Consider the following 72,089-nt stretch of genomic DNA (forward strand, 5'->3'; position numbering starts at 1 on the left):
CATAATGTTCACTCCATTGGCAGCCATAGAATCTTGAGACAAAACAGGAGAACCAGATGGAGAACTAGCATGAGAGCATGCAGCAATGGGGTCTAAAGATGGACCTTTCACGCTGTGACGCCTCAAAAAACTGTCAGTTTCCTTTGTACCCCAGTAGATGTAGATTTCCTTTTGGTTATGATGTAGTAGGACAGTGACAGGGTAACAGGCTCACAGTGAAGCAATGAATGGCAGGAATCTACAAGGTGGCAAGAGGTCAGGTATAGCTGTAGATTTTCTATAGATGAGCAGATCACCAGGGTTTATTCCAGAAGGACAATGGAACACTAAAGGGCCACACTGGATACCATTGTGACAGTGTCATGTCACCTCTAGAGATGAGCGAACAGTAAAATGTTTGAGGTTCGATATTCGTTTCGACTAGCCCCTCAATATTCGACTACTCGAATCAAATATCGAACCCTATTATAGTCTATGGGGGGAAAATTCTCATTTCAGGGGTAGGCAATGTTCGATCAAATTATACTTATCAAGTCCACGAGTGAGGGTCGGGCTGGATCCTCCGAGCAGTCTTCTCCTTGCAGCTTCCCCGCGGCGTCTTCCAGCTCTGAATTCACTCTGCCAGGCATCGGGCCTGGGCAGAGCCGACTGCGCAATGCCTGCACTACAAGTGGACATGCGCAGTCGGCTCTGCCCAGGTCTGATGCCTGGCAGAGTGAATTCAGAACCGGAAGACGCCGCGGGGAAGCTGCACGGAGAAGACTTCTAAAGGTAGGAGAAGAACCAGCGTTGATTGGCCGACTGTATAGCATTCGGTCAATCAATGCTGGTTCTGCATCAAACTTTTACATTCGAACAGCGAGTGGTACTCGATCATCTCTAGTCACCTCGATACATCTCAGGACTAGTGAACTAACGTAACAGATGGCAATGGCAAAGTCAGCAAGCAGGGATTTGGCAGGTATATGACACTCTGGTAGCATATACTGGGAAGGAGTGATGCAGGGAAGATATAGTCAACAATTCAGTGTTTCTGGGTAGAAGCAAGATGGCCGATTCCTCGTGTCGGGTTAGCCACTGGAAAGGGAAAAGTTAATGCGGCCAACACTGTGTTCAATCACCAGACCCCTAAAAACGAGGACTGGAGCTTGAGGAAGGGTCCTAGGGTGTTATGAGCCAGAATGTGGCTGGTAACCAGGTGAAATAGCCGTAGAAAGGAGTGAAGAATAGGAGCTCACATTAGAAATGTCCGTCTCTGATGCTGAAAGGCAATGCCCTGCCCCGTCATTAAAATTGTAAATAAATCTTACGTCGATATAAGTCATACAATGAAGATTTTTATACTTACTTACTACAATGTGTTAATTCCTCATTTTCGTTAAATGTGAAATCAAACCCCGTATCATAATTTATCGAAACTTGTAAGATTCCTCCAAGGATCAGGTCGGCAGGCTCTGCGACATTCTCTACTCTTCCAGGCAAATCTATGTTGCACCCGGTGTCCATAAGTACTTGTCTAGCAATGAAAGTGGGGATTATATATCTTATATATACACAGGTAACATGAAATATTGTAACCCTAAGAAAAAATTACTAAAGTCTTTTTGATGGTTCATTTTTTTTTTTTCGAACCTGTCCACCGCCATAACAGCAGAAAACAGCAGCGGAGATGGTTAGAACCGACAGGGATAGATCCTGGGACCCTCCGAGCACACCTAAGATGTCAAAGCTTCATAGTGATCTGCAGCGTTTCGTCAGGAAGAAGGGCTCGCTTTCTCGCCGCGCTTCACCTAAGATGGCGCTGATGAAAGTTGTGGCCGACTACGCAGAGGAATCTGATGCGGAGAGTGGAGCAGGAGGAGAACAATTAAATACTTAGGAATAGGCTTACCCAGGTCCCTCGACCTGATATATGAGAAAAATTACTTCCCTTTACTGAAAGAAGCTAAAAACTTACTTAAGATGTATAATTTTCCATACTTGTCCTGGCTAGGAAGGAGAAATCTTCTACAAATGTATATCGTTCTGAAGATCCTCTATACCATGCAGATGTTGCCCATTTCGCTACCCAAACCTTTCTTTCTCACTGTAAAGAATTTGGTCAACCATGCCCACTCTAAATCTATGGTCCAGAAAATTATTGCAAACACCCAGTGGAAAAGAGCGCTGTCTCTGTTTGAAATCATTTTAAGGTCAAATGACCCCACTTGGAGATCTATCTCAGCTTGTAAGTCTATTCTGAATAAATCAGTCCCCACTCCATAACCTTTATTTATCTCCTCATGGGAGAGAGAACTCAATACCACTTGGACTGACGAGGAATCTGCCTTTATTCTAAAATGCTCACACGGTTTCTCCACATGTGTGCGACAGCAGGAACTCCACTGTAAGGTGTTGTCTCGATGGTATAAAACTCCAGATTGGCTATATCACAGGAACATGTTGGACACTAACCTTTGCTGGAGGTGTAAAAAGCAGCCTGGTTCAATGTTACATGAGAAGAAGAGGCCACTGTGGAGATCGCTGCCCAATACGTGTCCAGCTGTCACCAAATAAGAGGAAGATGAGACTCCACGGACTGTTATATCCCAAACCACCCCCCCCCCCCCCATATAGCGGTCACCAACTAAGAGGAAGATGAGACTCCACGGACTGTTATATCCCAAACCACCCAACCCCCCCCCCCCATATAGCGGTCACCAACTAAGAGGAAGATGAGACTCCACAGACTGTTATACCCCAAACCACCCGATACCACCCACCCCACCCCACCACCCCATATAGCAGTCACCAACTAAGAGGAAGATGAGACTCCACGGACTGTTATACCCCAAACCACCCACCCAACCCCACCTCCCCATATAGCAGTCACCAACTAAGAGGAAGATGAGACTCCACAGACTGTTATACCCCAAACCACCGACCACGATTTGATTTGATATGTATGGTGGGACTGTGACTGGCTAGCAATTCAGGAACAAATTGCACGTATTATGAAGTCAGATGTAGTATTGACCCCTGAGTTTGTGTTACTCTTGAAACTGAGCAACCAGGCTATCCACCCAAAAAGCAGCCTCACTGTCCACTTAGCAATGCTAAAGCATTGATTCCATTGTAGTGTCTGAAATCCGAAACACCGCCTGTACGTCTTTGGCTCGAAAAAGTGCATTTGATTGCTAGATATGAAGAATTAATAAGCTGGAAGGAAAGGAGGCAAGATGCCTACTCCAAATTATGGTCTCCCTGGTGGAAATCCCTTTGATTTCTCTCAAAGTATATACATTTATTACTCAGTACTTTGTCTCAAATCTGCTGGGGGTGGCCGCTTCCCAAAGTCTTGGGGGATCCAAAGTTCAATGTGTGGACGTAATCGTCTGAGTGAACCGACTGGTAAACAAGAGCGTATGGTGTCAGGATAAGAGGACTGGTGCAGACACTGATACACTCAGTGATACAGAAACAGGGTGTCACACTCCTCAGATGCAAGAACACAGATGAACAATGGAAAAGTCTTTTATTGGCCAGATAACGCGTTTCGGGGTGTTGCGAACATGCACCCCATCACCAGATCTATGTCTTCTAGATAACTGTCTAGCAAAAAATTGATTGCTAGAATAAATGAAGAAATCAAATTGATTTATTCAATACTAGGGTTGAGCGATCGGGATCGGAAAAGATTGGATTCCGATCGGCGATCAAGTACATTTCACCATCGCAATCAGAATTCCGACCCGATCTTTTCCAGCGGCATTGTGTACATACACAGCTCAGTGAATTGTATGGAGATGTCACAGGGCTGAGGACACATCACATCATTCCTTCCCTCCCTGCTTGTTAGTACATGAAGCTTGTGTCTGGCTCTTGTCACTTACTTGTTACGATGAAGACGCAGCCGGTCTGGAATCCTCTGGAGGTCGAGCTCTGATTTTTGAGTTCCCTTCTTTTTATCCACTCGTCACCCATACAGGGAAGATCTGGAGCTATTTGGGCAACTCCCCTGATAATAAAATCTGCAAGTGATAGTTATGAAGTTCAGGAGAAGAAAAGAATATAAAAACATATAATTGTTCAGTCTATCTGAAGTCTAAGATTTAACCCTTCTACTCCATAACAGAAAAAGTTTGTTAAAGAAATATATAAATTTGTTTCTCAGACGAGATATTTTTGCCCGGGCCACACGGTGGCTCAGTGGTTAGCACTGCAACCTTGTAGCGCTGGAGTCCTGGGTTTCAATCCTGCCAGGAACAATATCTGCAAGGAGTTTGTATTTTCTCAACGTGTTTGTGTGGATTTTTCATCCCATACCCCAAAGACATACTGATAGAGAAAAATTCACATTGTGGAGCTTACAATCTACATGAAAAAAAATATTTTACCCCAACTTTCCCCTGCACATGTAAAGTTATTGAATAGACCTATAACAATTGGGGACTTTTCTGAGATCATCAAGCAAGACACCGGGGTCTGACAACTTCACAATGCAGAGCTCATCCACCTCCTTGGTGGCTCCTCACCAACCCCAACTGGGTAGCATTGCCCGCAACAATGACAGCAATATTGTTACTGGGCTGGCTCCACTTAGCACAAGTAACACATTGTTCCTGTATGATGCATATCCTTAATCTTAATGGTTGATTACTTTATTATCCTATATAGTAGCTTAAAAGAGGTGCCCTGCACGGCCAGAAAAACTCTTCACATTTCATTCTTTCTTTTGATGCAAAAACACCCTACTCGATTTGCAGCAACAAAACCCTTTGCCTTTGCAAGCTCTTATCTGCGATGCTCCAGGGTAGTGAACAATTACTGATTACATTAGACCACAGGGACAATATATTACTTCAAGTTTGGAGGCTCATGAGCTAAATATCTTGGTTTCTCAAGCCTTTTAATGAGGCCACCAAATTTGTCAGCAGGAACAACAGAAGCATCAGGGATGTGATCCATCTATTGAATATCTTACAGGAAAAACTTACACTCACACGAGGAGAAGTAGATGGTAGAGAATGAGGACCTGGATCAGGGTCATTATAAGAGATGGATGGAACTCTGAAGATTCATTGTGTCCTTGGTCCACTGCTCCTTGCCTATTTTGCAATCTAGAATAGCCAATTTCAGGGTGTTGAGTACTTCACCCATAAGAAATTCACATGTGTAGAATCTTATGTTAAGTTTGTTGAACAGTATCTCCAGTTTTTCAAAAAACTTTTTAAAAAATGCCCTATTTGCCTTAGACACAAAAAAACATTATTGAACTAAAGATGACCTTTCATGGGTTTGGGGCACAGGCAGTTCTATATACTGCTGGAAAGCCAACAGGTCACTGAATTCAGCGCACTGTCGGCTTTCCCGATCTGTGCCCCGGGTAAAGAGCTATCGGTCCCGGTACTGTAGCTCTTCACAGTCAGAAGGGCGTTCCTGACAGTCTGTTAGGAACGTCCTTCTTCCCAGCAGTGCCTATAGCGCTGTACAGTGTGAGCGGGGAGGAACGCTCCCTCCCTCTGCTCACAGTGCTCATGAAAGGTCCTCTTTAAAAGACAGTTTGCAATAATTATAAATCTTGCTGAAAAAGGAGCTGGCATACTAATACAAAATGTAATGGATTGTAAAACTGAAACCTTGGGTCAATTAAGTGAATTGATGGTGTATAATCCCATTCCTTATCATTCCACTCCAAAACTATGTGTCAAACTTCACAACATTCATAACATAGAGCCCTAACACTAGGACTAATTTCCTACAGACTGATCGAATATAGAATATAGAACTTTTTTTAACATACAACATGAAGTCAGCCATGTGTGCCAGTGTGTTACTGTTACGGTTCTGTGTATGTATACACACACACATATATATATATATATATATATATATATATATATATTTTTTTTTTTTTGAACAACAGAACCTCTTAGCTGCAAGACACTGCAGCGAGGTCCACAGGCCCAATGGTGGGCGGCTGTATGTCTGAAATCAATGTGAACAGCTGCAAAGACACTGCAGCGTGGTTCTTAATGTGAACAGTGTGTACTGTGCGACACTCCATGTGAACAAGGTGCAACTAAAATCCTGCCAGTTTAGCTCACTGGCCAGGTGCACCAGTACAAGTGAAACACACACAGCTGCCAAGGGTTAACACTCACCCCAGGCCAGCAAACACATACACTTACCCCTGCGACAGCTATGGGCCACCACAGAAGTTTAGAACATTCTCCTGCACACAGCTTGGAGTTACCAGAGGAGTGTGCATGCTCCCGCACACAGCTAGGAGCCATCAAACACCCATGCTCCCGCACACAGCTAGGAGCCATACATGAAGTCAGACAGTACACATAGGCTATCTCAGAGACCATACCTGCTGCAGATCTACAAGCTGGAACGGCATCTACCGCTCCTAGCCCTGGAGTAGATCTAACAGTTCAGGGTTTACAGGCCTTACCTAACAGCACCCAGGAGAAGCAGAGGAACCCCACACATAGGCCTAGTCTGAAACCTGCCTGAGTAGTGGAGCCTATCCCTGCAAACTACTGTCATTCACTCTGTTTACTTTGAGGAGATTTAGTCAAAGTGTGACCCCCAGCTGGCGTCGGCTCACACTATTTAAAGGGAAGTCACCGCCCAATAGGGGCGGTGGCCATTACCTCACCATTCATGCTCAGTAGGGGGGGAATGGCACTTAGCTTGTGAGTGGCTCCAAAAGTCTGAGCATGCTCAGTAGGGTGAAAGCTGGATGGTTAGACTGACCTGCAGATGGCGCTGTGCACTATGATAGCAACATGCGGGACCCAATCCTAACAGTTACTTGGCATGACTTATAATGAGCTTTTAACCAGCACAGTTGGGGGAATCAGGGTGGATTGAGCCTCTAACCAGAAGAGTTTGTGTGAATTGAACCTAGTAGGAGTAGAATTGTGCAACGCTGATGGTGGAGAAGTATGAGGAGGAGGAAGAATTGTAGAGGGTGAGCACACACATCAAACTTCATGTCAGGGTGCTTGACACTGCTGGAAATGAAAATGATGGGTCTATCCAGTGGCTGTTCATTTTGATCAGCATCAGCCAGTCAGCACTGACAGCTGGCTGTGCTTATCCGTAATGATGCCACCGGCTGCGCTGAAGACATTTTCCGATAGCACGCTGGCGTCAAGGCAGGAAAGGACCTCCAATGCGTAGAGCGCATGTTCCAGCCACAAATCCAACTTGGAGACCCACTAAATGTAGGGCACAGAGGGATCGGAGAGGACAGGGCTGGGGTTGGCCAGGTACTCCCGCAACATGTGCCTATACTTTTCCCTCCTGGTGACACTAGGCCCCTCAGTGGCGGTAGTTTGACCAGGGGGTGCCATTAATGTGTCCCAGTCCTTGGAGAGTGTGCCCCTGGTGGGTGTGGACCAGATGGCAGTTGTTAGCCTGTTGGAGGAATTAATCTGGCAACATGGGCGAGTTTTGCATGAGTGGCTAGTACATGGAAAAACTTTGGCCTTGCTTCCTCTGGACATGCCTCTGCCTCTAGCCACCCTTTTTTGCTGCTGTGCTTGCATTCACATCTACACTGCTTTCACCCCTAGACATCACCCCAGTCCATGCCTCTGCCTCTAGCCACCATTTTTCCTGCTTAGCTTCCCTTCACATCTACACTGCTTTCTCTGCTATACATCACCCCTGTCCATTTAGGGTCGTGGCCTCGTCGTCCACCAACTCCTCTTCCAATTGCTCACTATCCTCTTACTGCAAACTGCACATTACAACAGCATGCCCTGATGGTAACTGTGTCTCATTATCATCACTGAGAATGGAAAATGCTGGTTGCGGGTCCACAACCAAAAAATTGCCAGGTGATGCTCCAGTGTCACCCAGAAGACTGGAAAGAGGCCAAAAGAGGACCCAGAGAGAGAGGGAGATGGATGTCACGAGGAAGACCAGAAGTGTCAAGGAAAGGTGAGTATAATGGTTTGTTATTTTTTTTACCCTTCCCTGGACCTCCAGCTATTAAACTTTGTGATCTGAAGACACCCTAGTGTAAAATAATTTCATTTCCAGTTCATGATGAACTTATTTAGCCTAAAATGAAGCTTTGGCATGAACATCTGAATCTGAAAGAAGACAAATCTTCCTAGGTTTGCCCATTTCTAGCATTAAACAGTGAAAGATCTGCAGTGATTGTTGGACTATATCTGTAACTGTCAGTCTCCAACACATGAAGAATAGAAGTCCTCCGCATGGCGTGAGTTTCCGTTTCCCACTTGTATTACAAAGGTTTGATAAGTCACGTTTTCTTGTTGCACCGCATATTATAAGCAGAGTTGTGGTTCTGGGGTAAAGGTTTCGTTGTCATCAGTTTCAGTCCTAACCAAGAACAGGCTTTTTTTTATAACCATATCATCATAAAATTAATTAAAAAAAAAAAAAAAAACCTCATATATAAAAAGAGAGAAAAACAAAGTTATAAACATATGTGATTGTAACCAAGGACTGAAATACACAGATTGGCAAAACAGTCTTTTTTGCTTTTCTTTTTGTCCTTTATTTTTTTTTCGTATACATAAGAGATCTTCCAAAGAAACGTATTATTATATTAAAACAAAAAAAAAAGTAACATTTCATTTTGCCACAGATACTTCTTGCAAAAGGAAACACAAACAATAAAAAACACATCTAATATTAATCTGACTGAGAATAACATGAATAATTCTGCCCTTTATAACTAAAGTGATTTCTGCAAAGTCTTCACTGATGTCTCTGGAGGTCTGGAGATGTTGTATATGTGGGAGGTGGACACAGGTCTGCACAGTTCTATAGTAGACAGCTTTCATATATCCAGTAACCTGACTGTCCTATGCAAGCAAAGAAACCAAGGATCGCACTGATCACGTGTTGTATGCGTCTTCAATAAAGGATCAAATATGTACCAAGTCGGTTCTAGTGCGCTGTTATTTACCTCTGGCACTTCCATCTCATCTGAGGGTCACCAGGTTGGTCACATGTGGTGCCAATTTTCAAAAATGGGGTGTAAAAGTAAACCTGAAAACTATAGGCCAATAAACTTGACTTCTGTGATGGGAAAGATATTTGAGGGCTTTCTAAGAGACGCTATCCTGGAGTATCTCAATGTAAATAATCTTATATCACCAAATCAGCATGGGTTTATGAGGAATCGGTCCTGTCAGACTAATCTGATCAGCTTCTATGAGGAGGTCAGTTCAAGACTGGACATGGGTAATGCAGTAGACGTGGTGTATCTGGACATGGGTGATGCAGTAGACGTGGTGTATCTGGACATGGGTGATGCACTAGACGTGGTGTATCTGGACATGGGTAATGCAGTGGACGTGGTGTATCTGGACATGGGTGATGCAGTAGACGTGGTGTACCTGGACATGGGTAATGCAGTGGATGTGGTGTATCTGGACATGGGTAATGCAGTAGACGTGGTGTACCTGGACATGGGTAATGCAGTGGATGTGGTGTATCTGGACATGGGTAATGCAGTAGACGTGGTGTATCTGGACATGGGTAATGCAGTAGACGTGGTGTATCTGGACATGGGTAATGCAGTGGACGTGGTGTATCTGGACATGGGTAATGCAGTAGACGTGGTGTACCTGGACATGGGTAATGCAGTGGATGTGGTGTATCTGGACATGGGTAATGCAGTGGACGTGGTGTACCTGGACATGGGTAATGCAGTGGATGTGGTGTATCTGGACATGGGTAATGCAGTAGACGTGGTGTATCTGGACATGGGTAATGCAGTAGACGTGGTGTATCTGGACATGGGTAATGCAGTAGACGTGGTGTACCTGGACATGGGTAATGCAGTGGACGTGGTGTACCTGGACATGGGTAATGCAGTGGATGTGGTGTACCTGGACATGGGTAATGCAGTGGATGTGGTGTATCTGGACATGGGTAATGCAGTGGACGTGGTGTACCTGGACATGGGTAATGCAGTGGATGTGGTGTACCTGGACATGGGTAATGCAGTGGATGTGGTGTATCTGGACATGGGTAATGCAGTGGACGTGGTGTACCTGGACATGGGTAATGCAGTGGATGTGGTGTATCTGGACATGGGTAATGCAGTAGACGTGGTGTACCTGGACATGGGTAATGCAGTGGATGTGGTGTATCTGGACATGGGTAATGCAGTGGACGTGGTGTACCTGGACATGGGTAATGCAGTGGATGTGGTGTATCTGGACTTTTCAAAGGCTTGTGATACTGTTCCATATAAAAGGTTTGTATGCAAAACGAGAATGTTGGGACTGGGGGAAAACATATGCATTTGGGTTAGCAACTGGCTCACTGATAGGAAACAGAGGGTACTTGTTAATGGTAAATATTCAGACTGGGCCACAGTCACCAGTGGGGTGCCACAGGGATCAGTATTAGGTCCTCTCTTGTTTAATATCTTTATTAATGACCTGGTAGAGGGTTTACAAAGCAGGGTGTCCATATTACAGAGCAGGGGGTCCATATTACAGAGCAGGGTGTCTACATTAAAAAGCAGGGTGTCCATATTTGCAGATGATACTAAACTTTGTAGGGTAATTAATAATGAGGAGGATAGTAGAATATTACAAGAGGATCTAAGGAAACTGGAATCATGGGGGGCGGAGACTTGGCAAATGAAGTTTAATGTTGACAAATGTAAGGTAATGCACTTTGGTCGACGTAATAAAATATATGACTATGTACTTAATAGTAAATTACTGGGTAAGACTGCCAATGAGAATGACTTAGGGATTTTGGTGGACAGCAAGCTTACCTTTAATGACCAGTGCCAGGCAGCTGCTGCCAAGGCAAACAAAATTATGGGATGCATCAAAACAGGTCTAGATTCTCATGACAAGGACATAGTTATACCTTTATACAAATCACTGGTACGGCCACACTTAGAATATTGTGCGCAATTTTGGGCCCCGATACATAAGAAAGACATAAGTGAACTTGAAAAAATGCAAAGACGGGCAACCAAAATGATTAGGGGAATGGGTGGACTGGAGGACAATGAGAGATTAACAAACTTGGGGTTATTCAGCTTAGAGAAAAGACGTCTACGGGGAGCTCTAATAACAATGTACAAATACATGAAGGGACAATACAAAGAACTTTCTAAGGATATTTTTACTCCTAGGCCAGTGACAGTGACAAGAGGACATCCTCTACACCAAGACCAGTGACAAGGGGACATCTACTACGTCTGGAGGAGAGAAGGTCTCACCAGAAACATAGAAGGTGATTCTTCACAGTAAGAACAGCGAGGCGATGGGACTCTGCCCCGGGAAGTGGTGATGGTGGATTCATTAAATAAGTTCAAAGAGGGCCTGATGCCTTTCTAGAAGAGAAAATATAACAGGTTATGGACTCTACATTTTAAGGACACGTTGATCCAGGGATTTTATACTGACTGCCAGATTAGAGTCAGGAAGGATTTTTTTTTTTTTTTTTTTACTTGAAATGGGGCACTTGGCATGAGCCTCATGGGGTTTTTTGCCTTCCCCTGGATCAACACTGTAGGGATTGTAGGGTTATAGGTTGGACTTAATGGACTAATGTCTCCATCCAACCTCATCTACTATGTAACTATGTAACATCATTTCAGTTATCAATCCTATGCAAGATTCTATCTTATACATTTAAGGTTAGACATCTCAGGATATATCTAGATACAGGAGCAGCTAAGAGGTGACACATTTGTATGTATTATATGATGTTGCGTTTGATTTGGACTATTAAGTTTCCTTTTACATTCAGTTCTGGTCTCAGTAGGATTATGTAACATTTAGGAAAGAAGATACAGACTAGAAGTCCCGCACTAGAAACCTCAATGGTGAAGACCACCACAGCCACCATATATTTGCCCTTGGTGCTGAGATAGGCCATAATGAAGGCAATCCACACACTGCAGAAGACCAGCATGCTGAAGGTGATGTACTGAGCCTCATTGAAGGTGTCTGGAAGTTTCCTGGCTAAAAATGCTACAACAAAGCTCAAGACAGCCAGAAATCCCATATAACCTAGAGAAATGTAGAAACCAATGATAGACCCCTCATCACATTGTAGGATTATCTTCCCTATTTCTACCTTGGAATTTTGATATGGGAATGGTGGCGATAAAGACAACCAGATGACACAGATGAAAACCTCAGTGGATGAGAAGATGATTAGAAGAGATGTAGAGAAATGTCTCCCGAGCCATCTCTTCATTGATGTGTTGGGTTTGGTGGCTTTGAAGGCCAAGACTACGGTGATTGTTTTCACCAAGATTGAAGACACAGAAATTGTGAAAATGTTCCCAAAAGCCACTTGTCGGAGAAGACAGGACATTCTGGTTGGACGCCCAATAAATAGGAAAGGACAGAGAAAGGATAAAATGAGTGAGAGAAGAAGTATAAAGCTGAGGTTCTGGTTATTGGCCTTCACAATGGCGGTGTCCTTGTATTTGATGAATATCCCCAATATAACAGCAGTCAGAAGACAGAAGACCACGGCAATAACAACTAGAGATAATCCCAGGGAATCCTCATAAGATAGGAACTCGATTGTTCTTGGGATACAGGTGTCTCTTCTCTCATTCGACCATTGATCCTCAGAACACTTCAGACAAGTTTCCATATCTGTGGAGATGGAGATGTATAAAACACATTAGTGATTCCTTATAGAATAATACTCTGTTATATAGGGAACTTTATATCATGTATTTCCTCATTTCTTTTTTTCTAAAATCTTTCAGGTGTCTTCTAACATCCATCTAGATCTGCTAAGATGCTATAAAAATTCTTATTTCTTAAGTTTAAATATTTTTTAACAAATAAGACACCCAGTACAGTACAAGTGTTTGGCTTTCTTGGTCCAGTCCATAGGAGTTTATAATTTATAAGGAATAAAGGGACAAGAAGTGGGAGAGTAAAATATCCCTTTAATAGTTCCACTATCGGGAAATTCAATGTGTTACAGCAGCATAGATAATACAATGATAATACAAAAGCTCCAGGGTAGAGGCAATACAGTGACAGTAGGTACAGATAGAAAAGGTAAAGGTAAGAAAGTAGCAGAAGGGATATCACAACTTACAAATCTTTCAGTTCTCTGTATGGAATGATCTCCGCTTAGCTCAGTGTCATAATTAACATTCTAACCACAGTGGGGAGGAAAGATTTCCAATAGCGCTCCTTCTCACACTTAGGGCACATTCACATGGAGTAACGTGGCGCACAATGCGCCACCTTTACGGGACGTTTGCGCCGCATTTTTTACGGTGTATGTTTGCAGTTGCGTTACCGCAACATGCATTGTAAAAAACGCAGCGCAAACGTCCCGTAAACGCGGCGCATTGCGCACCGCGTTTACTCCGTGTGAATGCACCCTTAGGGTGAAGCAGTCAGTCTCTGACAGTACTGCCCGGTGCTATCACGGTTTCATGCATGGGATGGGACTTATTCTGCAGCATGTAACTCACCACACACAATATCCTTCTGTCACCCACCACCCTTACTGTGTCCAAAGGGCTCCACAAGACAGAGCTGGCCCATTTAATCAGCTTATCAAGCCTATTCCTATCCCTGGTTGATATGCTACTTCACCAGCAGACCACTCCAAAGAAGATAGATGTTGCCACTGCCGAGTTGAAAAGGCCATAAGAAGTGCCTCCTGGATTCCAAAGGCCCTCAGCCTCCTGAGCAGGTAGAGCCTGCTGGGGCCCTTTCCGTGCATCACATCCAGGTGATCTGCCCAGTCCAGCTTATTATTGAGGAGCACAACCAGGTACTTATGGGTGTTGACTATCTCAATGCCTGTTCCCTGGTTGTCAACTGGTTTTGAAGTGTGTCTCTGCTTACTAAAGTCCACCACCATCTTGGGCTTCCCATCATTAATCCTGAGGTGGTTCTGCTGGCACCAATCCACAACATCCAGGTTCAATTCTCTGTACTTCTTGTCATCTGCATCTATGATGTGGCCTACTATTGCAGAATACTTCTGTACAGTCATGGCCAAAAGTTTTGAGAATGACACAAATCTTCTATTTTCACATGATCTGCTGCCCTCTGGTTTTTCTGTGTGTTTGTCAGATGTTTTTATCACATACAGAAATATAATTGCAATCATATTCTGAGTAACAAAAGCTTATAGTGACAGTTAGAATAAGTTAATGCAGCGTTGCAATATTTGTAGTGTTGACCCTTCTTCTTCAGGACCTCTGCAATTCTCCCTGGCATGCTCTCAATCAACTTCTGGACCAAATCCTGACTGATAGCCGTCCATTCTTGCACAATCAATGCTTGCATTTTGTCAGAATTTGTAGGTTTTTGTTTGTCCACCCGTCTCTTGATGATTGACCACAAGTTCTCAATGGGATTAAGATCTGGGGAGTTTCCAGGCCATGGACCCAAAATCTCTATGTTTTGTTCCCTGAGCCATTTAGTTCTCACCTTTGCTTTATGGCAAGGTGCTCCATCAGGCTGGAAAAGGCATTGTTGATCGCCAAACTGCTCTTGGACGTTTGGAAGAAGTTGATCTTGGAGGACATTCTGGTGCCATTCTTTATTCATGGCTGTGTTTTTAGGCAAGACTGTGAGAGAGCCGATTCCCTTGGCTGAGAAGCAACCCCACACATGAATGGTTTCAGGATGCTTTACAGTTGGCATGAGACAAGACTGGTGGTAGCGCTCACCTCGCGCTCACCTCGCTGTTTTCCAGATGTCCCAAACAATCGAAAAGGGGATTCATCAGAGAAAATGACTTTACCCCAGTCCTCAGAAGTCCACTCCCTGTACCTTTTGCAGAATATCAGTCTGTCCCTGATGTTTTTTCTGGAGAGAAGTGGCTTCTTTGCTGCCCTCCTTGAGACCAGAACATACCATAGAAATAGTGGCCAAGAATAAATGCAATACAATATCTATAAAATATATGAATTTTATTAAATAAACATTTAAAAATGCATTTCAGCAGAGCAGATGGAAATAGCTATATGAACAATACAATACAGACAAGGGAGCGAGAACGTAATAATAATAATAATGTGTATGTACTAAATAATGAATCCTTAGAAATTCCTGACATAAATGTACAAACACAGATATGTATGACTACACACCAAATATCATGGCATATGGGTCTATCAGGTGATGGAGAAACTGTAATTTGTCAGGGGGTATGATGACCAATAAAGGTAACCTCTCACGCAGTATATCACAAGTTTATGTGCAAATCTGAGCCAGAAAATAATTGCACAAAGTATGTGCTGGACAGAAGCACTAGATACAATACATAAATAACCCAATAACAGTTATATCACACTAAATATGCACTTGAAGCAAAAGAGCTCAAATATCATATGTATCTCACAACACTGCCTCATGGCTATGAGTAAGGAGCAGGTTTAAGGGCTCCGAAACGCGTCAGCCGGACGCTTTTTGTTTCTCTCCATGCTGGCCATTGTGAGCATATGTTAATCTGAACATGGATGTATTTTTATTCAGGATACATATGAATTAAAGGCTAAGTTTTATACAAAACTGTGGAGATGTGTGCTGGATGTTCGTTTTGAGAAGCTGTTATCTACCTTGGGCTGAAAGGTTTAAACACCCGTGCAAACATCCCACGCCCTTTGAAGCAAATTTTAACTGGAAAGTGGATCCTTTTCACACAGTAAAAACTCAGGACACGTAAGTGAGCTGATGCATAGACTTTTTTGTTATATTTGACCATAGGAATGCATTGGCCAGCTCTGATTGGCCGAATTCTGTAGACTGGCCAACGCATTCCTATGGGTATGCGGTGATGCAGCAGAGCTGAGCTCGGCACACACTCACCTCTGCTGTGCAGAGACTCAGCAGTGTTGAGCCAGTTCTGCTCAACTAAACCATGTGCCGGTCAGCTCTGCTGTGCGAGCCCTGCTGATTCTGTATACTGATTCTGTATACTGGCCAATTAACGCTGGCCAATGCCAGCGGTGATGCAGAGCTGAGTGTATGCCAAGCTCGCACAGCAGAGCTGACCGGTGTAGTTGAGCAGAACTGGCTCAACACTGCGAGTCTCTGCACAGCAGAGGTGAGTGTGTGCCGAGCTCAGCTCTGCTGCATCACCGCATACCCATAGGAATGCATTGGCCAGCGCTGATTGGCCTATGGTTCTGGGGAGCAAGTTAGCGGTGAAGCCACAGGGCATCCCGTGCCTACTCCTGTGGGGAAGCAAGCATTGCGCCGCTCCACAGTGCCAGGGTTGCTTGCCACATTAACTAAGCTGCAGGGTACAAACCTTAGTAGGCCCGAGAACCAGGAACAGGTCTTGCAATGGCTGTTGGATAATGCTTACAGCACATTGTCTACCAGCCAGTCAGCCTCTGCCTCCTCTCCTCCTCCTTCCCAACAGTCTTGTCCTCCTTCCTCCCAAAATTCCCAATCTTCCCAGAACAATAACCCAAACTGTCCCTTCTCCCCAGAGCTGTTCTCCCTTCCTTTGACTGTACCGCACCCTGCTCCTCCATTTCGCGATTCCACGGACCTAACAGACGAGTATCTGTGTCCAGATGCTCAAACACTGGAGTCTCCTCCATCTCCGGTCGATTTGGTGGCGGATGACCAGCAACCCACCCTCATCGATGACGATGAGACGCAGTTGCTGTCAGGGCAGCCAGTTGACACGCCCATTGTGCAGGAGGAGGAGGTGAGACAGGAGTTGGAAGAGGAGGTGGTGGACGACAAGGACACTGACCCCACCTGGACAGGGCGGATGTCAAGCGGGGAAAGTAGTGTGGATGTTTAGGCAGGTGCAGCACCAAAAAGGGTAGCTAGAGGCAGAGGCAGAGGTCAGCAGCTTAGGCGAAGCCAGGCCACACCCGGAATCTCCCAAGATGTTCCAGTTTGTACCCAGCCCCGAAAAACTCCCACCTCGAGGACACGTTTCTCGAAGGTGTGGAGTTTTTTCAAGGAATGCGCCGAGGACAGATATAGTGTTGTCTGCACAATTTGCCTCTCGAAATTGAGTAGGGGCTCTGAGAAGAGCAAACTGTCCACCACTTCAATGCGCTGTCATTTGGAATCCAAGCACTGGAATCAGTGGCAGTCAGCAATGGCAGGACAAACGTCGCCCGCCGTTCACGCCACTGCCTCTGCCACTGCTCACAGTGCTGGCAATGCACTCCAGAGGACGAGCCAGGACACCACTTCATCTGCCTCCGCCACTTTGTTGACTTCTCCCTCATCCTCCCCTGTTCCTGTCGTATCTCCTTCTCCTGCACCATCAAAGGCACCATCAGGCGCTTCTTTACAACAACCCACCATCTTTCAGACATTGGAGTGGCGGCAGAAATACACTGCTAACCACCCACACGCGCAAGCCTTGAAAGCCAACATCGCTAAACTGCTGGCCCAAGAGATGTTGGCGTTCCAGCTTGTTGAAACTCCCGCCTTCCTGGACCTTATGGCAACTGTGGCACCTCGCTATGCCGTCCCTAGCCGTCACTACTTCTCCCGGTGTGCCTTCCCCGCCTTGCACCAGCACGTGTCACTCAACATCAGGCGGGCCCTTAGTTCCGCGCTTTACACAAATGTCCACTTGACCACCGACGCGTGGTCAAGTGCATGCGGACAGGGATGCTACATTTCACTGAATGTAGTTGAGGCTGGGACTGCCAAACTGGCCCGGCTGGGACTGCCAAACTGGCCCGGTGTACCTCGTCTCCCCGCATAACATTCCTGGCAGGGACACGGGAAGAACACCCTCCTCCTCCTCCTCCATCTCCACCGACTCCTCCTCCGCTGTTAGATTGACCCCAGCTACGAGTTGGAAACGTTGCAGCACTGGCATTGGTAGATGTCAGCAGAGACAGCAATATGGTTTGAGCCACTGCACCTGGGCCCAGGCATGGTCGTTTGTGATAACGGCCGGAACCTGGTAGTAGCTCTGGAGCTTGCCGGACTCCAACATGTTCCATGCCTGGCCCACATCTTCAACCTAGTGGTGCAACGTTTCCTAAAGAGCTACCCAAATGTTTCGGAGCTACTGGTGAAAGTGCGGCGCATGTGCGCCCACTTTCGCAAGTCGACAGTAGCCGCTGCTAGCTTAAAATCACTCCAGCAACGCTTGCATGTGCCACAACACCAGCTTTTGTGCGACGTCCCCACACGCTGGAACTCAACGTTTCAGATGTTGAGTAGAGTGGTTGAGCAGCAGAGACCTTTGATGGAATACCAGCTACAAAACCCTAGGGTGCCACAAAGTCAGCTGCCTCAGTTTCTCATCCATGAGTGGCCATGGATGAGAGACCTTTGTGACATAATAAGGGTGTTTGAGGAGTCCACAAGGAGGGTGAGCTCTGAAGATGCGATGGTGAGCCTTACAATCCCGCTCTTGTGTGTGCTGAGAGAATCCCTGATTGACATCAGAGATAACTCAGATCACACAGAGGAGTCAGGGATAGCATCCGATCCGTCACAGCTGGAGAGTAGGTCCACACATCTGTCCGCTTCATCGCGTTTAATGGAGGAAGAGGAGGAGGAAGAGGAGGAGGAGGAAGAGCTGTCCGATGATGTGAGGGTGATACAGGAGGCTTCCGGGCAACTTCGAATCATCCCATTGTTGCAGCGCGGATGGGTAGAAAGGGAGGATTAGGAGGAAATGGAGATTGAACTTTCAGGTGGGGCCAGAGGTGTCATGCCAACTAACACTGTGGCAGACATGGCTGAGTTCATGTTGGGGTGCTTCACAACTGACAAGCGTATAGTCAAAATCTTGGGGGACAACCAGTACTGGATCTTTGCTATCCTTGATCCCCGGTATAAAAACAACATCTCCTCTTTTATTCCGGTAGAGGGGAGGGCCAATCGCATCAATGCTTGCCACAAGCAATTGGTGCAGAATATGATGGAGATGTTTCCAGCATGTGACGGCGGCAGAGAGGGCAGTTCCTCCAGTAGGCGACCAAGTGCTCACCGGTCCACACAAACAAGGGTCACACTGTCTAAGGTCTGGGACACCTTGATGGCACCCCCTCGCCAAAGTACCGCCACTGAGGGTCCTAGTGTCACCAGGCGTGAGAAGTATAGGCGCATGTTGCGGGAATACCTTTCTGACCACAGCCCTGTCCTCTCCGATCCCTCTACGCCCTACACATATTGGGTGTCGAAGTTAGACCTGTGGCTTGAACTTGCCCTATATGCCTTGGAGGTGCTGTCTTGTCCTGCCGCCAGCGTCCTATCTGAGAGGGTGTTCAGTGCAGCCGGTGGCATCATCACTGACAAGCGCACCCGTCTGTCAGCTGAGAGTGCCGACCGGCTCACTTTGATAAAAATGAACCACCACTGGATAGAGCCTTCATTTTTGTGCCCACCTGTGTAAAGCACCCCAACATGAAACTCCGTGTCTGTGCTCAACCTCTCCAATTCCTCAGCATCCTCATACTCATCCACCATAAGCGTTGCACAATTCTGCTCCTACTAGTCTCCCTCCACCCTGATTTCCCTACACTCTGCTGGTTAGAGGCTCCCTCCACCCTGATTTCCCACAACTCTGCTGGTTAGAGGCTCCCTCCACCATGAATTTCCCAAAACTCTGCTGGTTGGAGGCTACCTCTACCATGAATTTCACAATATTCTGCTGGTTAGAGTCTCCCTCCACCCTGATTTCCCACAACTCTGCTGGTTAGAGGCTACCTCCACCCTGATTTCCCACAACTCTGCTGGTTAGAGGCTCCCTCCACCATGAATTTCCCCAAACTTTGCTGTTAGAGGCTCATTCCACCATGAATTTCCCCAAACTGTGCTGGTTGGACGCTCCCTCCACCATGAATTTCCAAAAACTGTGCTGGTTAAAGGCTCCCTCCACCATGAATTTCCCCAAACTGTGCTGTTAGAGGCTCCTTCCACCATGAACTTACCAAAACTTGGCAGGTTAGAGGCTCCCTCCACCATGAATTTCCCCAAACTGTGCTGGTTAGAGGCTCCCTCCACCATGAATTTCCCAAAACTGGGCTGGTTAGAGGCTCCCTCCACCATGAATTTCCCTACACTGGGCTGGTTAGAGGCTCCCTCCACCATGAATTTCCCAAACTGGGCTGGTTAGAGGCTCCTTCCACCATGAATTTCCCCAAACTGGACTGGTTAGAGGCTCCTTCCTCCATGATTTTCTCAAAACTTGGCTGGTTAGAGGCTCCCTCTACCATGAATTTCCCCAAACTTGGCTGGTTACAGTCTCCTTCCACCATGAATTTCCCCAAACTGGGCTGGTTACAGGCTCCTTCCACCATGAATTTCCCCAAACTGGCCTGGTTACAGGCTCCTTCCACCATGAATTTCCCAAAACTGTGCTGGTTAGAGGCTCCCTTTACCATGAATTTCCCAAAACTGTGCTGGTTAGAGGCTCCCTCCACAATGAATTTCCCAAAACTTGGCTGGTTACAGTCTCCTTCCACCATGAATTTCCCCAAAATGTGCTTGTTAGAGGCTCCCTCCACCATGAATTTCCCAAAACTTGGCTGGTTACAGTCTCCTTCCACCATGAATTTCCCAAAACTTGGCAGGTTAGAGGCTCCCTCCACCATGAATTTCCCAAAACTTGGCTGGTTAGAGGCTCCCTCCACCATGAATTTCCCAAAAACTGTGCTGGTTAGAGGCTCAATCCACCCTGATTTTCAAAAACAATGTTGGTGCCAACCTCAACTCACTACAAGGGCCAAATTCACTACTGGTGACAGGCTCTCCTCACTCCAAGGGCCAAATACACATGTTTCAAGGTGTTTTTCCACTGTCTCAGAGGTGGTATTGAGTGTGTATAGTGTGTAGTTGTTAGGCTGTTATGTTGGGGTAATAGAGGGTCTTGGGTGTGTTAGATGCCCCCAGACATGCTTCCCCTGCTGTCCCAGTGTCATTCCAGAGGTGTTGGCATCATTTCCTGTGGTGTCATAGTGGATTTGGTAAACCTCCAGAGGTTTCCCCCTTAGCGAGTATATGTTCCCCATAGACTATAATGGGGTTCGAAACCCATTCGAACACTCGAACAGTGAGCGGCTGTTCGAATCGGATTTCGAACCTCGAACATTTTAGTGTTCGCTCATCTCTAATAAAAAAAATTTGTGTTGTCCACACAAAAATTTATGTAGTCCATTATGTAGTGTGTGAGACTTTCCCTGTCCTATCCATAGAAATCCTGAAGCTCTACCCATGCAGTTGTGTCAAGACAATCCCCCAGACCATCATCACTCTTTTTGGACCATACCCTCACTGTGCGAGTGACAGCTGGCTCTCTATGTACAAGAGGCTTGTATATGGTTCACAGATGAAAAATCTTATCCAATGGAACTTACAATGTTTCCAGAATAATTGAATGGGTACAAGAGGTCAGAGGAATGAGAAAACTATTTCTGACTTTACAAGGTGAGGCAGGTTTGATACAGCAGTGGAGGGAAACTGTGTTTAAAAGGATATTTCTAACATTACAAGTTGTTCCTATGTATTTTTGCTTGACAGTCTGTAGGTAAATATTACCTGTCTCATTGGAGATTTCACCCTCCGGACAGGGCACACAATAGTAGCAGCATCTCTGTTGACCTTCATGGAGAATTTTCCTATATCCATGTAGACAGCTTGGAGTACAGACAGATTGTGGAGTCTTAAGATAGAAGAAGGTTTATAAAAAAAAACAAAAACTTTGACACTTTAGGAAAATGACAATATACAAGATGATTAAGGGAGTCTATCACTTACACCAGCCAAAGTAAACTACTGCTATAGTAATGTACCTGCTACTGGTATGCAAATGAATCTTAGAGAGCACGTGACGTTATCTCTCTTGCTGTGATATATACATCTAGAATTAGTGTAAGATGTTGGTTTACACATAAATATTTTAGATTCTTCTTTATTTCATGAGAAAGGTCATCCCAGTTTGGAAAGTAAAAATGAGATGCAGATTACATTAGGCCGTATCCAATAGTCATGTGCCACACCTTATGTTGTAACTCTATAACCAATCATGTCATTAGAATAGTCCATCCTGCTTTTGTCTGTATTGTATTTAAACTACCTTTTTGCACCATTAAAATCAGAACTCACTTGATACACTATCAGCTGTGTGTGTGTCTTTGTGATTCTGCAGGCTTCAAGGATGGGTGTAGCCTATCCAGGCCTGTTATTTGATTTGGAACTCTGCAACATACTCTATTACAAGGACCCCTTGAGGTCCCTATCAAATTGGCGCTTCCAACGTGCGGCTTGAGAGATAAGGAGATGGTTTGCTGCTCCCCCGGACGACCAGTGATTACAGAAGTTCCTGGAACCACAGATCCAACAAAGTCAGCGCTGCAGGTAAGAACTTTTTTTTCTTACCAATCTGATCTGTGCTTCTAAGTACTTTTGTTTTCCTGTCCGAGTGTGAGGTAAACACATATGTTTCTTATATAGATATCTCAAACTTTTTGCAAAGAACCTAAGAGCAGTATGTTGTATGGGTGTTGCTAGATAGAAACTTGGGCTGGAATTGTTTAGCTGATTTGTTATGGTTATGCATTCATTGTATTTCTCATTTGGGTTCTGTGGAAAGTAAGTAATCATGTGATAAAAGGGATGACAAAAGGGACATAGTGATCCCTGAGATCCTCTATCTGACCTTGAATAGTCACTTTTGAGTTAGATACAGTTGTATCTTGTGAAAAAAGGACAGGAAAAAGGCAGAGGGAAGGAGGATCCCTGAAATCCTCAAACTGACCTTGAAAGTCACTTTTGAGTTAGATACAGTATATATAGTGTGTTGTATCTTGTGAAAAAAAGGACAAGAAAAAGGCAGAAGGGAAGGAGGATGTCCTCTAAACTGATCTTGAAAGTCACTTTTGAGTTAGATACAGCATATATGTGTTGTATCTTGTGAAAAAAAGGACAAGAAAAAGACAGTGGGAAGGAGGAGAGCACGCAGAACAGAATGGGAGGAGTGCAGAGTCAGCCAGTATGGATAACAGCTCAAGAGATAGTAGAAGAGAGAGAAGTAGAGCCGTGGGGAACAGCTGTAGCAAATTGTTGAAGTCAGGATGTTGTTGTGCTGGACTTCTGAATAGTAGTCATTGGCAAGGAACTGATTCCACCCATAGAGGCTGGGTTCAGGATCACAAATTAAGTAAGATGTTGAATAGTTGGATAACATTAAGTAAGAGTATAGGAAAGAATGGTTACAGAAATAAGGTATTAAGTGTTTGTATATTTTCCTTAGTGTAAGGAAATGTATAGTGAGCACCCACTCACAGTCCAGCTAAAGGGTTAATGTGGTCTGCACATATCATTGTGTTGTTAGCGCTATATGTGAGTGGTGACTAGATAAAGATATAGGGAAAAGGACTGGGAGAACTGATTGGATATAAAAAAACAAAAATGTGTAAAAGATTTGCTATAAGTTACAAAGAGTAATATATGTTCTGATTGAAGGTAGTAACAGAGCACAGAAGGGACAGTCTGTTGAAACGTATTATGGCAGACTACTCACCAAGGTAGTAGACTTTGGGTAAAATCAGGTCCATAATGCTTTAAAAAAAAAACACCATGATTGTTGAAGCATTTATGCAAGGAATCAGACCAAAAATGGCCGAAAACATCACAAGCTGCCTGCTTGTCCCTGATTGAAATCAGGATAATTCACAATGAAGGTCAGGCCCCTCCCCCACCTCCCAGTGTCCTTTGTAGCTCAACAGAGGTATACAGTATACAAGGTTTGGTAGAAGTCAGCAAGAAGGGGGAGGAGGAGAGGAGGGGGGGGGGGGACAGGGCAGGTGGCTAAGTTGTCAGCTATAAGTGATAGATTGTAACACCACTGGTATAATGTATGGAGAATTATGAATATATGGCTTAATAATTTGTAACTGTCTAGCGTAAGCTGTTTTTAGCAATGCCAGTATTTGACTTTGTGTAAGATTATTGTGATGTGTTACAGTGGTAAAAACTTTGGAGTCTTGTAAAGAAAAATGTTAAAAGTCTGGCAGTCGGCAAACCTTAAATATAGTGTAAGAGGTTCTGAACATCTGTGGTAATTAGATGAGTGGGGTTTGCCATGGAAATATTCAAATTGCACAGTAATATTAATATGTAATTTTGGTATCAGTATTGGCTGTTTAAATCATATTTAATGTCTTTAGAATTGGATTAATTGCATAAATTTTAGATAATCATTATTATGTTTATTTTACAGTGATATACACATTGATGAGAAGACAAAGGCATCTACTTACATTTTTTGTTTACTTTTCTTCAATATTCAGCTGTGCAGGAATTATAAATAACTCTGTGATTATTTGTAGGAAAAGAAGAATAAGATTTGGCCATCCTGAGACAATAAGTGATATCACTGTACAAAATATATGAAAACTTGACAAGTTCTTTATGATTTAATGGATGTGTGTTGTCTGGAGCTCCAGTGTGAAGTTTGCATGTATGTATGGAAGTGAATGGGCCCATATGTGTTACATGTGTTTGCTATATGTACATGCTCTGTTTGTCCATGTCTGTATTGTTACATTTTTTTCAGACTCCACAGGGAGCAGATGAAGATATTGAATGCTGATTACTCCACAGAGGGTGGTGACAAGTAGATATGAAAGAGAGGCATACAAGTTCTTTCCATTGTTGAATCCATATATATGTGTGTTCTGATGAATATGAGATGTACTTGATATACCATGTACTATGTACTCAGTGTTTATTGGTTATGGGTTTATACTATAAATCCATGAATGTTAACAATTGGGAATTATTTTGTGAAAAAGTTTTATCTAATACTTGTACAATGTTATTGGTCATTTTTATTCAGATGATCCTTCTGATATGGGATTAGGCATATTTTGTTATGGTGATCGGGGGATAGATTTGATCCCTTATTTAAGGCTTCTGCCTTCTCTACTGATATATTTTGAGCATTTACTTACCTCAATGAATCAGTTGTAATTCTGGAGTGTTTAGAAGTTTTAGAGAACTGAATTTACTTGGGATTGTATAAATAAGTCTGCTGGGACATGTAGTACTACAGGTATAACAAGTTTGGGAAAAGCCAGCGCAGCTGCTTACATGATAAGACACTGTTTACAAGGGGTAATAAATCTGCAGTGGAAACAAAGATAACAATGGCTGGACAGCTCAGACTGCAGTGTGTCTTATTTATGTCTTCTAATGTAAGCTTTGCATTCTGGCTACACTACATGTCCCATCTAACCTGTTAACAATAGTTTCAGGGGAGGAGTAAGGAGAGTCAGATAACTTAAAATTTATTTTTAGAGATGAGCGAACAGTGTTCTATCGAACACATGTTCGATCGGATATCAGGGTGTTCGCCATGTTCGAATCGAATCGAACACCACGTGGTAAAGTGCGCCAAAATTCGATTCCCCTCCCACCTTCCCTGGCGCCTTTTTTGCACCAATAACAGCGCAGGGGAGGTGGGACAGGAACTACGACACCGGAGGCATTGAAAAAAATTGGAAAAAGTCATTGGCTGCCGAAATCAGGTGACCTCCATTTTAGACGAATAGTGGATTTCAAATCCGGGTCATATGAGAATGTGAACTTTGTGACTATGAGACAGGGATAGCTGTACAGGCAGGGATAGCTAGGGATAACCTTTATTTAGGGGGGAATGTTATTAAAAATAACTTTTTGGGGCTCTATCGGGTGTGTAATTGTGATTTTTGTGAGATAAACTTTTTCCCATAGGGATGCATTGGCCAGCGCTGATTGGCCGAATTCCGTACTCTGGCCAATCAGTGCTGGCCAATGCATTCTATTAGCTTGATGAAGCAGAGTGTGCACAAGGGTTCAAGCGCACCCTCGGCTCTGATGTAGCAGAGCCGAGGCTGCACAAGGGTTCAAGCGCACCCTCGGCTCTGATGTAGGAGAGCCGAGGGTGCACTTGAACCCTTGTGCACCCTCAGCTCTGCTACATCAGAGCCGAGGGTGCGCTTGAACCCTTGTGCACACTCTGCTTCATCAAGCTAATAGAATGCATTGGCCAGCGCTGATTGGCCAATGTATTCTATTAGCCTGATGAAGTAGAGCTGAATGTGTGTGCTAAGCACACACATTCAGCTCTACTTCATTGGGCTAATAGAATGCATTGGCCAGCGCTGATTGGCCAGAGTACGGAACTCGACCAATCAGCGCTGGCTCTGCTGGAGGAGGCGGAGTCTAAGATCGCTCCACACCAGTCTCCATTCAGGTCCGACCTTAGACTCCGCCTCCTCCGGCAGAGCCAGCGCTGATTGGCCGAAGGCTGGCCAATGCATTCCTATGCGAATGCAGAGACTTAGCAGTGCTGAGTCAGTTTTGCTCAACTACACATCTGATGCACACTCGGCACTGCTACATCAGATGTAGCAATCTGATGTAGCAGAGCCGAGGGTGCACTAGAACCCCTGTGCAAACTCAGTTCACGCTAATAGAATGCATTGGCCAGCGCTGATTGGCCAATGCATTCTATTAGCCCGATGAAGTAGAGCTGAATGTGTGTGCTAAGCACACACATTCAGCACTGCTTCATCACGCCAATACAATGCATTAGCCAGTGCTGATTGGCCAGAGTACGGAATTCGGCCAATCAGCGCTGGCTCTGCTGGAGGAGGCGGAGTCTAAGGTCGGACCTGAATGGAGACTGGTGTGGAGCGATCTTAGACTCCGCCTCCTCCAGCAGAGCCAGCGCTGATTGGTCGAGTTCCGTACTCTGGCCAATCAGCGCTGGCCAATGCATTCTATTAGCCCGATGAAGTAGAGCTGAATGTGTGTGCTTAGCACACACATTCAGCTCTACTTCATCAGGCTAATAGAATACATTGGCCAATCAGCGCTGGCCAATGCATTCTATTAGCTTGATGAAGCAGAGTGTGCACAAGGGTTCAAGCGCACCCTCGGCTCTGATGTAGCAGAGCCGAGGCTGCACAAGGGTTCAAGTGCACCCTCGGCTCTCCTACATCAGAGCCGAGGGTGCGCTTGAACCCTTGTGCAGCCTCGGCTCTGCTACATCAGAGCCGAGGGTGCGCTTGAACCCTTGTGCACACTCTGCTTCATCAAGCTAATAGAATGCATTGGCCAGCACTGATTGGCCAGAGTACGGAATTCGGCCAATCAGCGCTGGCCAATGCATTCTATTAGCCCGATGAAGTAGAGCTGAATGTGTGTGCTAAGCACACACATTCAGCACTGCTTCATCACGCCAATACAATGCATTAGCCAGTGCTGATTGGCCAGAGTACGGAATTCGGCCAATCAGCGCTGGCTCTGCTGGAGGAGGCGGAGTCTAAGATCGCTCCACACCAGTCTCCATTCAGGTCCGACCTTAGACTCCGCCTCCTCCAGCAGAGCCAGCGCTGATTGGCCGAATTCCGTACTCTGGCCAATCAGCACTGGCTAATGCATTGTATTGGCTTGATGAAGCAGTGCTGAATGTGTGTGCTTAGCACACACATTCAGCTCTACTTCATCGGGCTAATAGAATGCATTGGCCAGCGCTGATTGGCCGAATTCCGTACTCTGGCCAATCAGCACTGGCTAATGCATTGTATTGGCTTGATGAAGCAGTGCTGAATGTGTGTGCTTAGCACACACATTCAGCTCTACTTCATCGGGCTAATAGAATGCATTGGCCAATCAGCGCTGGCCAATGCATTCTATTAGCGTGAACTGAGTTTGCACAGGGGTTCTAGTGCACCCTCGGCTCTGCTACATCAGATTGCTACATCTGATGTAGCAGTGCCGAGTGTGCATCAGATGTGTAGTTGAGCAAAACTGACTCAGCACTGCTAAGTCTGCATTCGCATAGGAATGCATTGGCCAGCCTTCGGCCAATCAGCGCTGGCTCTGCCGGAGGAGGCGGAGTCTAAGGTCGGACCTGAATGGAGACTGGTGTGGAGCTATCTTAGACTCCGCCTCCTCCAGCAGAGCCAGCGCTGATTGGTCGAGTTCCGTACTCTGGCCAATCAGCACTGGCCAATGCATTTCTATGGGGAAAAGTTAGCTTGCGAAAATCGCAAACTGACAGGGATTTCCATGAAATAAAGCGACTTTTATGCCCCCAGACATGCTTCCCCTGCTGTCCCAGTGTCATTCCAGGGTGTTGGCATCATTTCCTGGGGTGTCATAGTGGACTTGGTGACCCTCCAGACACGAATTTGGGTTTCCCCCTTAACGAGTTTATGTTCCCCATAGACTATAATGGGGTTCGAAACCCATTCGAACACTCGAACAGTGAGCGGCTGTTCGAATCGAATTTCGAACCTCGAACATTTTAGTGTTCGCTCATCTCTATTTATTTTACTTTTTCTGATTTGGTTATGTAAATGATGAATCTGTTGTTAACTCTGATGAAAGTTCTTTTATTTTAGATGATTCTCAATTTGGGAATGATGGTGGATTCTGCACCAGATATGTCATGGTCACTGAATATGAGGTAGACCAAGGGTAAAACCAAGCACAAGTAGAACCATTATAGAACTGTATGGGTCTCAGCTCATGAAGCTGAACTAGAAGCCATCACTGAGACAGGGTACAAGGCCTGAGGGTAGGTGTCTGCTATAGTAGGACTATGGTCCAATCTGGAGAGTGAGAGCTTTCTGTAGGGTTAATGTTAAGTCTAAAAGGATTTTCAGGCTATTCAGATAGTGATGGAGACCCTGCTGCTGCTCCCCACATAGGTGGGTATAGTCAAAAGTCAGGACACACACCAAGGCTGATACAAAAGAAAGTAGAGGTAACATGTGGGCAGACGCTGCCGCTAACCCAGCTGCAGAGGCCTAGGGGATATGCCTTACTGATAATTGGTCACTATACTAGACCCAAACCCCTTTTAGCTCTCTTTTCAAGTTTTACAACACTGAGGCACCAAAAATGGTCTAGGACTAAAAGAGGATGTCCAAGTCCTGATCTCCGGTGGTAAGAGAGTATTTTTACTGATTGCACATGTCCCCACTGATGGCATAAGCAGCTAATTTCTAAGTGTACTGTTTAGTAGTAGCCATGTGTGACCTGGTGAGCGGAGGATGGGCAGCTGCAGGATTTAGTATCACTACTGACAGATATATGTGAACCTGCATGGCATGTGTTAAATGCAAAGTAGGCCACAAAGTGAAAAGTTTCTTTCAGCCATGCCCAGAGCCCTTGTACCTGTTCCAGAGATTGCAGGTTAACTATATGCTATAACTATAACTTTAGTAACTACTAAAGGTGAGACGGTATAAGTACGTGCTTGTGTGTATAGTGATTTCTCTTCAGGACGGCCTGGGGCTTATCTGGTGAAGAAAGCCATCACAAACGGGCTGCAGATAGACGGCTACTGAAAGATGTAGTGTGTCACTTGTATTTGTATTTTCTGTAAGGTACCCTCCTGACAGAAGAATTGGTTTTAGCCCATATCAAACTTTCTTTGGGTCAGCCCCTAGGTTAGGGTTGTATTCTTGGCAATTCCTCCAGATGTGGTATGGTGTAATGGCTGACTATGTGATGTCTTGGCAAAAACATTTGACTAATGTATAGTTTTTAGTTTTCTCCTCCCTCTCAGATTTTAAGTTAGTGGACGGGACCTATTTATTTGAGCCAAGAGATTGATGGTGATAAAGACAAATGAGAAAAACCTTGGACCCAAGATTTGATGGTCCATTCCAAGTGCTGCTGATAACCAGTGTTTCTATGAGACTTGACGGAAAGCCTAATTGTATCCATGCTTCACATTGCAAAGAAGTCTCTACACACAGCGATGAAGATTCTTCTGATGTTACTGATACAGATGATTCTGGCGATAAGCCTGCATAGAACATTTGACAATGAGTGGGACAATAAGTTTCTTGAACATCATATGATCTTGAACGAAGATCTGAATGTGTCAGATTGTAGGATATGTACTCATAGCCCCATATTAGCCTCAGCCATGTTATATATCTCTGTTTTCATAACACAATAGGAAATGTTTGAAGTAGTGATACATAGTATAAGCAAGCGAATGTCAGTAAAGTTGCAGTAATAATCTTATGTTTATTTTATTTGAAAAATACAAAGCAGACTGAAAATAACAGGCCAGAACTATGATTGAGATTAGGTTGTGTGGGGGGCTAATAATATCTTATGAAAAATTGTGTATAGAGGTGGGGGCTGAGATGGTTCTATCTGTCCAGAGATAAGCAATTTGGAGACTTGCCAGACTGGTTATGTAAATACTATGCTCTGTGTATTGGGTGATGCTATCTTACAAGGGATGGGGACAGATCGTCTGGAACCAGGGGCATTGTTAGGAAAGGATCAAAGACCAAAGACCCTTTTAAAGATAAAGGGACAAGAGAAGGGTAATTAAGCTAATTGTCTCCAAAAAGGATGTCTATTGTCTTTAGAATACCATGAGATAGACATCTAGGGTGTGCATTTGAGACATGTGCTGATGGCTGCCATTTTGATTGATACCATGCGACCACCATGTGGTCACTGACTCCATTTCAGAGTAGAGCTAGCCCTCAGGGGGGTGTGACCTCTCTCCAGTTTCTTATCCAATAGATATGCATCAGGGCTATTGTTACAAACTTCTCCACCAATAGATGTTAGGCTAATTATACTAGCCAATCCTGTTCTGTCTATGCCATGTGATATATACTTTGTTCTAGCTACCATTAAAACAGAATCCATTTTGATACACTACCACCATGTGTCTCTGTTGATTCTCCAGGTCAAAGATGGCTGTAGCCGATCTTGGCCTGTTAATTAATTTTCCTTTACAGACAGCATATCTCTGGGGTATTATGATTCCCCCGACAGTTGGAATACAGGAACATATGAGGGGAATCAGGAAAGATCCAGCAGTAGACGTTAAGTCACTGAAGTACCTAAATATGAATTCCTGTATTCAAAAAAAATCTCAAAATGGGGGAATTGTTAGGATCACATCCTCCATCTTGTATTTTGTCAGCCATCTTGTAATCTTTTATATATAAACTTTATAAGAATGTCTGTTTAGAGTCTAAGAGACCCCTTTAGGGGATAAGGCGTGTGGAATGTTAATGGATGGGTTACTCCTTATCTGTTTGTGGTAAGGGTCTCATCTTTGAGGGTATGTGTAGAAACAGGTTCTATAACCTGTTGATCGTTAGCCCAAGACCGGAGTGATCTGAGCAGCATGTGATCATTATCTCTCTTGCTGTGATATATACATCTAGAATTAGTGTAAGATGTTGGTTTACACATAAATATTTTAGATTCTTCTTTATTTCATGAGAAAGTTCATCCCAGTTTGGAAAGTAATAATGAGATGCAGATTACATTAGGCTGTATCCAATAGTCATGTGCCACACCTTATGTTGTAACTCTATAACAAATCATGTCATTAGAATAGTCCAACCTGCTTTTGTCTGTATTGTATTTAAACTACCTTTTTGCACCATTAAAATCAGAACTCACTTGATACACTATCAGCTGTGTGTGTGTCTTTGTGATTCTCCAGGCTTCAAGGATGGGTGTAGCCTATCCAGGCCTGTTATTTGATTTGGAACTCTGCAACATACTCTATTATGAAGACCCCTTGATGTCCCTAACACCCCACATAGTGGGTGGCAGCCAAAACCGCTGGACAAAACACCATGGCGATTACACATTGCATTATTTCCTGCAGTTCTTTTTTATAGAAGTCCACAGAGGACTTTCTACTTCAATTACAACCATACTGAAACTGACAGTATTTCCATAGGTGAAATTGACATGCTGCGTTTTGCAAGAGCCCAAGTGTTTTTCAAATCGCAGAAAACCCATTGCAGATTATTTCCTGCAATGTGTAGATGGAATTAGCCTTAGTACCGTCCACTTTGCAGTTAATTTAAATCACTGCGTCTTATAATCATGACATTTATAAAACATGGGACCACGACCTCACGGTCATCCTGCCGGGCTGATCTACATATCAAAGGTATACTTGGAACACAGCTTAAGTTATGTCAAAGTGAATGTGACATGTATGTCTATTGTAAAAGGAATGGTACGCAGAGGATATAAACTCCAAGTTTAACCGTACACTGCACTGACACTTTTACACATTATAACATTTAAAACACTCCAAAATTTACCTTTTTTGGATAAATGTTCCTGGTTGTCTGTTTTTTTTATACAGACGTAGACAGTGGCGTAACTAATGCCATAGCAGCAGAGGCAGCTGCCACAGGGCCCGGGACATTAGGGGTCCAGTGACAGCTGCTACCGCTGCTTTTTTAAAAAAAAAATTTAATACCGATCCTGGTTGGCCCGGGATCGGTAAGTGACACTGCGGGCCCCACAAACACTATCATTATACTCGGTGGTACCGAGTATAATGATCGGACGCTCGGGAGAGGTAAGAAACATAAAAAACACTGTTACTTACCTCTCCACGATCCGGGCAGGCTTTCAGGCCTAGTTGTCTGACGTCTGTGACATCACATGAACCCGGCCTGTGTCCCGGGTCATGTGACGTCCAACGTCAGTGAACAAGGATGGCAATGGAGGCCAACAGCGTAGATGCTGGGGGACAGGTAAGTAACAGTAGTTTTTATTCCCCCGGATCTCCGATTATTATACTCTGGGGTCTGAAAAGACCCCAGAGTATAATAATTGTTTATGGGTGTCCACAGTAGGGCATAACACTGTGTTCAGGGGCCACTATGGGGTACAATACTGTGTGCGGGGGCCACTATGGGGGATAATACTGTGTGCAGGGGCCAATATGGGGGATAATACTGTGTGCAGGGGCCAATATGGGGGATAATACTGTGTGGAGAGGCCACTGAGAGACATAATAGAGCACACAGGAATGCGGAGGAGGGAGTCGGACGAGGTCTTTGGTGTTGAACGGGGGGGGGGGGCATGGCAAAAGTTTGCCACGGGGCCCCGCCATTCCCAGTTACGCCACTGCACGTAGAGATTATATTGTAAAGGCATTGGTTTGATATAAAAATTAACCCATTTTGATGGCTTGTAAGTGCTACTGGGGTGTTATTTGGAAGATATATTTGTGGCTGTGAGCCAAGTTGAAATATGGTGAGTAAGAAGTGACTTTCCAAAACAAAAAGCCATCAAAAAGTATCCCTTTAGCAGATGTGAGATCAGAATGGCTTTGGCATTGAATGATGAAAGGGCTTTTTTTTTTTTACGTGAGGACTAGAGATGAGCAAATGTGAAATATTCGAGATTTGATATTCGTTTCAAGTAGAGCCTCAATATTCGATTACTCGAATATTGGAACCCCATTATAGTCTATGGGAAAAAATGCTCGTTTCAGGGGAAACCACAATTCGACTAAAGGAGAGTCACCAAGTCCACGAGTAGCAGGAGGAGAGTGTTTAGGAGGAGCGCTGTGCAGTTAAAGTGTACAGACCCCATTATAGTTTATGGGGTACATGCGATTTAACTGCACAGCGCTTGCAGTTGCGTTGATAAAAAGTAAGCTTCCTCGTAACCGCAAGCTGCCAGCTCTCCCGACTAGCAAGGACGAGCCTGCTGCAGAACCAGCGTTGATTTGCCGAATGCTATACACTGTATACTACCTACACTGTATAGCGTTAGGGCCATCAGCACTGCTTCTGAATCAAATATTTACTGCGAATAGCTAGTAGCATTCGATCAAGTACGAATATTTTGAAAACCGTAGTATTCAATCGAATACCTCTTTCAATCTAACTTTGGTTTAACCGATGCCAACCCTTCGGTAACAACAATGTAGTATACACTGTGTTCCAAATTATTATGCAAATAATATTTTCTCATATTTTCAAAAATGACATATATGAATTGCAGTCATCGTAATTTTCCAGTCATCAACTATTAGAGTACAATTGAAAGGTTTTTGAACAAACTGCCTAAGATAACCGTATATTTTAATAAAAAACAAAAAACACAAAATGCACTCAAAATGCACAGCAGAGTTTTCAACCTTTTTATTTTTATAAAGAACAAAAAAAATGGTCATTTGTGAAATTCTAAGCATTAGCAGGTTATTACAAACTGAAATCAAACAGTTTTCAAGTCCAGCCTTTCTTCTAGGTGATGTCACATTTGCACATCGGACCCCTTGTTCGAAAGGAGCTTCTGAACTCTCTTGTCCATTGAATTTCTCAGGTTTTGGATGGTTTCTGTTTCAATTGTTTGGCATGAGGACTGAATCCTCTCCCAGAGCTGTTGCTTAGATATGAACTGCCTCCCGCCATCATAGACACTCCTTTTGATGATGCTCCAGAGGTTCTCAATGGGGTTGAGGTCAGGGAAGCATGGGGGCCACACCATAAGTTTATCCCCTTTTATGCCCATAGCAGCCAGAGATGCAGATGTGTTATTTGCAGCCTGAGACATTGGTGCATTATCCTGCATGAACATGATCTTGTTGCGGATTGCGCGGTTCTTCTTCTTGAACCATGGCAGGAAGGGCTGATTGAGAAACTCCACATACATTATGGAGTTCATCTTTACCCCTTCAGAGATCCTAAAGGGGCCGACAATCTCTCTCCCCATGATTCCAGCCCAAAACATTACTCCACTTCCTCCTTATTGGCGCCGTAGCCGTATTTGCATGGGGTGTCCATCAACCAGCATCCTACACTCCATCCCTCTGGACCATCGAGCCTTGCACGGCACTCATCGGTGAACAAAACAGTTTTGAAGTCAGTCTTCATGTATTGTTTGGCCCATTGGAGCCGTTTCTGCTCGTGTGCAGTGGATAGAGGAGGTGGACAGGATGGCTTACGCACAGCTGCAAACCTCTGAAGGACCCTGCATCTTGTTGTTCGGGGGACGTTGGAGGCACCAGCAGCTTCAAAAACGTGTCTGCTGCTATGACAAGGCATTTTTGCAGTTGCTTTTTTTATCCTGACATAATTGTCTGTTGGAAAGAGTCCTCAATTTTCCATTATCAGCACGCACACGTGTGTGCTGTGAATCAGCTACATACTTCTTGATTGTGCGATGATTGCGATGAAGTGTCTTGGCAATGTTGATTGTAGTCATTCCTTGACCTAAATACTCCACGGCTTCTCAGCAGCCGACACGTCCTTTTTCTTTTCCATTTTGGCAGAAAATGTAGGCTGCTTAATAATGTGGGACAGCCTTCTTAAGTAGTCTTGCCTTTAATTGGACACACCTGCCAAACTAATTAGCACAGGCGCCTGCAATTGTTTTCAGTGATATAAAGAGCCCTGACACACATCAACATCAATCAGTTTAACTGACAAACAAAAAAATTCTAACCTTATCATTCCTAAACACTTTTGCATAATAATGTGGAACACAGTATAGTAATAGCTGAAGGATCTGGTCATAGGATATGTTTGGCTGAGTGCTGACAGATATGGCAGCTATGGGAACATGAGTGGCAGTATGACATGGAATAATATGACTGACAAGGCCACAGAAGATAATGTTCAGCTATTTAATGGCATCAGGTGAAGCTGTGTCAAAATAGTCATGGATCCATTGCTTGTTTCATTTTGACAAAAGTATCACAATAGTGGTGGACAATTTAGTACCTTTATTTGTTTTAATATCATCGGCAGCACTGAACACCCTGGAGGCCATTACCCTGGAGGCTGGACAAGATAAAGTTTCCATGGAAAACTGGGCCAGCTACTTCCAATGCGCTAACCTATTGTACCAGAATTCCATGGGGTCACAGTTATCAGCTTGTATATCGATGCATTCTATGTACAACTGTATCTGCTGGTGCAGCCGATGGGTGTCAGTTGCCTTTTAAGGGTCTCATTGATGCTGTAGCTTGAAAAATTTGTGGTTCATCCAAGATGCTGTACTGGCTGCTGCTGCTTTTCCTCCTGACAATTTTTCTTCCCTTAGGGATGCAAGGAAGAATTACCTTATTTTGGCTTCATAGCAAGGGTCTAAGAGCATGACGATCCAATACTCATCCCACTGCTTATAATAAACTTGTCACTGTGTATACAGTGGTGTATACAACTTTTGATCCTCGCAAGTGTATGCACAGACCCAGGGGCCTGTCATGGTTGGTTTACTTGGTCTGAAAATAATAGGTGGACCCTCTCACCATCCAAAGAAGAGTCTTCCTCCAACTCCTTATCTTCCAGTGGCAGCGTTCCAGGTTCCAGTCCTAGGGAAGTTAACAAAAAAAACCAAAACGATTATACTCACAACTTTTCTGCTACCTCTTCGGGGCCTCCTCACGGTGTCTAGCACTTTGTTTCTTCCACCTGATGGAGTCTGGCGCTCTTCTCTGCCATCATGCTCTTTAAATTCCAAGTCCCCATATACAAGCACCCTTGACTTCGCCAAAATTGCATTTGCTATACAACTTTGGAAGCAGTTTATCTTTTATGGGAACAAAGGATCAGGTATGATTGAATCCAACATGTCCAATCTCTCTTTTCCCTGACAATGTCTTCAGAGGTTGCACCCAGGACATCCTCATATACATTACATAGATAATATCCTGCCTTCTATCTGCTAATGTGTATAAGGATCTTAAATAAGGCTAAATTCTGAGCCCAGGATGGGAGGAGAATAGAAGGTTTTTTTCATAAATAATGGAAGAAATAAATAAAATACAATAAAATGATTATAGAATTTTACCTGAGTATATCTCGGATGCCATCGAATATCACCGTCATTTACTATAAACTGTTCATGGCCGTCCACATTATGAAAATTCCCAACTTGTCTTACTTCTTTCTCTGTGTTGGAAATAAAATAATTCACCACATCAAATCTTCCGGGCACATTTCTTTGATCAGTAAAGTGAACCCTCTCACCGCCTGGAGTCGTGACATTAACCTTCTGTAAGTATCGGTTGACCTGTGGAATAATGTGATGTGTGTTATGGACATCAGAGATTCCAGGGTTGTTCCATCATCTCCTCCCTATTAGATGGTTTGGGGCAGTCACTATGTAGATGTCTCAGGGCTTAGTCACTAGTGATCAGGTGATCTCTGCTCCGGGCAGGCTTGTTAGGGAGAAGTTCCTGATGGGTTAGTCCCTCTATAAATATCCCTGGTCCCTGCAGGAAAGCATTGGGATATAGAGATAGGCTCTACACATGTCTTCCACTGTATCATCTAATACCTTGTAGCTTACCTAGTTAGTCTCTTCTTATTCAGTTTGCTCTTGTAGTTTATCCTACTCCAGTCTGATCTGTTGTATTTCCTCTTTATTTCCTTTCAGTTTATAATTCTCATCTAACAATCTTCATCCATCATCAATCTTCTCCATTCCCTGACTGTCACCACCATCATCCATCTGCTCCATTCCCTGACTGTCCCCTCCATCACCCATCTGCTCCATTCCCTGACTGTCACCACCATCATCCATCTGCTCCATTCCATGACTGTCCCCTCCATCATCCATCTTCTCCATTCCCTGAATGTCACCACCATCATCCATCTGCTCCATTCCCTGACTGTCACCACCATCATCCATCTGCTCCATTCCCTGACTGTCACCACCATCATCCATCTGCTCCATTCCATGACTGTCCCCTCCATCATCCATCTTCTCCATTCCCTGAATGTCACCACCATCATCCATCTGCTCCATTCCCTGAATGTCACCACCATCATCCATCTGCTCCATTCCCTGACTGTCCCCTCCATCACCCATCTGCTCCATTCCCTGACTGTCACCACCATCATCCATCTTCTCCATTCCCTGAATGTCACCACCATCATCCATCTGCTCCATTCCCGGACTGTCACCACCATCATTCATCTGCTCCATTCCCTGACTGTCCCCTCCATCATCCATCTGCTCCATTCCCTGACTGTCACCACCATCATCCATCTGCTCCATTCCCTGAATGTCACCACCATCACCCATCTGCTCCATTCCCTGACTGTCACCACCATCATCCATCTGCTCCATTCCCTGAATGTCACCACCATCATCCATCTGCTCCATTCCCTGAATGTCACCACCATCACCCATCTGCTCCATTCCCTGAATGTCACCACCATCATCCATCTTCTCCATTCCCTGACTGTCACCACCATCATCCATCTGCTCCATTCCCTGAATGTCACCACCATCACCCATGTGCTTCTTCTCATCTCTTGGACAGTTTCCAAAATTCTTGATCTTGACCATCAAAAAAATCCCCAACAGCGGTTATCACGTCGCCATCGTTGTCAAATTTCTTGCCCCGGAGGTGTTCCTTGAGCCAAGGAAAGAGAAAGAAGTCACTGGGGGCTAGATCTGGTGAATAGGGGGGGTGTTCCACCAGTTCAAAGCCCGCTTCTTGGACGGCAGCCACGGCAACTGCAGCTTTGTGAGCCGGCGCGTTGTCTTGTTGAAACAGCACTCCAGCCCGCAGTTTGCCGCGCTTTTTCTCCTTGATAGCCTCCCGCAATCTTCTTGTTTGTTCTGTGTAGTAGGAGCCCGTAATAGTGGCTCCCTTCTCCAAATAGTCCACCATAATAATTCCTTCAGCGTCCCAAAAAAACGGACGCTATAACCTTGACACTTTGAATTTCTTTGGCGTTGGTTCGTCAGCTCGTTTCCATGTCATCGATTGTTGTTTAGTTTCGGGATGAAAGTGGTGGATCCAGGTCTCGTTCATGGTCACAAAACATGACAAAAAATTCTCCTGGTCTGCTTGGAACTTTTTGAGATTTGCTCTTGAAATGTCGACTCGTTTCTTCTTTTGCTCGTCGGTTAACATTCTTGGCACCCAACGCGCAGAGACCTTTCTCATATGCAATTCATTTGCAAGGATTCTTTGAATACTGCCATATGAGATCCCTGTGACCTCAGCTACATGCCTGATAGTCACTCTTCGATCTGTCAATACAACTTCTTCAACTTTTTTCACGTTATCTTCAGTGAGGGACGTGGATGGGCGTCCTTCACGATGTTCATATTCCGTCGATGTTCTTCCCAGCTTAAACTCCTTGGCCCAGCGTGCAACTGTGGGCTATGGAGGAGAAGAGTCCCCCAATGTTTCCACCAAGTCACTGTATATGTCTTTGGTAGACATTTTTTTCAAGCAGAGGTATTTGATGACAGCTCTGATTTTGTTTTTTTTCCATTTTGATGTTCCCTCCTTGGCAGTTCGTATTCAAATGAATGTAAGCCCCCGGGAAGCGTGGCCTATTTAAGTGATTTTTTTTTCCTGAACTAGTCGGTACCTAAGCGAGTAGAGGACATTTTATTTTTATTTTTGTGTGCACTAAAAAAAACCGATTATCATTACTTTTGGATCACCCCTCGTATTATTGCTCTTGTGACTGTCTGTTACACCATCCTGCCCTCCTGTAAATCTTGGAGGAATCAGGAGACACTGATAGTGCTCTGAAAAGTGACTGCTATAGCTGATGTCCCATGATGACATCCCGGAGCGGATGCTTAGCCCAGGACAGATGAGTATATAAGTATTTCTAGCTGGCCACGGACACCTGTACCCCTCCGGGCCTGGTCGCAGTCGCACTCCCTGTGACCATAATCGTTACACCACTACTCAAACCTTCTCCTAAATGGCCTTGTCTAGAGAAAGGTTCTAATCAAATTAAGGAACACGATCTTCTCCTGACCTTGTGGATGGGTTGTAAGGACCAACTAAAGTCCTACTTTGTGGATTCTCTTACTCTGAGATCTTTGTATCTTTGTGCCCATCATAAAAATATGTTCTGGACTAGAATAGGATTGTCTGTACATTACAGGTTCAGGGAATGATAAATGGCAGAGGATAGACATGGACACCAGGGGACTTTACTGTCCTGATTTTAGTACTATGCGCCATTCTTAGTACTGCCCTATATTTACCAGACTACTTACCTTTGATAACATCTGGGATCTGTTCTTAGACAATGACTTGAGATTTCCTTCTATTAATGATAAATCATGTAATGCATTCGCCACAGCGTAGACGGCAGAGTATATACTAAAGGTATAGCGGAAATTACTGACGTCATACACATAAGGATCCACTTGACTTAAGGCATGTTCATCAAAATACAGATAGGTCAACCGTATGTAAGACATTATTGAAGAGTTCAGATGTTTGTACAGACCAGCACCGAGCAAATAATCCTTCAGCCCTGGAATATTTCTTCTTGGTAGTGAAATCTGTAGAGATCCCATCAGTGTCTGACCCTGTTCTATATTCCACATAGCAAATGAAGCCGATAATACAAAGACTTTTTTGCTGTTATATTCGTTCAGTGTTACATACTGTACAATCTGTAGATCATCAGAGGTCCCAATATCTATAATAACATCACAATGTGTCTTCAGTATCTGATACTCCGCCCTGTAGTACTTATTAACACCTTGTAAAAATATTGATTGTGAGAATTTTCCTATTATAGTGACTTGATAAGCGACACACATCCCGTTCTGAGTTATTACGCTATTCAGCTCCATGGCGGCTCGTTGGCTTCCTTCATCTTCTCCTACTACAATCCCCACCCAGTTCCATCCAAAATGCTTCAGTAAGAGAACGATGGCCTTATACTGATCCCTCCCATCAGGAACCGTGAGGTATAAGGAAGGGAAGCGGAGCTTGTCGTTAAATATGGAATCCATAGCTCCATAGCTGATCTGGAAGGGAAATACATGAAATGAACATCATGTCCTGTAACTATGGACCGGCTCTACTGGTCATCATATGGGGACAATGTTCATGTGAATGTAGGCTTAGTGTCTCGATGGTAAAAAAAGATTAGGGCTCACTGGATTGATAATGAATTTGGGATAGACTAATGCCACATTTTCACTACACAATGCTCAGATAGACAAGTGCTGATCGACAATATATCCCATGTATTAATGATTGTCATGGCACTTAAAAGCCTCAGCAGTGACACAATGTCAGTCAGGAGGCCAGAAGAAGACCCTGGAGGTACATCAAATGCAACGGGGGTACCCAGGAAAGGAAGTGCTAAAACCCAGTGAAGTTATATACACTACCCCCTTAATTATTTTTTCCCAAAAAATGTAGCAGTGTAAATTTTGATCTTTTTTCCTGGCCAAATGTCAAGAAATCCTTCCCTATTTACATTAAAGAACAAGAAAAAGGTTAGATAGACAACTTCTGAAAAAATGTATTCACTCTTCGGGTTTGGATCGTACCAAGCTTATGGTCTGAACCCAAAGTGAATCTTAAAGGTTCACTCATCTCTACATTTAGCCATTGGCTGGTTCTACCATGTTTTATCCAGAAAAGGACACTTAAAGGGGTTGGCCACTTTCAGACCAATATTAACAAACAAATGTACAATAAAAAGATATACAATTTTCCAATATACTTTCTGTATCAATTCCTCACAGTTTTCTAGATCTCTGCTTGCTGTCACTCATTCTGTTACTTCTGGAGCATAAAACTCTGACCATGGTCATGTGATTTACGGTCCACGGCCATGTGACTTGCACACAGGTGTACAGCTGATTACCAGATCTAGAAAACTGCGAGGAACTGATAAAGAAAGTATATTGGAAAATTGTATATCTTTTTATTGTACATTTGTTTGTCAATATTGGTCTGAAAGTGGCCAACCCCTTTAAAGGGTTTTTTTTAGCTTCATTGCTGAGGTTTGGTGAATTATAGTGAATAGAGATGAGCAAACACTAAAATGTTCGAGGTTCGAAATCTGATTCGAACAGCCGCTCACTGTTCGAGTGTTCGAACGGGTTTCGAACCCCATTATAGTCTATGGGGAACATATACTCGTTAAGGGGGAAACCCAAATCCGTCCCTGGAGGGTCACCAAGTCCACTATGACACCCCAGGAAATGATGCTAACACCTCTGGAATGACACTGGGACAGCAGGGGAAGCATGTCTGGGGGCATCTAACACACCAAAGTCCCTCTATTACCCCAACATCACAGCCTAACAACTACACACTTTACACACTCAATACCACCTCTCAGACAGTGGAAAAACACCTTGAAACATGTGTATTTGGCCCTTGGAGTGAGGAGAGCTTGTCACCAGCAGTGAATTTGGCCCTTGTAGTGAGTTGAGGTTGGCACTAGCATTGATTTTGAAAATCAGGGTGGATTGAGCCTCTAACCAGCAGAGTTTTGGGAAATCAGGGTGGAGGGAGAGCCTCTAACCAGCAGAGTTTTGGGAAATTCATGGTGGAGGGAGCCTCTAACCAGCCGAGTTTTGGGAAATTCATGGTGGAGGGAGCCTCCAACCAGCAGAGTTTTGAGAAATTCATGGTGGAGGGAGCCTCCAACCAGCAGAGTTTTGAGAAATTCATGGTGGAGGGAGCCTCTAACCAGCCGAGTTTTGGGAAATTCATGGTGGAGGGAGCCTCTAACCAGCCGAGTTTTGGGAAATTCATGGTGGAGGGAGCCTCTAACCAGCCGAGTTTTGGGAAATTCATGGTGGAGGGAGCCCCTAACCAGCCCAGTTTTGGAAAATTCATGGTGGAGGGAGCCTCTAACCAGCAGAGTTTTGGGAAACTCATGGTGGAGGGAGCCTCTAACCAGCAGAGTTTTGGGAAATTCATGGTGGAGGGAGCCTCTAACCAGCCAAGTTTTGGGAAATTCATGCTGGAGGGAGCCTCTAACCAGCCGAGTTTTGGGAAATTGATGGTAGAGGGAGCCTCTAACCAGCCGAGTTTTGGGAAATTCATGGTGGAGGGAGCCTCTAACCAGCCGAGTTTTGGGAAATTCATGGTAGAGGGAGCCTCTAACCAGCAGAGTTGCGGGAAATCAGGATGGAGGGAGCCTCTAACCAGCAGAATTTTGTGAATTTCATGGTGGAGGTAGCCTCCAACCAGCAGAGTTTTGGGAAATTCATGGTGGAGGGAGCCCCTAACCAGCCCAGTTTTGGAAAATTCATGGTGGAGGGAGCCTCTAACCAGCAGAGTTTTGGGAAACTCATGGTGGAGGGAGCCTCTAACCAGCAGAGTTTTGGGAAATTCATGGTGGAGGGAGCCTCTAACCAGCCAAGTTTTGGGAAATTCATGGTGGAGGGAGCCTCTAACCAGCCGAGTTTTGGGAAATTCATGGTGGAGGGAGCCTCTAACCAGCCGAGTTTTGGGAAATTCATGGTAGAGGGAGCCTCTAACCAGCAGAGTTGCGGGAAATCAGGATGGAGGGAGCCTCTAACCAGCAGAATTTTGTGAATTTCATGGTGGAGGTAGCCTCCAACCAGCAGAGTTTTGGGAAATTCATGGTGGAGGGAGCCCCTAACCAGCCCAGTTTTGGAAAATTCATGGTGGAGGGAGCCTCTAACCAGCAGAGTTTTGGGAAACTCATGGTGGAGGGAGCCTCTAACCAGCAGAGTTTTGGGAAATTCATGGTGGAGGGAGCCTCTAACCAGCCAAGTTTTGGGAAATTCATGGTGGAGGGAGCCTCTAACCAGCCGAGTTTTGGGAAATTCATGGTGGAGGGAGCCTCTAACCAGCCGAGTTTTGGGAAATTCATGGTAGAGGGAGCCTCTAACCAGCAGAGTTGCGGGAAATCAGGATGGAGGGAGCCTCTAACCAGCAGAATTTTGTGAAATTCATGGTGGAGGTAGCCTCCAACCAGCAGAGTTTTGGGAAATTCATGGTGGAGGGAGCCCCTAACCAGCCCAGTTTTGGAAAATTCATGGTGGAGGGAGCCTCTAACCAGCAGAGTTTTGGGAAACTCATGGTGGAGGGAGCCTCTAACCAGCAGAGTTTTGGGAAATTCATGGTGGAGGGAGCCTCTAACCAGCACAGTTTGGAGAAATTCATGGTAGAGGGAGCCTCTAACCAGCAGAGTTGCGGGAAATCAGGATGGAGGGAGCCTCTAACCAGCAGAATTTTGTGAAATTCATGGTGGAGGTAGCCTCCAACCAGCAGAGTTTTGGGAAATTCATGGTGGAGGGAGCCCCTAACCAGCCCAGTTTTGGAAAATTCATGGTGGAGGGAGCCTCTAACCAGCAGAGTTTTGGGAAACTCATGGTGGAGGGAGCCTCTAACCAGCCGAGTTTTGGGAAATTCATGGTGGAGGGAGAGCCTCTAACCAGCCGAGTTTTGGGAAATTCATGGTGGAGGGAGCCTCTAACCAGCAGGGTTTTGGGAAATTCATGGTGGAGGGAGCCTCTAATCAGCAGAGTTTGGGAAATTCATGGTGGAGGTAGCCTCTAACCAGCAAAGTTGTGGAAATCAGGATGGAGGGAGCCGCTAACCAGCAGAATTTTGTGAAATTCATGGTGGAGGTAGCCTCCAACCAGCAGAGTTTTGGGAAATTCATGGTGGAGGTAGCCTCCAACCAGCAGAGTTTTGGGAAATTCATGGTGGAGGGAGCCTCTAACCAGCAGAGTTGTGGGAAATCAGGATGGAGGGAGCCTCTAACCAGCAGAGTTGTGGGAAATAAGGGCGGAGCGAGCCTAGTAGGAGCAGAATTGTGCAATGCTTATGGTGGATGAGTATGAGGATGCGGAGGAATTGGAGAGGTTGAGCACAGACATCGACTTTCATGTTGGGGTGCTTTACAAAGGTGGGCACAAAAATGAAGGCTCTATCCAGTGGTGGTTCATTTTTATCAAAGTGAGCCAGTCGGCACTCTCAGCTGACAGGCGGGTGCGCTTGTCAGTGATGATGCCACCGGCTGCACTGAACACCCTCTCAGATAGGACGCTGGCGGCAGGACAGGACAGCACCTCCAAGGCATATAGGGCAAGTTCAAGCCACAGGTCCAACTTCGACACCCAATACGTGTAGGGCGCAGAGGGATCGGAGAGGACAGGGCTGTGGTCGGAAAGGTATTCCCGCAACATGCGCCTATACTTCTCATGCCTGGTGACACTAGGACCCTCAGTGGCGGTACTTTGGCGAGGGGGTGCCATCAAGGTGTCCCAGACCTTAGACAGTGTGCCCCTTGTTTGTGTGGACCAGTGAGCACTTGGTCGCCTAGTAGAGGAACTGCCCTCCCTGCCGCCAACGTCACATGCTGGAAACATCTCCATCATATTCTGCACCAATTGCTTGTGGCAAGAATTGATGTGATTGGCCCTCCCCTCTACCGGAATAAAAGAGGAGATGTTGTTTTTATACCGGGGGTCAAGGATAGCAAAGATCCAGTACAGGTTGTCCTCCATTATTTTGACAATACGCTTGTCAGTTGTAAAGCACCCCAACATGAACTCAGCCATGTGTGCCACAGTGTTAGTTGGCATGACTCCTCTGGCCCCACCAGAAAGTTCAATCTCCATTTCCTCCTCATCCTCCCTTTCTACCCATTCGCGCTGCAACAATGGGACGATTCAAAGTTGCCCGGAAGCCTCCTGTATCACCATCACATCCACGGACAGCTCTTCCTCCTCCTCCTCCTCCTCTTCTTCCTCCATTAAACACGGTGAAGCGGACAGATGTGTGGACCTACTCTCCAGCTGTGAATGATCTGATGCATCTGATGCTATCCCTGACTCCTCTGTGTGATCTGAGTTATCCCTGATGTCAATCAGGGATTCTCTCAGAACACACAAGAGCGGGATTGTAAGGCTCACCATCGCATCCTCAGAGCTCACCCTCCTTGTGGACTCCTCAAACACCCTTATTATGTCACAAAGGTCTCTCATCCATGGCCACTCATGGCTGAGAAACTGAGGCAGCTGACTTTGTGGCACCCTAGGGTTTTGTAGCTGGTATTCCATCAAAGGTCTCTGCTGCACAACCACTCTACTCAACATCTGATAAGTTGAGTTCCAGCTTGTGGGGACGTCGCACAAAAGCCGGTGTTGTGGCACATGCAGGCATTGCTGGAGTGTTTTCAAGCTAGCAGCGGCTACTGTCGACTTGCGAAAGTGGGCGCACATGCGCCGCACTTTCACCAGTAGCTCCGGAACATTTGGGTAGCTCTTTAGGAAACGTTGCACCACTAGGTTGAAGACGTGGGCCAGGCATGGAACATGTTGGAGTCCGGCAAGCTCCAGAGCTGCTACCAGGTTCTGGCCGTTATCACAAATGACCATGCCTGGGCCCAGGTGCAGGGGCTCAAACCATATTGCCGTCTCATCGAGGAGGGCATCCCTCACCTCGTAGGCAGTGTGTTGTCTGTCCCCCAAGCTGATCAGCTTCATCACGACCTGCTGACGTCTACCAACGCCAGTGCTGCAACGTTTCCAACTCGTAGCTGGGGTCAATCTAACAGTGGAGGAGGAGGTGGTGGAGATGGAGGAGGAGGAGGAGGAGGAGGGTGTTCTTCCCATGTCCATGCCAGGAATGTTAGGTGGGGAGACGAGGTACACCGGGCCAGTTTGGGAAGCAGTCCCAGCCTCAACTACATTCACCCAGTGTGCCGTCAGTGAAATGTAGCATCCCTTTCCGCATGCACTTGTCCACGCGTCGGTGGTCAAGTGGACCTTTGTGCAAAGCGCGGAACTAAGGGCCCTCCTGTTGTTGAGTGACACATGCTGGTGCAAGGCGGGGACGGCACACCGGGAGAAGTAGTGACGGCTAGGGACGGCATAGCGAGGTGCCGCACTTGCCATCAGGTCCAGGAAGGCTGGAGTTTCAACAAGCTGGAATGTCAATATCTCCTGGGCCAGCAGTTTAGCGATGTTGCGTTCAAGGCTTGCGCGTGTGGGTGGTTAGCGGTGTATTTCTGCCGGCGCTCCAATGTCTGAGAGATGGTGGGTTGGTGGAAAGAAGCATTTGATAGTGCATGAGATGGTGCAGGAGAAGGAGATAAGACAGGAACAGGGGAGGATGAGGGAGAAGTCAACAAAGTGGCGGAGGCAGATGAAGTGGTGTCCTGGCTAGTCCTCTGGAGTGCATAGCCAGCACTGTGAGCAGTGGCAGAGGCAGTGGCGTGAACGGTGGGTGATGTTTGCCCTGCCGTTGCTCTCTGCCACTGATTCCAGTGCTTGGATTCCAAATGACAGCGCATTGAAGTGGTGGACAGGTTGCTCTTCTCAGACCTCCTACTCAATTTTGAGAGGCAAATTGTGCAGACAACACTATATCTGTCCTCGGCGCATTGCTTGAAAAAACTCCACACCTTCGAGAAACGTGCCCTCGAGGTGGGAGTTTTTCGGGGCTGGGTACAAACTGGAACATCTTGGGAGATTCCGGGTGTGGCCTAGCTTCACCGAAGCAGCTGACCTCTGCCTCTAGCTACCCTTTTTGGTGCTCCACCTGCCTCAACATCCACACTACTTTCCCCGCTTGACATCCGCCCTGTCCAGGTGGGGTCAGTGTCCTTGTCGTCCACCACCTCCTCTTCCAACTCCTGTCTCATCTCCTCCTCCTGCACAATGCGCATGTCAACTGGCTGCCCTGACGGCAACTGTGTCTCATCGTCGTTGATGAGGGTGGGTTGCTGGTCATCTGCCACCAAATCGAACGGAGATGGAGGAGACTCCAGTGTTTGAACATCTGGACACAGATACTCGTCTGGTAGCTCCGTGGAATCGCGAAATGGAGGGGCAGGTTGAGGGATAGTTAAAGGAGCGGAGAACAGCTCCGGGGAGCTGGGAAAGATGGGGTTATTGTTCTGGGAAGATTGGGAATTTTGGGAGGAAGGAGGACAAGACTGTTGGGTAGGAGGAGGAGAGGAGGTAGAGGCTGACTGGCTAGTGGACAATGTGCTGTAAGCGTTATCCGACAGCCATTGCAAGACCTGTTCCTGGTTCTCAGGCCTAGTAAGGTTTGTACCATGCAGCCTAGTTAATGTGGCAAGCAACCCTGGCACTGTGGAGCGGCGCAATGCTTGCTGCCCCACAGGAGTAGGCACGGAATGCCCTGTGGCTTCACCGCTAACTTGCTCCCCAGAACCATTCCCCCGACCTCGCCCACGGCCTCATCCACGTCCCTTTTCGGGATCCTTGCGCATTTTAATATGCTTTCCTTGCTTAAACACACTCAGAACCTGGGTGTATATGCCAATACCAAGAAATTAAGGGTGTATGCAGGCCCCAATTTATTGGGTGGGATTAACACTCAGAACCTGGATGTTTATGCCAATATCAACAAATTAAGGGGGGATGCAGCCCCCAATATTTTGGGGACTTCACAGTCAGAACCTGGCACTATATGCCAATAGCAAGAATTGAGGGTGTATGTAGCCCCAATTTTATTGTTGGGGGATTACACACAGTGTATTCAAGTTAGTTTCAGGGGTGGGGGTGGGGGTGCACACTGTTGGCACGTGGATTTGGGGTATAGAGTGTATATGGGAATACACTTTCAGTGTATCCCACTCAGGATCATCCACACTGTGGAAAGATGGGTTGCGCAGATAGAGCCTGTCAATGCCACGTTACTGTGATGGACACTGACAAGCTTCTCCCTGGAATTTAGCTCTTAAAAGAGCTGTTGGTTTTCTTCTTCTCCTTCCTATCCTATCCCTGCCTACCAGAATCTATTTCCTAACTCTATGGCCGCAGACCTCCGTATGTGACCAAGTGTAAGCTCAGAATGACGCGAAGCTGGGCGGCGCTGTTCTTCTGAATCAGAGGTCACATGTTTTCGGCAGCCAATGGGTTTTTAGTATTTTTTCAATGTCCCTGTTGTCGTATTTCCTGCCCCACCTCCCCTGCACTGTTATTGGAGCAAAAAAAGCGCCAGGGAAGGTGGGAGGGGACAGAGACAGAAAAAAGCCAGGCTGGAGTTCGCCAAAACTTACCTGAGAAAGCCAAAAAGGTTCTAGAAGAATGTTCTCTGGTCAGATGAGACAAAAGTAGGAAAAGGCATCAACATAGAGTTTACAGGAAAAAAAGAGGCCTTCAAAGAAAAGAAGACGCCCCCTACAGTCAGACATGGCGGAGGGTCCCTGATGTTTTGGGGTTGCTTTGCTGCCTCTGGCACTGGACTGCTTGACCGTGTGCATGGCATTATGAAGTCTGAAGACGACCAACACATTGTGCAGCATAATGTAGGGCCCAGTGTGAGAAAGCTGGGTCTCCCTCAGAGGTCAGGGCTCTTCCAGCAGGACAATGACCCAAAACACACTTCAGGTCAGCACTAGAAAATGGTGGTGAGAGAAAGCCCTGGAGACTTGTAAAGTGGCAGCAATGAGTCCAGCCCTGAATCCCATAGAACACCTGTGGGGGAGGGGGAGAGATCTCTTGGTGGCAGTTTGGAGAAGGCCCCCTTCACATCTCAGGGGGGACCACGAGCAGTTTGCCAAAGAAGAAGGGTCTAAGATTCCAGCAGAGCCTTGTAAGAAACTCATTGCTGGTTAGCGGAAGCGGTTGTGCGCAGTTATTGTGTCTAAAGGTTGTGCTACCAAGTATTAGGCTGAGGGCGCCAATACTTCTGTTCAGCCCATTTTTGGAGTTTTGTGTAAAATGATCAATGATTTGACTTTTTAAAAATTCTCTTTAGTGTTTTTTCATTGCAAGCAAAATAAATGAAGATATTACCAAAGAGTTTGTGCTTGTAATCATTTTCTGGGAGACAACGAGTATTATCTGACAGAATTGCAGGGGGGCCAATACTTTTGGCCAACACTGTATAACTCCTTCTACAGGTATCTTCATCTCGGACATGCCTACACTGCTCAAAAGGATTTGTGTACAATGTCTGTGCTAAAAGCAGGTTTGTTGAAGGTGCTCCTGACTTTGGAGACCTCTAGGAGTTTAATTTCTTATATTTATAGAGAGGAAACTTCATCAGCATTTGCAAAAGCACTTTCCCCCAGTTAGGACCAAATAAGAGCAGGATCTTGGACCACTCACAGGTGTCATATACCCATATGTTATCATGGTGTGAGGCTCAGCTCGTGTCTCACCTCTTTCTTATATAGAGAGTATATAGGACACCCTCCTTCTTGTGAAGGATCTGGCTTCGGTCTGGTGACTGATGCCCCAGATGTAGGGTGGAGGGAGCACATCTACTGTATATGTTCTGGGTGTTTGCCTCTCTGGGTCCTTACTGGAAAACTGTGCGGGATCTCATTTATAAGATATATGTCACCCTTCTCTTGTAACCTTGTGGTTATGGTAAAGGACACACAGGTGGTGATCTAGCTGTTCCTTTCATGGGGCTACTTTCGGTGGAGGAATGGGAAGGGTTTGGGTTTACAGTCTTTTTTGTTGATCTATCTCTCTATGTTGGTGCCAGAGACACTTTTCTTTGATTTTCTCCATACTGTATGTGCAGTTGTGTGATATACTGTCGTGTGAATGAAGCCTAAAGAAATATATTACCTGTGGATACCCATAGACCCGAGTTATCTCAGCTATGGACAGACTGGGAGAGGACGCCAAGTGTCCAATAAAAGCCACCACATTGTTCTTCTCATCACAGTTGTAGTTGGGGACGGCTTCTTCTCCTCCAGACAGTATACTCAATACACTATGTACAGCTTTATGTTCTAATCTACAGGAGTCATAGATGTTGTATCCCAGAGTGATATTAGGTAAGAGGTCCAATCTTCTGTTTATTTCTTCTATGGCGAATATGAAGACCAGGAGATGTCTCAAGAAATGAAGATGAGGTCTATAAGTAAGCAAAGATTAATAAAGAAGGAAAAGAAGATGAGAAAGAAGGAGAAGGGGAGAATAATAATAATAATAATAATAATAATAATAATAATAATAATAATAATAATAATAACGTGCAATTTTATGGATTTTGTTTTTAGGGTCTTCCCTGTGTGTGAAATGTATATACTGTACATGTGTAAGGAAAAATGTCTTTGTACCGTGTTAGCCAGTGGATAAGAAAAAAATTCTTTGAGAGAAGTCCTCAGTAGTTGATACCTTTATTAATGGCTAACTTAAAAAAAGATGACAAATTGCGAGCTTTCGAGATACTAGAACTATCTCTTCAGCAGGCTGGTATAACACAATATCTGAAGGTAGGCATACTCATACAGGAATGGAGTGCTAGATGCAAAATAGATGGAGAACAGAACATGTAAATAAACAGTATATATATATATATATATATATATATATATATATATATATATATACACAGTGCCTACAAGTAGTATTCAACCCCGTGCAGATTTAGCAGGTTTGATAAGATGCAAATAAGTTAGAGCCTTCAAACTTCAAACAAGAGCAGGATTTATTAACAGATGCATAAATCTTACAAACCAAAAAGTTATGTTGCTCAGTTAAATTTTAATAAACTTTAAACATAAAAGTGTGAGTCAATTATTATTCAAGCCCTAGGTTTAATATTTTGTGGAATAACCCTTGTTTGCAATTACAGCTAATAATCGTCTTTTATAAGACCTGATCAGGCCGGCACAGGTCTCTGGAGTTATCTTGGCCCACTCCTCCATGCAGATCTTCTCCAAGTTATCTAGGTTCTTTGGGTGTCTCATGTGGACTTTAATCTTGAGCTCCTTCCACAAGTTTTCAATTGGGTTAAGGTCAGGAGACTGACTAGGCCACTGCAACACCTTGATTTTTTCCCTCTTGAACCAGGCCATGGTTTTCTTGGCTGTGTGCTTTGGGTCGTTGTCTTGTTGGAAGATGAAATGACGACCCATCTTAAGATCCTTGATGGAGGAGCGGAGGTTCTTGGCCAAAATCTCCAGGTAGGCCGTGCTATTCATCTTCCCATGGATGCGGACCAGATGGCCAGGCCCCTTGGCTGAGAAGCAGCCCCACAGCATGATGCTGCCACCACCATGCTTGACTGTAGGGATGGTATTCTTGGGGTCGTATGCAGTGCCATCCAGTCTCCAAACGTCACGTGTGTGGTTGGCACCAAAGATCTCGATCTTGGTCTCATCAGACCAGAGAACCTTGAACCAGTCTGTCTCAGAGTCCTCCAAGTGATCATGAGCAAACTGTAGATGAGCCTTGACATGACGCTTTGAAAGTAAAGGTACCTTACGGGCTCGTCTGGAACGGAGACCATTGCGGTGGAGTACGTTACTTATGGTATTGACTGAAACCAATGTCCCCACTGCCATGAGATATTCCCAGAGCTCCTTCCTTGTTGTCCTTGGGTTAGCCTTGACTCTTCGGACAAGCCTGGCCTCGGCACGGGAGGAAACTTTCAAAGGCTGTCCAGGCCGTGGAAGGCTAACAGTAGTTCCATAAGCCTTCCACTTCCGGATGATGCTCCCAACAGTGGAGACAGGTAGGCCCAACTCCTTGGAAAGGGTTTTGTACCCCTTGCCAGCCTTGTGACCCTCCACCATCTTGTCTCTGATGGCCTTGGAATGCTCCTTTGTCTTTCCCATGTTGACCATGTATGAGTGCTGTTCACAAGTTTGGGGAGGGTCTTAAATAGTCAGAAAAGGCTGGAAAAAGAGATAATTAATCCAAACATGTGAAGCTCATTGTTATTTGTGCCTGAACTACTTATTAATACTTTAGGGGAACCAAACAGAATTCTGGTGGTTTGAGGGGTTGAATAATAAATGACCCTCTGAATAAACTTTTCACAATTTAAAAAAAAAAAAAAAAAAAAAAAAAATAACATTCTTTTTTGCTGCAGAGCATTTCACACTTCCAGGCTGATCTACAGTCCAAATGTCACAATGCCAAGTTACTTCCGAATGTGTAAACCTGCTAAATCTGCAGGGGGTTGAATACTACTTGTAGGCACTGTATATATATATATATATATATATCGGTGCACAGGAAAGTTTACTGGGTTTATGGCTCTTTTGATCACTGATGTGGTGTCTAGTTGCTGTAAAACGTCATAAAACCCTGTGCCTGATTTAATCCACTTTGGAGAGTGTTGAAGGTCATCATGAGTTTAATCTCCCATATGCGGCGATCCTTTCTGTTTTTGAAATTGCCTCACAGTACTAGAATCTTCATATCCTTGGTGATATTATGATTTTCATTGCAGAAGTGTTTTGACACAGGGAAGTCCAGTCTCTGTTCTCTAATCATATGTCTGTGTGAATTCATCCTCATCCTAAGTGACTGTCCTGTCTCACCTACATACAGGCCCCTGGGACACTTAGTACACAATATCAAATACACCACATTAGGTGTGCTGCAGGTGAAGTTACCTGGGATCTTGTAGTCTTGATCAGAGTTCGGGATCTTTATTTTATCCGTGGTCAGTATGTGCGGGCAGGTTTTGCACCTTTTCTGTCTGCATGGAAATGTTCCTGTGTTGGTTGGAGGTGACAGTGAGCTGCTAATAATCATATTCCTGAGGTTTGGTGGCTGTCTGTAGCACAGGAGAGGGGGATCTGGAAATATGGATGTTAGACGTTTGTCTTTTTGTAGTAGTGGATGTAGTTTGCGTGTGATACCTCTTAGCGTCTCCAGGTGGGGGTTATATGTGACGACCAGGGGCACTCGATTGTTTTCCTTTTTGGTATTGTATTTTAATAACTCCGATCTTGGTATTCTGGTGGCCCTGGTGATTTGGTTTTCAACTGTTCTTGGATGTTAACCCTGCCTCAAGAATGTGTTTTTGAGGCCCCCAAGGTGTTCGTCTCTATCTGCAGCGTTTGAACATATGCGATGGTATCTGATGGCCTGGCTGTATAAAATAGAGTTCTTTATGTGTTTCGGATGAAAGCTATCCCATCTTAGGTAGTTAGGGCGGTCAATCGGCTTCCGATACAGTGATGTCTCAATTTTGTTGTCCTGTATCTCGATGATGGTGTCTAGGAAATTTATTTCAGAGAAGGAGTGATTGAGCATCAGGTTGATGGTGGGATGGAACTGGTTGAATTGTTCATGGAAGGTTTTCAGCTGTTGTTCAGCTGTATGGCCCTTCTTTCCTGGGCACTGATGTTAGATGGTAGTCTTTTGTTTGTATCCAGTATAGATGATTTGACCATGTGTCTGAAGCAGTCTATGTAATTATCCAGATGGATATTGCGTCCATTGGGGGGAGTCCAATCAGATGTCTCCTTTTTTGCTAAAGTTGGATCCTCTGTAGGAGTGGATTGAGTTTCCTCTGTGTCATCCCTGCCATGAAAATATTCCCTCAGGCGCAGTCTCCTGAAAAAATCTTCCATGTCACTGCACAGTTCAATTTTATCCACGGTTTTTGAAGGACAAAATGAAAGTCTCTCCTGTGCTACAGACAGCCACCAAACCTCAGGAATATGATTATTAGCAGCTCACTGTTACCTCCAACTAACACAGGAACATTTCCATGTGGACAGAAGAGGTGCAAAACCTGCCCCCACATACTGACCACGGATAAAATAAAGATCCCGAACTCTGATCAAGACTACAAGATCCCAGGTAACTTCACCTGCAGCCACCTAATGTAGTGTATTTAATAATATGTACCAAGTGTCCTGGGGGGCTGTATGTAGGTGAGACAGGACAGTCACTTAGGATGAGGATGAATTCACACAGACATATGATTGGAGAGCAGAGACTGGACCTCCCTGTGTCAAAACACTTCTGCAATGAAAATCATAATATCACCAAGGATATGAAGATCCTGGTACTAAGGGGGAATTTCAAAAACAGAAAGGATCGCCGTATATGGGAGATTAAACTCATGATGGCCCTCAACACTCTCCAAAGGGGATTAAATCAGGCACAGGTTTTTATGACGTTTTACAACAACTAGACACCACGTCACTGATCAAAAGAGCCATAAACCCAGAAAACTTACCTGTGCACCGATATATATATATATATATATATATATATATATATATATATATATATATATACTGTTTATTTACGTGTTCTGTTCTCTATCTATTTTGCATCTAATACTCCATTCCTGTATAAATATGCCTACCTTCAAATATTGTGTTATACCAGCCTGATGAAGAGATAGTTCTAATATCTCGAAAGCTCGCAATTTGTCATCTTTTTTTTGAGTTAGCCATTAATAAAGGTATCAACTACTGAGGACTTCTCTCAAAAAAATTTTTCATATACTGGACATGTGAATGTAATGGATAGCAGATAAGTCACATATAATTACTGCTAGGGAAAGATGAAAGAAGGCGGCATGAGCTTATAGTTTATGCTCATTTCTGGGGAAATCGCACAGTATAAAACCTTATCCACATATAGTGAAAAGATACAGATTTCCTCTGCCAATTTCATTTTTTAGGCCATAAATCTGGTGCCTGTTATTGCAGCTCACATGCAGGTTTCTCTTTGCATTGCAAAGCTTGAAATCCACAACAGTATCTGACATCCTACAGGTCTAACACTGATATCTCAAGGCATTGTGGGTTTAGTTGTAGCCTGTGAATGGGTTGTGTAAAATCTCCTCCATATTACTATTAGAGTATCTTAGGTGGAGACCTCCTCAGGTTCTAAACCAAAAAACACATAGCTGTGCTGCTCCGGCATCCAGTTGCGCACTCTGCTCAGGATTAGGCACAATGAATGGGCCTAGTCGGGAAGAGGGAATGTCTTTAGGCCAAATCGCGAGGCTCCCGGGAAAAAGACCTGAGCGGCACCCATTGATTTCAATGGGAGCCATTTTTTTGGTCAGGGTTTTTTAAGTCGGATACGGCCTCAAAACCCTGACCAAAAAACTCAGTGTGAACACAGCCTTACTATAGTCTGCAGCCACTACAATCCCAGAGTATGGGACCCCGTCCAGAATGTATTATGTGAAATCTGTAGTGAATCCTTAGCATAATCCACATGTAACACAGAAACTCATTTATAGGAAGAAGGGAAAGAGTGAAAAGAGACAGGATATTTTTGGTTACAATTTGTGGTGAGGAGGGTCCCAGTCTAAGGTTTGCCCCATAGAGCTCTAGCTAAAAGGGGCAAACAAAACAAAAAAATCAAATCAAAAACATTTTTAAAAATTCACCCCATTGGTTCCTGTTTTATTGCTAAGTCATATCATAAAGCAACATTTTTTATACATATTAAAATTGCACCTATATAAGTCATAAAATGAAGATTTTTATACTCACCTCTCGCATTTTATATATTCCTCTTTAGTATTTGCGTAATCTAGCTCTGTAATATGATTAGGAGAAATTTGTAAGATTCCTCCAATGATCAGGTCGGCAGGCTCTGCGACATTATTTAATTCTCCAATGAAATCTAGGTAGCACCCAATGTCCATAGGATCCTGTCTAGTAATGAGAGTAAGGATTATATATATTACATATTATATTGTTCCAAAAACATAAATATCTATGTGATGTAAAATGTAAAAGAAGAGATGCCCCAATATCTGACAGGTGAAGGCTCCCCCAATATCTGACAGGTGAAGGCTCCCCCAATATCTGACAGGTGAAGGCTCCCCCAATATCTGACAGGTGAAGGCTCCTCCAATATCTGACAGGTGAAGGCTCCCCCAATATCTGACAGGTGAAGGCTCCCCCAATATCTGACAGGTGAAGGCTCCCCCAATATCTAACAGGTGAAGGCTCCTCCAATATCTGACAGGTGAAGGCTCCTCCAATATCTGACAGGTGAAGGCTCCCCCAAAATCTGACAGGTGAAGGCTCCCCCAATATCTGACAGGTGAAGGCTCCCCCAATATCTGACAGGTGAAGGCTCCCCCAATATCTGACAGGTGAAGGCTCCCCCAATATCTGACAGGTGAAGGCTCCCCCAATATCTGACAAGTGAAGGTTCCTCCAATATCTAATAGGTGAAGGCTCCCCCAATATCTGACAGGTGAAGGCTCCCCCAATATCTGACAGGTGAAGGCTCCCCCAATATCTGACAGGTGAAGGCTCCCCCAATATCTGACAGGTGAAGGCTCCCCCAATATCTGACAGGTGAAGGCTCCCCCAATATCTGACAGGTGAAGGCTCCCCCAATATCTGACAGGTGAAGGCTCCCCCAATATCTGACAGGTGAAGGCTCCCACAATATCTGACAGGTGAAGGCTCCCCCAATTTCTGACAGGTGAAGGCTCCCCCAATATCTGACAGGTGAAGGCTCCCCCAATATCTGACAGGTGAAGGCTCCCCCAATATCTGACAGGTGAAGGCTCCCCCAATATCTGACAGGTGAAGGCTCCTCCAATATCGGACAGGTGAAGGCTCCTCCAATATCTGACAGGTGAAGGCTCCCCCAATATCTGACAGGTGAAGACTCCCCCAATATCTGACAGGTGAAGGCTCCTCCAATATCTGACAGGTGAAGGCTCCCCCAATATCTGACAGGTGAAGACTCCTCCAATATCTGACAGGTGAAGGCTCCTCCAATATCTGACAGGTGAAGGCTCCTCCAATATCTGACAGGTGAAGGCTCCCCCAATATCTGACAGGTGAAGGCTCCCCCAATATCTGACAGGTGAAGGCTCCCCCAATATCTGACAGGTGAAGGCTCCCCCAATTTCTGACAGGTGAAGGCTCCCCCAATATCTGACAGGTGAAGGCTCCCCCAATATCTGACAGGTGAAGGCTCCTTCAATATCTGACAGGTGAAGGCTCCCCCAATATCTGACAGGTGAAGGCTCCTCCAGGGCTGTTTCGATGACATCCATAGAAGTGGATGGGGAGAGTCACGCACATGTGCAGATGGATTTCTATTCATTTCCCCCCTATATATGAAGGTCTGTCGGACAGAGGTCCTGATAAATAGACTCATGTCCCACCTCTGGGCACTTTATCAGATATTTCTTCATTTTATTTTTCAAATATTTGGTGACTTTTTTTAATGTTATCTGTATTTAAGGATAACCCTGACATCTCGTAGTTTTCACTCTGAACAGTCTGATAATAGACTAACCCTTCCTGTTCCGTGGAAATCACTTGTCAGCAGTCATGTTATCAGCACAGGGCTGACGTCATGTACCCAAGGCCACTGCTGAGACCTGTGATTGGGCCTCCTAGATCACATGAGGTGTGCCCGTGTCATACCGATGCAGAGTCCTGGATTCTGAGGGGGCCCCAAAGGTCTCCCTGCTACTTAAAATATTCCGCCATCTACAAGGGAAGTCTTAAAATCATTCAACTTTATTGATAGAATAATTATTAATAATTCATATTGATTAATATTAAGGGCCTTAAGAAAATCGCTGAATTGATCCTTGGTACCACCCCAGAGGATCAACACATCATCTATATAGCTAATCCACATCAGGATTAGAGAAGACCAGCACTCCATGTCATCTGTGAAGACCACCTTCTTTTTCCACCATCCCAGGAACATGTTGTTGAATGGCTGTGTGCATTCCCTTTGCAACCAGAGAATCAGTGGGAACAGTTGCAGTTTCTGTTCTGCTTGGAGCAGCTATAAAAAAGCTAAGTATAAACCGAGTGTGGGAGCTTGCGAGTGTGGTTTGTTCCTAAGTGTGGTTTGGTCTAAGTGTGACTTAAGATTAAGTGACTTTAGATTCAGGGACTTTACACGGAAAACCCTTTCAGTCTTTATTTGAATTTGTGTGTTTTGCTGTAGTAATCCCCATCAGGTAAGATGAGCTCCATATTTACCAATGCTGTCCAGTGTGCATCTTACAACATGTATGTTCTGCTTGAGCAGCCGCTTGAGGGGGCATACTGTTGTGAAAGGTGCAAGCACATTGCACATTTGGAAGCCCAGATCATGGATCTAAATGGGCAAATTGAAACACTGCGATCCATTGGTAACTTGGAAAGGAGTTTGATGCTCACAGAGCAGCATCTCATTGGGGCAAGTGCAGATGGGGATGGTAGCATGGAGGTGCAGGAACTTGAGGTAGCTAGCTGGGTGATAGTTAGAAAGCAGCGGTAGAGGGAAGAGTGCCAGGGAGGTTAGTCCTGAACTGGCACACCCCAACAAGTTTGCTAAATTGGCAGATGAGGGGGATGTTAGTACAGGGGTAACAAGCCAGGGGAATGTGTGCTCCAGTAAGAAGGGGGATAGGAGCGCAGAGAAGAGTAGACAGGTGCTGGTAGTGGGAGATTCAATTATTAGGGGAACAGATAGGGCAATCTGTCACAAAGACCGGGATCGTCGTATGGTGTGTTGCCTTCCTGGCACTCGAGTTCGACATATTGCGGATGGGGTTGACAGATTACTGGGTGTGGCTGGTGTGGATCCAGCGGTCATGGTGCACGTTGGCACAAATGACAAAGTTAGCGGTAGGTGGAAGGTCCTTAAAAATGATTTCAGAGATTCAGGGAGCAAGTTGAAGACAAGGACCTCCAGGGCAGTATTCTCAGAAATACTGCCTGTTCCACAAGCCACACAGGAAAGGCAGCAGGAGATTAGGGAGGTAAACAAGTGGCTCAAGAGTTGGTGTAGGAAGGAGGGGTTTGGGTTCCTGGAGAACTGGGCCGACTTTGCTGTGGGCTACAGGTTCTATGCTAGGGACGGGCTGCATCTCAATGGGGAGGGGGCAGCTGTGCTGGGGGAGAAGATGGCTATACGGTTGGAGGAGTGTTTAAACTAGGTACTGGGGGGGAGGGTAACAGATGTAGAGGGCAAGATAGTGTAGAAATGGAAAGAGGGCTAGATACTGTAATTGGGGGTGGAGCGGGGGGTCGGGTTAGAGCAATCAGTAGGCAGTGGAAGAGCAGGGAAGATAAATCTATGAAATATATGTATACGAATGCCCAAAGCCTCACTAAGAAGATGGAGGAACTAGAAGTGATGATGTTGGAAGAAAATTATGACATGGGTAAGTGAGACATGGCTGGACTCTAGCTATGATTGGGCTATAAATATACAAGGGTACAGCATGTTTAGAAAGGAGCGTACAAATAAGAAAGGGGGAGGGGTTTGCTTATACGTAAAATCCGGCCTTAAGCCAGTCCTGCGTGAGGACATCTGGGAGGAAAATGAAGATGTGGAGTCCTTATGGGTGGAGATTAAGGGAGGTGTAAGAGAGTGAAACAGCCCCTGTGTAGTGAATGTGCTTGTTTCAACTGAGTTGGTGTTTTCATAATCTGACATTTTGTTGTTTGACCACAAGAGGTCGCTGTTGCAAGATAACAAGTAAAAGGAAAAAGGCTGTATGCCCCTGGAAGATTGATGTGGAGACCCTGATCGTTGTAGGAGGGTTCTAGGAGCCATTTTGAGTCAGAGTGTGCTGGAATTTGAAGGAGAAGAGAGAGCTGTGGAGACATCTCTGTGCGGAGAGGGTCCTTGGAGGGAGAAGCTACAGCAAGAATAGCTGAGAATTCAAGACTTTCAGAGTTTGTCCAGACACCATCCTAAGGAGAAGATTACTGTCAGAGACTTGGCTGAGAAGTGAGACTGTCAGTGAGACCGCATGCTGTCCGAGGAGCTCCTCTTCACCCTGATGCTAACAGAGACTAAAAGGTACCCAACAGAAGTAAGCGTGCACGCACCACACGGCAAGTTTGGCGCCAAATTGCTTGGGACTGAGTAAAAGCCTGTAGTTAGTTAGTTAGCTATAATCATCACCCCAGGCTGCAATACTGGTGAACTATCTACCTGTCTGGTAAAAGGACTAAGTCACAGAGGATTTCTACAGAGTTATATCTCCCAGAGAGGGACTTGTAAGGAAGTCTGGGAGCAACATTTAGTTTAACTTTACACTCTTTGGCTTGCAAGCTAACTAACCATTATACTTGCTTAGTTGTACTTGGTTTGGGGGGGGGGGGGATTTAGTAGTATTGTGACACTGCATGCTGTTCATCCGTAAGGAGTGAGATCTGAAGAAGGGGTAGGGTGTCCTCTGATACTCTAAAAACCCCGAAACGCATCATCCTTCCAAAATAAAATAAAATACTTACCTTTTTAACCGTAACTCGAGTGAGCGCGTTCACTTACCTATATTGGTAAATCCAATATCCAAGCATTGTGATAAGTTTGTAAGCTTTGGTGTTACACCGCCGATGCCTGTGTCACACACACTGAATTGTTCCTGTGTAATAGGGTAATAACAGGTAACAGGCAGCTGCATAGGCGCAGCCTGCAGGTAGGTAAAAGCTTGGAGTATATTGAAGGCCACATTAGTGGGCACCGTGCTGTATAACACCAGGGTCCCAGCCTCTAGGCTGTGTAAATGTAATACCTGGGAGTCTTCTTTTGGACAAAAGAGGTTATCTAAACTAAGTAAAATCCTATCTTGGTTAAATTGAATTGGACTCCCTTCCTTTGTTTGTGACTTCGCTGTATCCTGGGGAGCCCACCTCGGTACACGGCTTACAGAGGAACAAAAAATAATAAAATACTGATAGGGGTTTGTTATAAATCTCCAAATATAACGGTATAAGCTGAAAATAAACTAATAATTCAAATAGATGAGGCCGCAAACAGAATAAAGTCATTATTATGGGGGATTTCACTGACCCAGATATCAACTGGGAGGCAGAAACCTGCAGATCCAACAAACGGAACAGGTTCTTGTCAGTAATAAAAGACAATGACCTATCGCAACTAGTGCAGGACCCAACAAGAGGCGAGGCATGTCTAGAGCTAACTGTAACAAATGAACCTGACACACTGTCACAAGTGGAGGTTGGGGGACATCTGGATAATAGTGACCATAACAGAATAAGTTTTCTTGTACACATTAAGAAGACGTTCATTAGAGGGGGTACAAAAACACTAAACTTCAGGAAGGCCAATGGTCACCAGCTGAGAGAGGAGCCTAGCAGCATAAACTGGGACAATGTCCTCAACGTGACGGGAACACAAACTAAATGGGACATCTCTAAAAATATACTAAATAAGAGCACTAGAAAACACATACCCTATGGGAATAAGCGGGCCAGAAATCATAGAAAACCAATATGGCTTACTAAAACAGTACAGAATGCAATGAGGGGTAAAAAGGAAGCATTTATAGGACTAAAACAAGAAAGGAGCGACACAGCATTAAAAAACTATAAGGAGAAAAATAACCCGTGCAAAAGACAAATAAAGGAGGCGAAGATTGAGGCTGAGAGAAAAATTGCCAAGGAAAGTAAAAGTAATCCAAAATTATTCTACAATTACATAAATAATAAGAATAAAAACTGACAATGTGGGCACTCTCAAAAATAATCTGGGTGTAATGGTGGAGGAGGATGAGGAAAAAGCACAAGTATTAAATGCCTTCTTCTCTACAGTGTTTACACAAGAAAATCCATTGGCCAACAACATGATTAGGGGTAATGTAAACTCTCAAATCGCCCGGTCCAGATGGAATACACCCCCGAGTTCTGAGGGAATTAAGCATGGTCATAGATAGACCATTGTATCTAATATTTAAGGATTCAGTAATGACTGGGTCTGTTCCACAGGATTGGCGAATAGCAAATGTGGTGCCAATTTTCAAAAAGGGGTGTGAAAGGGAACCTGGAAACTATAGGCCAGTAATTTTAACTTCAGTGGTGGCAAATCATCATGGGTTGATGAGGAATCGGTCCTGTCAGACTAATCTGATCAGCTTCTATTAGGAGGTCAGTTCAAGACTGGACATGGGTAATGCAGTAGAAGTGGTGTATCTGGACATGGTTAATGCAGTAGACGTGGTGTATCTGGACATAGTTAATGCAGTAGACGTGGTGTATCTGGACATGGGTAATGCAGTAGACGTGGTGTATCTGGACATGGGTGATGCAGTGGACGTGGTGTATCTGGACATGGGTAATGCAGTAGACGTGGTGTATCTGGACATGGGTAATGCAGTAGACGTGGTGTATCTGGACATGTGTGATGCAGTGGATGTGGTGTATCTGGACATGGTAATGCAGTTGACGTGGTATATCTGGACATAGTTAATGCAGTAGACATGGTGTATCTGGACATGGGTAATGCAGTAGACGTGGTGTATCTGGACATAGTTAATGCAGTAGACGTGGTGTATCTGGACATGGGTAATGCAGTAGACGTGGTGTATCTGGACATGGGTGATGCAGTGGACGTGGTGTATCTGGACATGGGTAATGCAGTAGACGTGGGGTATCTGGACATGGGTGATGCAGTGGATGTGGTGTATCTGGACATGGGTAATGCAGTGGACGTGGTATATCTGGACATAGTTAATGCAGTAGACGTGGTGTATCTGGACATAGGTAATGCAGTGGATGTGGTGTATCTGGACATGGGTAATGCAGTAGACGTGGTGTATCTGGACATGGGTAATGCAGTAGACGTGGTGTATCTGGACATGGGTGATGGTATTTGCATGAGAAGGTGTGTCCAAAATTTTGGTCTGTACTGTACATGAACTTTGTTCCCTGGTTAGACCAGAAGTATGCTATATTAGAGGACTCTAACCCAATCAAAAATCAGCCGTAGATTTCTATCTTAGAGCCGCAGACCTGAATAGCACGGGACTCTGACTGAGACCTATCCCTATATAAAACAATCCCTATAAAACACCCTGGTAAGGGATAGAGGGAGATGCAGCAATGAAGGAATTATCTCATAGTCCACATGCATGTATCATGTAAAGTGCATACAATCATCAAGGGATCTTTGTCAATACAACATAGTACAAACATGCCAATAGACTCACGTACTATGACCTGGGCTAACACTGGTCACATGTAATAGTCCCAGACTCATCCATCACTCATTCAGTTGTCGCATAATGTAAGTAATAACCATTTACAGGTGTCACAATGTGGAGACGGCAAAAAACAACATTAAGGTTTAGAATTTTTGTATCAATGTAATAATCTGCAGAATATGTAAATGAGGAGCCGTATAGTGAAGACAGTGAGAAGTAAACCAGTAAGAAGACGCTGCCGCTGTCATTTCTATCCGATCCCGCACCGTTCTGCCATTTCCCCGCACATTGCACAGAATAGTAAACGCTTCATTATTAGACTTGGATTTCTATCAGGCAATTTATCTTTCTACAGAAAATTCTACAGGAAAACGTGTGAGACACAGAACAATCCCCAGAACTGAGTAGTGTCATGTCCAGATACACGAGAGAGACTCAGACTCCTCCAGAGTTACCAGAACCGGCCCCGAATATTCTGTAGAGTCTGATCTGGAAGGATTTCTCCAGCACAAAACTATTAGAGTTACGTTACAGTCAGGGGTGAACCTGCCTCTTTCGCCGCCAGAGGCGAACTACAGAAAGCCGCCTTCTCCCCCCCGGGAGGAGGGAGCGGAGCGAAGGGGACGTGGTGGAGTGAAGGGGCGGGGCTTAGCACCATTCGCAGGCAGAGAGCAGGCACGGAGAAGACCTGCTCTCTGCCTGAGCGTGAGGGGAGGCCACTGGAGCAGCGCTGCTCCAGTGGCCTCCCCAATCCACCGCTCAGTGCTAAGTCAGTCCAGGACAGCTTGTCCTGGACTGGCTTAGGTAAGAAAAAATGCCGCCCTCCCTGGGGCCCTGACATAGCGCCGCCTGAAGCGCTCGTGGGAGGTGCGGCGCTGGTTACAGTCTAGATCTGTACAGCCCAGAGATCAGAGGTAAGGAGACACATCCAGAGTGGGAGCGGATACACAACCTCACACTACACATATATACACAACCTCACATTACACACATATATACTGTACATACACAACCTCACACTACACATATATACTGTACATACACAACCTCACACTACACATATATACTGTACATGCACAACATCACACTACACACATATATACTGTACATACACAACCTCACACTACACACATATATACTGTACATACACAACCTCACACTACACACATATATACTGTACATACACAACCTCACACTACACACATATATACTGTACATACACAACCTCACACTACACACATATACTGTATACTGTACATACACAACCTCACACTACACACATATATACTGTACATACACAACCTCACACTACACACATATATACTGTACATACACAACCTCACACTACACACATATATACTGTACATACACAACCTCACACTACACACATATATACTGTACATACACAACCTCACACTACACACATATATACTGTACATACACAACCTCACACTACACACATATATACTGTACATACACAACCTCACACTACACACATATATACTGTACATACACAACCTCACACTATACACATATATACTGTACATACACAACCTCACACTACACACATATATACTGTATATACACAACCTCACACTACACACATATATACTGTACATACACAACCTCACACTACACACATATATACTGTACATACACAACCTCACACTACACACATATATACTGTACATACACAACCTACACTACACACATACATACTGTACATACACAACCTCACACTACACATATATACTGTACATACACAACCTCACACTACACACATATATACTGTACATACACAACCTCACACTACACACATATATACTGTACATACACAACCTCACACTACACACATATATACTGTACATACACAACCTCACACTACATATATATACTGTACATACACAACCTCACACTACACACATATATACTGTACATACACAACCTCACACTACACACATATATACTGTACATACACAAACTCACACTACACACATATATACTGTACATACACAACCTACACTACACACATATACACTGTACATACAAAACCTCACACTACACATATATACTGTACATACACAACCTCACACTACACACATATATACTGTACATACACAACCTCACACTACACATATATATATACTGTACATACACAACCTCACACTACACACATATATACTGTACATACACAACCTCACACTACACACATATATACTGTATATACACAACCACACACTACACACATATATACTGTACATACACAACCTCACACTACACACATATATACCGTACATACACAACCTCACACTACACACATATATACCGTACATACACAACCTCACACTACACACATATATACCGTACATACACAACCTCACACTACACACATATATACCGTACATACACAACCTCACACTACACACATATACTGTATACTGTACATACACAACCTCACACTACACACATATATACTGTATATACACAACCTCACACTACACACATATTTACTGTACATACACAACCTCACACTACACACATATATACTGTACATACACAACCTCACACTACACACATATACTGTATACTGTACATACACAACCTCACACTACACACATATATACTGTACATACACAACCTCACACTACACATATATACTGTACATACACAACCTCACACTACACACATATATACTGTACATACACAACCTCACACTACACACATATATACTGTACATACACAACCTCACACTACACATATATATATACTGTACATACACAACCTCACACTACACACATAGAAACTGTACATACACAACCTCACACTACACACATATATATATATATATATATATATATATATATATATATATATATACTGTACATACACAACCTCACACTATACACATATATACTGTATATACACAACCTCACACTACACACATATATACTGTACATACACAACCTCACACTACACACATATATACTGTACATACACAACCTCACATTACACACATATATACTGTATATACACAACCTCACACATATATACTGTACATACACAACCTCACACTACACACATATACTGTATACTGTACATACACAACCTCACACTACACACATATATACTGTACATACACAACCTCACACTACACACATATATACTGTACATACACAACCTCACACTACACACATATATACTGTACATACACAACCTCACACTACACATATATACTGTACATACACAACCTCACACTACACATATATATACCGTACATACACAACCTCACACTACACACATATATACTGTACATACACAACCTCACACTACACACATATATACTGTACATACACAACCTCACACTACACATATATACTGTACATACACAACCTCACACTACACACATATATACTGTACATACACAACCTCACACTACACACATATATACTGTACATACACAACCTCACACTACACATATATATACTGTACATACACAACCTCACACTACACACATATATACTGTACATACACAACCTCACACTACACACATATATACTGTACATACACAACCTCACACTACACATATATATACTGTACATACACAACCTCACACTACACACACATATACTGTACATACACAGCCTCACATTACACACATATAACACTGTACATACACAACCTCACACTACACATATATACTGTATATACACAACTTCACACTACACACATATATACTGCACATACACAACCACACACTACACACATATATACTGTACATAAACAACCTCACACTACACACATATATACTGTACATACACAACCTCACACTACACACATATATACTGTACATACACAACCTCACACTACACACATATATACTGTACATACACAACCTCACACTACACACATATATACTGTACATACATAACCTCACACTACACACATATATACTGTACATACACAACCTCACACTACACACATATACTGTATACTGTACATACACAACCTCACACTACACACATATATACTGTACATACACAACCTCACACTACACATATATACTGTACATACACAACATCACACTACACACATATATACTGTACATACACAACCTCACACTACACACATATATACTGTACATACACAACCTCACACTACACACATATATACTGTACATACACAACCTCACACTACACACATATATACCGTACATACACAACCTCACACTACACACATATATACCGTACATACACAACCTCACACTACACACATATATACTGTACATACACAACCTACACTACACACATATATACTGTACATACACAACCTCACACTACACATATATACTGTACATACACAACTTCACACTACACACATATATACTGTACATACACAACCTCACACTACACACATATATACTGTACATACACAACCTCACACTACACATATATATACTGTACATACACAACCTCACACTACACACATATATACTGTACATACACAACCTCACACTACACATATATACTGTACATACACAACCTCACACTACACACATATATACTGTACATACACAACCTCACACTACACACATATATACTGTACATACACAACCTACACTACACACATATATACTGTACATACACAACCTCACACTACACATATATACTGTACATACACAACTTCACACTACACACATATATACTGTACATACACAACCTCACACTACACACATATATACTGTACATACACAACCTCACACTACACACATATACTGTATACTGTACATACACAACCTCACACTACACACATATATACTGTACATACACAACCTCACACTACACATATATACTGTACATACACAACCTCACACTACACACATATATACTGTACATACACAACCTCACACTACACACATATATACTGTACATACACAACCTCACACTACACACATATATACTGTACATACACAACCTCACACTACACACATATATACTGTACATACACAACCTCACACTACACACATACATATATATATATATATATATATATATATATATATATATATACTGTACATACACAACCTCACACTACACACATATATACTGTACATACACAACCTCACACTGCACACATATATACTGTATATACACAACCTCACACTACACACATATATACTGTACATACACAACCTCACACTACACACACATATACAGTACATACACAACCTCACACTACACACATATATACTGTACATACACAACCTCACACTACACACATATATACTGTACATACACAACCTCACACTACACACATATATACTGTACATACACAACCTCACACTACACACATATATACTGTACATACACAACCTCACACTACACACATATATACCGTACATACACAACCTCACACTACACTCATATATACTGTACATACACAACCTCACACTACACATATATATATACTGTACATACACAACCTCACACTACACACATATATACTGTACATACACAACCTCACACTACACACATATATACTGTACATACACAACCTCACACTACACATATATATATACTGTACATACACAACCTCACACTACACACATATATACTGTACATACACAACCTCACACTACACATATATATATATATATATATACTGTACATACACAACCTCACACTACACACATAGAAACTGTACATACACAACCTCACACTACACACATATATACTGTACATACACAACCTCACACTACACACATACATATATATATATATATATATATATATATATATATATACTGTACATACACAACCTCACACTACACACATATATACTGTACATACACAACCTCACACTGCACACATATATACTGTATATACACAACCTCACACTACACACATATATACTGTACATACACAACCTCACACTACACACACATATACAGTACATACACAACCTCACACTACACACATATATACTGTACATACACAACCTCACACTACACACATATATACTGTACATACACAACCTCACACTACACACATATATACTGTACATACACAACCTCACACTACACACATATATACTGTACATACACAACCTCACACTACACACATATATACTGTACATACACAACCTCACACTACACACATATATACTGTACATACACAACCTCACACTACACACATATATACTGTACATACACAACCTCACACTACACACATATATACTGTACATACACAACCTCACACTACACACATATATACTGTACATACACAACCTCACACTACACACATATATACTGTACATACACAATCTCACACTACACACATATATACTGTACATACACAACCTACACTACACACATACATACTGTACATACACAACCTCACACTACACATATATACTGTACATACACAACCTCACACTACACACATATATACTGTACATACACAACCTCACACTACACACATATATACTGTACATACACAACCTCACACTACACACATATATACTGTACATACACAACCTCACACTACATATATATACTGTACATACACAACCTCACACTACACACATATATACTGTACATACACAACCTCACACTACACACATATATACCGTACATACACAAACTCACACTACAGACATATATACTGTACATACACAACCTACACTACACACATATACACTGTACATACACAACCTCACACTACACATATATACTGTACATACACAACCTCACACTACACACATATATACTGTACATACACAACCTCACACTACACATATATATATACTGTACATACACAACCTCACACTACACACATATATACTGTACATACACAACCTCACACTACACACATATATACTGTACATACACAACCTCACACTACACACATATATACCGTACATACACAACCTCACACTACACACATATATACCGTACATACACAACCTCACACTACACACATATATACCGTACATACACAACCTCACACTACACACATATACTGTATACTGTACATACACAACCTCACACTACACACATATATACTGTATATACACAACCTCACACTACACACATATTTACTGTACATACACATCCTCACACTACACACATATATACTGTACATACACAACCTCACACTACACACATATACTGTATACTGTACATACACAACCTCACACTACACACATATATACTGTACATACACAACCTCACACTACACATATATACTGTACATACACAACCTCACACTACACACATATATACTGTACATACACAACCTCACACTACACACATATATACTGTACATACACAACCTCACACTACACACATATATACGGTACATACACAACCTCACACTACACACATATATACGGTACATACACAACCTCACACTACACACATATATACCGTACATACACAACCTCACACTACACACATATATACCGTACATACACAACCTCACACTACACACATATATACTGTACATACACAACCTCACACTACACATATATATATATACTGTACATACACAACCTCACACTACACACATATATACTGTACATACACAACCTCACACTACACATATATATATACTGTACATACACAACCTCACACTACACACATAGAAACTGTACATACACAACCTCACACTACACACACATATATATATATATATATATATATATATATATATATATATATATATACTGTACATACACAACCTCACACTATACACATATATACTGTATATACACAACCTCACACTACACACATATATACTGTACATACACAACCTCACACTACACACATATATACTGTACATACACAACCTCACACTACACACATATATACTGTACATACACAACCTCACACTACACACATATACTGTATACTGTACATACACAACCTCACACTACACACATATATACTGTACATACACAACCTCACACTACACACATATATACTGTACATACACAACCTCACACTACACACATATATACTGTACATACACAACCTCACACTACACACATATATACTGTACATACACAACCTCACACTACACACATATATACTGTACATACACAACCTCACACTACACACATATATACTGTACATACACAACCTCACACTACACACATATATACTGTACATACACAACCTCACACTACACACATATATACTGTACATACACAACCTCACACTACACACATATATACTGTACATACACAACCTCACACTACACACATATATACTGTACATACACAACCTACACTACACACATACATACTGTACATACACAACCTCACACTACACATATATACTGTACATACACAACCTCACACTACACACATATATACTGTACATACACAACCTCACACTACACACATATATACTGTACATACACAACCTCACACTACACACATATATACTGTACATACACAACCTCACACTACATATATATACTGTACATACACAACCTCACACTACACACATATATACTGTACATACACAACCTCACACTACACACATATATACTGTACATACACAAACTCACACTACACACATATATACTGAACATACACAACCTACACTACACACATATACACTGTACATACAAAACCTCACACTACACATATATACTGTACATACACAACCTCACACTACACACATATATACTGTACATACACAACCTCACACTACACATATATATATACTGTACATACACAACCTCACACTACACACATATATACTGTACATACACAACCTCACACTACACACATATATACTGTATATACACAACCACACACTACACACATATATACTGTACATACACAACCTCACACTACACACATATATACCGTACATACACAACCTCACACTACACACATATATACCGTACATACACAACCTCACACTACACACATATATACCGTACATACACAACCTCACA

At 43.9% G+C, this 72,089-nt stretch overlaps 1 protein-coding gene across 1 annotated transcript; it reads right to left on the reverse strand.

The window, feature by feature from the left end:
* Window positions 1–11,706: 11,706 nt before the first annotated feature.
* Window positions 11,707–37,164, reverse strand: LOC142196969 (vomeronasal type-2 receptor 26-like). Its single transcript, XM_075266940.1, has 4 exons — window positions 37,156–37,164; window positions 36,549–36,770; window positions 21,486–21,609; window positions 11,707–12,620 (listed from the first exon to the last, which is right to left on the reverse strand). Exons 1-4 carry the CDS (start codon window positions 37,162–37,164, stop codon window positions 11,707–11,709), a joined length of 1,269 nt encoding a protein of 422 aa, XP_075123041.1.
* Window positions 37,165–72,089: the final 34,925 nt, after the last annotated feature.

The sequence above is a fragment of the Leptodactylus fuscus genome, chromosome 3, assembly GCF_031893055.1.
Source record: "Leptodactylus fuscus isolate aLepFus1 chromosome 3, aLepFus1.hap2, whole genome shotgun sequence".
NCBI lineage: Eukaryota > Metazoa > Chordata > Amphibia > Anura > Leptodactylidae > Leptodactylus > Leptodactylus fuscus.

What these genes read in the sequence shown, in the direction of transcription:
- LOC142196969 (XM_075266940.1), bottom strand. An exon ending in GGCATCCGAGATATACTCAG is followed by an intron (nt 21,610 to 36,548) that starts GTAAAATTCTAT and finishes TTCTATCTTAAG; the next exon opens with ACTCCACAATCTGTCTGTAC. An exon ending in TGAAATCTCCAATGAGACAG is followed by an intron (nt 12,621 to 21,485) that starts GTAATATTTACC and finishes CCATCTCCACAG; the next exon opens with ATATGGAAACTTGTCTGAAG.